Source organism: Mytilus edulis, chromosome 3 (genome assembly GCF_963676685.1).
Source record: "Mytilus edulis chromosome 3, xbMytEdul2.2, whole genome shotgun sequence".
Lineage (NCBI taxonomy): Eukaryota > Metazoa > Mollusca > Bivalvia > Mytilida > Mytilidae > Mytilus > Mytilus edulis.
The window spans coordinates 88,050,225-88,122,313 of record NC_092346.1 but is presented as its reverse complement, the minus strand read 5'-3'; the positions used below and the strand labels follow the sequence as shown (position 1 = coordinate 88,122,313).

Below are 72,089 nucleotides of genomic sequence, written 5' to 3'. Positions count from 1 at the left end.
ATGTGGAGGGGTTAAATTAATTTATTTGTGTCAAACCCTCCCTTCACCTGTGACAGTAATGTAAATTTACAACAAAAGAACACACTATACAAAAGGATCAACTCATTAGATCGATACAATGTTTTTGTGATGATTTTTTCTTTATAGTATTCACGGTGGGTATGGTTGTCCTGCGAGAGAACGTTCTGTGCTGGTGATTCGGTCCTGACGGGTGCTGGTGATCAATGAAAAAATGTAATCAAAGACGAAAATGATGATTTTTGACGTTTTCACTCATAAAAAATGGAAGAAAACAGTTGCGATTTTTCAATTTTGTCTCTTATGGGTTCATATTTAAACCATTAAAAAGTTGACTCTCTAAACTGTTACAGTTAGCGTAACACAAAAATGCACATTTTCAGAAAATCTAGCACTGATTAAATAAAACAAAAATGCTCATAGAGTCCGCTTTCTACACCGCAATCCACACGACAAAACTATGTTGTGAAAAAACATTGCAATTTATTAAAATTTAGCATTTTCTCAATTTATTCATGTCCTGATACTGTGCTGGTGGATCCTGTCATTGTGCTGGTGGGTCCTGATACGGTGCTGGTGATTTCGGATAAGAAGTTGGTCATATTTGAAACAAATGTTACAAAATCAATAAAATTGGGCAGATAATTGTTGTCAATAGGATCTATGACTCCTAGCTCTTGTGCATCCATTTAGCTCTTGTGCATCCATTTGGCTGTTTAATGTGTGTTTTCAAATGATCGTAACTTGTATTACATAATTACATAAAAGGGCAACATCTGTCGTCCAATATCAGTTAACAATGTATAGTATCTAAAATAAGAATAGTTTTATTAAGATATTAAATGCCCCTTACATTGATGCTTCAACAATTATCAAAGCCCATGCAGCATAGACATGTTTGTTAGCGCTCCGCATACCCCTCCCTACTTCCACCCAACCAACCCTCCTCATTTCTTCCTTCATTGTTACAGTGGTGTACCAACACAACAATTTATCACATAATATAATAACACAAAGACACACATTATTGAACAACGAATGCTCGCAGATACTGAAAGCTAGTTCAAAGCCGCATTTTCAACTAATAGATAAACCATGTTCTCATATACAAAAATCCTAATCGTGTCGATTAAAAAAGTCTTAAAACTTATAATAAGTTCACATTTTAATGTTTGATGAAGCAGAACTTTAAAAGTGTGCAGTGAATCTTGTGCTCACAACAGTTATTGTCATTATTATGTTTACATAAGACGTATAAAGGAATTAAGAAGGTACCAAAAAATATTTTACAGTTCAATTTAATGATCATGAATGGAAGGAAATGGTACGGAAGTTTACATAGGACAAAAAGAAATTGATAGTATTTTTTGGCGAAAGACTTAAACGCTTCTTTGCATTATATAGTACAGCTATTCTATAAAAGCATGCAAAAAAAAAATTTGATTGACTTGCTTGCTATGTTTGCTAGTGTTTTCAAACAATAGGTAGGCGGAGTTTCAATACATACTGGGATTCGATTGGACAAATACAAACTAACAGGAATTGAAGTTAATTTTTATTGTCCAAACAAATTCTAGTATATAGTAAACAGACTACTTACCTGTCGTTTACAAACATCCAAACAATCATAGCAAGCAATTTTATCAATGGTTTGCTTTGCATATATTAATAGAAGAGCTGTAAATTCTAAAAAAAAAAAATTCTTGTTGTCGTAGATTGTTAAATCCTCAACAAAATCTCAATAACTTACGGGAAACTATTCCAAGCTTAAAACTTTCACTGTAACCTCGCTCTAACTTATCCCCCATCCCCCCCCCCCAAAAAAAAAAAAAAACCAAACAAACAAACTCGCAATACTATTGTCATTCTTATAGTCAGCACTTAATTTTTCACAAACAAATGGGTTTTAAGCTGCTAAAGACATATGATTCAAACGCTCAGAAAGTCCTTTGTTCTATATTTTTGCTCTCCATTTTTATGCAAAACCTTTTACATTTTTATTTTATGGGTTATTGTTGAAGGTCGTACGATGACGTATGGTTGTTAACACATACTTCCTTTGGTTTCTTATGGAAATTTGTCCATTGACAACAAACATACCACATCATCTACTTTATATAAGTATTGTATAAATTACAACGTATTTTGGTGATCTTGCAAAATGATCGTAATCCCGAAAATCGTAAACATATTTTCTTAAGAAGGGATCCGTTAACAGGCCAATAAATTAGATTACAGTTAATTTAAAAAAAAATATTAAAAAAGGGTATTTTTTTCTGTCATAATAACAGTAAACAGATTCACAATAATGTCAATTTCAATAAAGCTGACAACAGTTAATTAGCCAATAACAGTACAACATCAATGATCTTGAATATATGCCACTTTTAACTAGAATATAAAGACACAGAACCAGGACATAGGAGCACAGAACCAGGACCGTTTTTCTTATCACCAGCACAGCGTCAGGACAATTCCGTTTAACGAACTTGCACGACTTTTGCAATATAATATTGTTTTCATATACTTTTGCATGGTACTTATGACGCATCAGAGAAAAATTAAGCAACAAAACAGTCGTTTTATTGCCGTTCTGATACAATGTAAACAAACCCACCAGCACAGAATCAGGACCCACCAGCACCTGACAGGACCAAATCACCAGCACAGAACGTTCTCTCGCAGGACAACCATACCCACCGTAAGTATTTGATTCTTTCCAATCACTCAAGTTTTGGAGATGGTGCTCAAAACTAAGTTTAAGACATATCATGAAACAAATTATGCGTTTTTATGACTTGCAGAAATTATATTAATCTTCACTTGCTAACCTTTGACATATTATTTGCCCTTAAATTAAGAAAAGATTGGTTGAACAACCCTGTTATTTTAGATATACATTTTAATATAAATCCTTTGTAAATAAAAAAAATAAAGTCAAGTGATTTAAATTTTATGAATTAATTTAAAAAAAGTTGTTCATCAATTGAATCAGTTGATAAGAATTTTGAAAGTTTTATATTAGTATCTTATGCTTGTGTAAATTATTGACCAGTGAACTTTTGGTCAACATGCGTAGTAGTAATATATCTAAGTTGATTCCCACACTTTTTTGAAATGTTATTACTCCAATTCTTTTCATAGCCAAGTAAGAGTCAGTATGATTATTTATAACTGTCATCATTTTCAAATAATTACACTCAAAGGTTTGAGTATTAATTGGATACAACCCTAGTCTTATTTCACCACAGTTATCTCATGACGTGTTACATAATGAAATAGACACAAGTTATTACACACCAAACTGAATACACACAAACCTCAAAAGTAAACATAAAAATGTATTATTTATTATGATCTACACTACATTAAAATATTCTGTTAATTTTACTACCTAGCCGAATGATTAATCAGATGTGTTTTTTTCAATTACATCCCAGCTCCTTTGTTCTTACAGGGGTGATCTGAGCCGGATCACCCCTACCAGATCACCCCAGTTTGAGTTTATTTGTTATGCATTCTTTCCTTTGTTCAGTAACATTTTGGCAGGAATGTCAAATCCAGTGTAAAACTTATAACGGGAAAGGCTATCTATTTAAATTCATGTAGAAAAAAAATCCAGTGTATATGCTGGGATTCGAACTCAAGACCTTTAGCATACCAAGCCAAGACACATACCACTACACCAGGACGACTGGATACTAACTATCAGCAATTTAACATACTTAAAGAAAGCAAGATATTTTTATAAGTGGGGCGAGTTGGCAGACCTTTATTCCGTGGGGTTTAAACCCTTTTCGTTAATAAGTGAGTTGTCAGACTGATTGCTAAATTCGATTTTACACTTTTTCAAAAGTTGGGCGAGTCGGTAAATAAGAGTGGGGCGATTTTTTTTTATAAAATGGCGATAAAGTGTGGGACGATTGGCCAGTGGGGCGACTTGACATTGTTTGATATCTACTCATCGTGTTCGGGGGTCATAAAGGGTATACATCATATAGTAATATATAAAGTATATTATAATGGTTGTGTGGCGTTCTAAACTAGATTTTATGAATTGTAAATGGTTTTTCGTCTAATCTAAAACAGCTAGGATGTAAAATAGTTATCCCATTCGGACTTGGTGTGTCAGTGTTAGATCACCCTCTGGCCTCAAGCCATCGGGGTGATCTTACACTGACACACCGCGTCCTCGTGGGATAACTATTAAAGAAATGTTTAAAAATGAAAAAAAAAAAAAAATATGCCTAAAATTTTATTTCACTTGTAAAATTCGTGTCATTATTATCTGACATAAAGTCAATAATCAAGTTGTTATTGATAAGGTAAAATTATTAGAAATTTAGTTGAAACAAAAAACAAAAATTACATAACTTTTACCTGAACATTTTATGCATTAAAATTTATGTGTTCTCTATTCATATCCCATAATATTGCTATTTAACAGTAATTGGAAATACCTCAGCCTTAGGCATTTGTACATTTAAATTTTAATACGGGAAGTGTAGTTTTTCTTGATGATGAATGAACACCCATTTAGATTGAAACATTTTGTTGCTGACAAAGTGCATTTCCAAGGCCTCTTTCTGGAAATTATATCATTATCAATGGTATATGAAAAATATATAACTTGTTTCTATTCTTGTCAATACCATTAAATTGCAAAAAAATATCAATAATAATCTGAGAGTGTCTAAAAGTAAAATATCAATATATATGTAAATTTTTGCATCAATATTGCGAAATTCCCTCCCTTTGGACAGTACCATAGCATTTTACACTGATATTGGAAATGGAAAAAGGAACAAAATGGAAATAGTATGGTTAGAAAAGAATATCAGAATAGCTATATATATGTCTGGATCACAACATCCACGATGCTTTTATTTTTTATTCTGTTATCTGTCTTCCTGTTGCATAACTATATTTAGCTTCAATCAAAACTCGTCCATAAATGAGAGAATACATACTAGCTATTCTAATTATAAAAAGTAAGATATTTCGGTCGAGAAAAAATATGCATCAAATATACGAATTGAAATCATTACAAATGAACGTATGAAAACAGAAACGAACTATACATTGATCAGATAGCCTGACTTTGTACAACATGTAGCAAAAAGTAAAATCACAAAAATACTGAACTCCGAGGAAAATTCAAACAGAAAGTCCCTAATCAAATGACAAAATCAAATAATAAAACACATCAAACGAATGGACACATACTGTCATAGTCCTAACTCGGTAAAGGCATTTTCAAACGTAGAAAGTGGTGGAATGAACCTGGTTTTACAGAGCTAAATCTCTCACTTGTCGCATCAAATTCCGTTATTTTTACAACGATGCAAGAACAAAACAGACATAATCGGTAAAAAAAGTCAAAATATGGTTACAGCAGTCAATACTGTGTCACAATCTCAAAACAAACAAACATTTTCAAAAAAACACAAAAGCCTCTATCAAATTATTAAACATTCATTGTTTCGCGTATTTGGCGTCAGAAAATGTAAACGCCACATAGACATAGCCTGACTAATTAGTACAAAATTTAGCAATACAATGTCCAGATGGCCTGACTTTGTACAAAATGAAGTACTACAATGTCCAGATAGCCTTACTTTGAACAACATGTAGCAATACAATGTCCAGATAGCCTGACTTTGTACAACATGTAGCAATACAATGTCCATGTAGCTTGACTTTGTACATGTACTATTACAATGTCCACATAGCCTGACTTTGTACAACATGTAGCATTACAATGTCCAGATAGACCGACTTTGTACAACATGTAGCAATACAATGTCCAGATAGCCTTACTTTATACAACATGTAGCAATACAATCTCCATATATCCTGAATTTGTACAACATGTAGTACTACAATGTCCAGATAGACTGACTTTATAAACATGTAGCAATACAAAGTCTATAAAGCCTGACATTGTACAACATGTAGCAATACAATGTCCAGATAGCCTTACTTTGTACAACATGTAGCAATACAATGTCCATATAGCCTGAATTTGTACAACATGTAGTACTACAATGTCCACATAGCCTGACTTTGTACAACATGTAGTAATACAATATCCACAAAGCCTTACTTTGTACAACATGTAGCAATACAATGTCCATATAGCCTGACTTTGTACAACATGTAGTAATACAATGTCCATATAGCCTGACTTTGTACAATATGTAGCAATACAATGTCCACATAGCCTGACTTTGTACAACATGTAGTAATACAATGTCCACATAGCCTGACTTTGCACAACATGGAGTAATACAATGTCCATATAGCCTGAATTCGTATATGTAGCATTACAATGTCCACATAGCCTGATTTTGTACAACATGCAGCAATACAATGTCCAGATAGCCTGACTTTGTACAAAATGTAGCAATACAATATCCATATAGCCTGACTTTGTACAACATGTAGTAATACAAAATCCACATAGTCTGACTTTGTACAACATGCAGTAATAAAATATCCAGATAGCCTGACTTTGTACAAGATGTAATAATATAATATGCACATAGCCTGACTTTGTACACCATGTAGCAATACAATGTCCAGATAACCTGACTTTGTACAACATGTAGTAATACAATGTCCAAATAGTCTGACTTTGTACAACATGCAGTAATACAATATCCAGATAACCTGAATTTGTACAACGTGTAGTATTACAATATCCAGATAACCTGACTTTGTACAACATGTAGCAATACAATGTCCAGATAACCTGACTTTGTACACCATGTAGCAATACAATGTCCAGATAACCTGACTTTGTACAACATGTAGCAATACAAAATCCACATAGCCTGACTTTGTACACCATGTAGCAATACAATATCCAGATAACCTGACTTTGTACAACATGTAGCAATACAATGTCCAGATAGCCTGACTTTTGTACATTATGTAGCAATACAATGTCCAGATAGCCTGACTTGGTACAACATGTAGTAATACAATGTCCACATAGCCTGACTTTGTACAACATGTAGCAATTTAATGTCCAAAGAGCCTGACTTTGTACAACATGTAAAAAAACAATGTCCTGATAGCTTTAATTTGTACAACATGTAGCAATACAATGTCCATATAGCCTGACTTTGTACAACATATATCAATACAATGTTCACATAGCCTAACTTCGTACAACAGGTAGCAATACACTATCCAGATTGCCTGACTTTGTACATGTAGCAATACAATATCCACATAGCCTGACTTTGTACAACATCTTACAATACAATGTCCAGATAGCCTGACTTTGTACAACATGTAGCAATATAATGTCCACATAGCCTGACTTTGTACAACATGTAGCAATACAATGTCCACATAGCCTGACTTTGTACATGTAGCAATACAATGTTCACATAGCCTGACTTTGAACAACATGTTACAATACACTGTCCAGATAGCCTGACTTTGTGCAACATGTACATTGTAGCAATACAATTTCCATATAGCCTTACTTTGTACAACATGTAGCAATACAATGTCCACATAGCCTGACTTTGTACAACATGTAGCAATACAATGTCAATATAGCCTGACTTTGCACAACATGTAGTAATACAATGTCCACATAGCCTGACTTTGTACAACATGTAGCAATACAATGTCAAGATAGCCTGACTTTGTACAACATGTAGTAATACAATGTTCACATAGCCTGACTTTGAACAACATGTAGCAATACAATGTCCATAAAGCCTGACTTTGTACAACATATACATTGTAGCAATACAATTTCCATATAGCCTTACTTTGTACAACATGTAGCAATACAATGTCCACATAGCCTGACTTTGTACAACATGTAGCAATACAATTTCAATATAGCCTGACTTTGTACAACATGTAGCAATACAATGTACAGATAGCCTGACTTTGTACAACATGTAGTAATACAATTTCGAGGATATAAGGGGCATCGAACGATTACCACGGAACTCTTCGTGCTCCTTAAATATTGTTTAAATAACCAAAGAAATAATTGTCTAAGATCACCAATTTGTATAGTGTTACAGAAAACAACAATCAAGAAAGTTAGAAAAGTATATTTAACAATTAAACAAACGCTTAAAACCGTAAATTTAATATATCCAACCAGTCAAGTAAACCAAAACAAACAACATGGCTGACATGAACTCATATTCCGATGTGGTTTCACAACCAGCATATCATAAACATACCAACTTTTACCCGATACATGAAGGTCTTCAGGAACTGAGGTCAGTAAAACCGGTATTCATTTTAGAAACAGATTTATTTGGCAATACAGAACTCCAACAAAAAAACTTCTTACAACATAAGCTGATGTTGTAACCTGACTTTGTACAACATGTAGCAATACAATGTCCACATAACCTGACTTTGTACTCTATGTAGCAATACAATGTCCAGATACATGTAACCTGACTCTGTACAACATGTAGCAATACAATGTCCAGATAGCCTGACTTTGTACAACATGTAGCAATACAATGTCAAGATAGCCTGACTTTGTACAACATGTAGTAATACAATGTCCACATAGCCTGACTTTGAACAACATGTAGCAATACAATGTCCATAAAGCCTGACTTTGTATAACATGTAGCAATTTAATGTCCAAAGAGCCTGACTTTGTACAACATGTAAACAAACAATGTCCAGATAGCTTTAATTTGTACAACATGTAGCAATACAATGTCCATATAGTCTGACTTTGTACAACATGTAGCAATATAATGTCCAGATAGCCTGACTTTGTACAACATGTTACAATACAATGTCCAGATAGCCTGACTTCGTACAACATGTAGCAATATAATATCTAATATAATATCTACATCTAGCCAGACTCTTTACAACATGTAGCAATAATATGTCCATATAGTCTGACTTTGTACAACATGTAGCAATACAATGTCCATATTGCATGAATTTGTATAACATGTAGCAATACAATGTCCAGATAGCCTGACTTTGTACAACATGTAGCAATACAATGTCCAGATAGCCTGACTTTGTACAACATGTTACAATACAATGTCCAGATAGCCTGACTTCGTACAACATGTAGCAATATAATATCTAATATAATATCTACATCTAGCCAGACTCTTTACAACATGTAGCAATAATATGTCCATATAGTCTGACTTTGTACAACATGTAGCAATACAATGTCCATATTGCATGAATTTGTATAACATGTAGCAATACAATGTCCAGATAGCCTGACTTTGTACAACATGTAGCAATACAATGTTCATATAGCCTGACTTTGTACAACATGTAGCAATACAAAATCCACATAGCCTGACTTTGTACACCATGTAGCAATACAATATCCAGATAACCTGACTTTGTACAACATGTAGCAATACAATGTCCAGATAGCCTGACTTTTGTACAACATGTAGCAATACAATGTCCATATAGCCTGACTTTGTTTATGTAGCAATACTTTTACTTTTACAATACAAAAAGCTTTACTTTGAATAACATTTAAGGGGATTCAACCTGTTTATCTGCACACACACCTCTCCTTGTGATGATGAAATGTGAAACTAAATTGAAGTAACCAGTAATAAATACATGTGCAACCCAGGCAAACAAGATTACTTAGTACCTCGTACTTGAAGAAAACAATATATAAAGGAATGTACATTGCAGGAAAAAACAGCATAAAAATACTAGACGAGGTACATTTGAGATTAGTTTTTATATCTGATAAATTCTATTAAGAGAAAGGTATAACTATACGAGAAATAACTGGACAGTTCTAACATAGTGTTATTACAACTTTTCCAAACAGTTCTGTTCTTGAACAATTCTTTATTTAAAGATAGTGCACGTATTATTTTATCGTTACAGCTGACGAATCAATACCAATAATTATATCACAAAAAGGAACTACAACTTTACAAATATCATCAAAACAGGCAGAACATCTTGATTGTACATGCCCGTGTAGTTTTAAGACAAGTAAATGGGATTTTTTGAGAGACATCAACATAACCAAAGACCATCTTATTGATATCTTAAAATCAAATGTTGACGAACTTCACCAAAACTTAACTGTGGATGTTAAAGCTACTTCTGCCTATAAAAATACAAAAAAGTCTGCTTCTGATCGTCGCACATCATCTATGTTGATGGGTCTTGCTGGTGGATTCATTATTTGCATTCCTGTATTACTGATTATTTCGTCGGATATAATTCATGTTTATAACAGCATCAATACTAAGACAAGACCCCTGTGTTAATAACGTGAACTGTTTAATCGACATACAACATACTTGTTCTTCCAATAACTAGGTATTAAATGTGTAACAAGATACTGTATTCTTGACACAAAGTAGCACTATAAGGTTGGGTGCTTTTCAGACAAAACAATATTTAAAAATCTTAAGAGCAGATAATTGAATTCATTACCTTTTTAAATACATTAAATCATAAAGCACTAGAAAATCTGAAATAAATGTTATTACTATAATGTCGACTAAGTATATAATCAGTTAATTCTATACGTTGGAGATGAGTCAGTTTGACTTTGCATTATGAATAAATAAACCGTAAAACTGATTGCAACGAGAATTTAAAAACTTACCCTATCCTTTTGGCAACCAAGTATACTATTCAGACTGAGTATTATATATTGTGATTTACGTAATGCAGCATCTTACAATTGAATATATTGTTAGTTTGTTTTTGTTTTTGTTTTAAAATTGAATATTCACCTGTGGACTTTAAAGTCAAGATTTGAACACCCACACAAAATATGTTTGGTTGTTACTTTATTATTAAAATGTATTTGAAATTAATGTACTTTGATAATGATAGACATAGTTCCTTTTTATTTTCCGAATATGACCATAAAAAGTTCATTGAAGTATCAAGACAAATATTGCATATAACGTTGGTCACGTGGGTGTTCGCTGCAAATGCTGAAAACCAAGGTTCTATCCACTACCATGTCAAAACAAACATGTATTAAAGTCATAAGAAACCTCAATTCAAAAAAAAAATAATGCATACGTTTTTTTATAACTCAATGTATAGTTTTCATTATAAAACTTATGTACATATACTTTTTTCTAAAGAAAATTCTTTAATTTATTCACATTTAGTTTACTTTATTTCCATTACGTCCTTCCAGCAAGCAGTTCCCCCGACATATTTTCCGTATGCAAACTGACCTCATTGGACCCATCTCGTAAAAATCCGGTGATCACAATACGCATGGATGTCCTTAAAATAAACTATTATCCGAATAAACATGTAATTGGTACCGGTAATTTTATTAAATACGTGCTCAATTTCCATGCTTTGTTGTTGGTTTTTTGTCGATTGTTGACAAAGAGGTGCCAATCGTTAAACTTCGGCTTCAAAACACGAACTTTAATTACCTGCCATATTTTCACAACAACACTGACCGATTGAAATTTTTTTTAACGATTATACGAAATTTACACGAAAAAAATGATAAATTCGTGCACAGAAGACTAAGTTTATGATGTTTGTATGCATTGGTTCAAGAATTGGAAGAACATTATTTTTCACCGTTCACTTGTTTCTTATGACTTAAAAAACGGCTCGTCAATCAGTAAAACTTGTCGCACTTACCCGGTTTCTTATGCAATTCTCGCAGGTTTTGTTTATAAACTTGATCTGTATCTTCTTACTCGATTTATGAGACTTGGACATCGATGAATTATTATTGTCTTTATTTATTTGCCCTTTACAACCTTCTGTCCTTTTTATACTTAATGCATAATGCATTGTGATAGGCAATTGTTCAAAGTTCAAAAGTAGTTATCTCCCTTTTACCAGCAAAAGGTCCGACTGAGTTGAAGAGAGAAAAAAGAACAACACGGTCATACAAAACATTTACATACATTATGCGATTTTATTATTACAGACCATCTCAAATTCAAACTTAACCTTTTTCGTGTGTTCATGCTGCTTATAATTCATTTGGTTTTGTTGATCATTTTGCCATTTGATAAAGGGATTTTCGTTTTGAATTTTCTTTGGAGTTCGTTATTTTTACTAAAGACTTTTTGCTATTGGAAGGCTTATTATATCCTCACTAACTGTAATTTCTAGAAACGGTGTTGTGTTTCTATTGTGTCGTAGTTCTCTTCAATTTGATGCGTTTCCCTCAGCTTTAGTTTGTGACCTGCATTTGTTTTTTTCTCTCAATCGATGTATGAGTTTCGAACAGTTGTTACTACTGTTGCCTTTATTTCTGATAAAATAAATATTAAAAAAACTCTTTTATCACGACCTTGTTGATAAATATCCCTTATCAACTGCACACGATGGTCGTATCGATTCTAGGTACTGACCTTTTTTATCATTTTAATAACGTGTTATAGTATTTTTTTATATTTTTTTTTTGCTTGTAGTTTTTATCAATGCCTTAACTGTTTCCTCTATTTTTGGTAAAATTTATTTCACGTGGCTCGGTACATATACATCCTGTTATTGTGTTATTGTGCTATGGTAAACTTAATTTTTGTATTCTTGTCTTTCATATTTATCAATGTGCTTCATCTATATGCCTTTTTATTTTCCTTTGTTGATATATTTGTTTGTTTCTATAGTGAGTAAGATTATAACACAATGTTGACGACTGAACCCTTATTTTTTACTTATTGCCTATCATGTATGTTTGTTTTGTTCATACATTGTTGACAATATAATGGATTCTTGTGTGATTTTCATAGAAGTGAGATATGTAGCTAGCTACAAAACCAGGTTTGATAAAAACATTATACATAAGAAAATCAGGAAAATGATAGTTGTTGTCCTTTCGTTTGACGTGTTTCAGCTTTTGATTTTGGAATTTGATTAGGGACTTTCCGTTTAGAATTATCCTCGTAGTTCTGTATTTTTGTTATTTTACTTTTTGCATATTTTGTAATATCTTTGTCCACTTAAATCTTCTCATTAAGATTTTGATAAATATTAATCCTTAATTTCCTCAATTAAGCATCATAATTTGCCTCGTTTCCCACAGGTAACATAGGAAAATTCTATGCAGAATATATAATGTTCAAAGATCTAAATGTATATGAAATGGATTTGGATTACAAATTTTCATTATTAATTTTATTTATTACACTATCAAATGGTACTTTATGAAATGGAAAAAAAAATCTACCAAAAACAGTTGATTCGTTTGAGCCCCAGATGAGTTTTAAAATGTTTGTATCATTGAAAAAGCTCAAAATTATCTCCCTTTGGTGCAAAAATTAAAATTGAAATAGCCGTTTTAACTTATCGGTAACTTATAATTTGTATTATTATTTTCAAATAACCTGTACTTAAGCTAAACAATTGTAAACTTTAGACGATTTCTATTATTGAGTTTTTTTTAATTTCAATATTACCTATATTTCTCCTATTAGTTCAACAGCAAAACGTACTTTAACAATAAGACCCCATATTTTTTCTTTTCTTTTTCTATTAAGTATATGATTTAGTTCGTTTATAAAGGAGTAGGTCCAGTAAGACCCCTTTTTGGCCCCAAAATATAGCAGTTTTACAAAATGGTTAAAATGTAAACTTTTAGTTATTTATTGGACAGTAGAATGCTTCTGCTACATAAATATGGGCTGTTTTTGACAATACAATGCACATATATTGGGTACTAGCACCATTAAGTCGTGCTAAACTACTGAAATCTTCACAATTCTAGCATTTTAGTTAAATTTTAGACGGTTTTCGCGTTAAACGAAAGTGGCCGCATTCGTGTTCATCCTTAATATTGAAATGTAAGTTGTATTTGATGATAATACATAACATGTATAAAGGTTGAGGATGAACACGGATGCGGCCACTTTCATTTTGGACAAAAACCATCTGAAAAGTGACATTTTTTGGCATATTTTGTAGATTTTTCATATTTGAGCTTCAATCGGATCGTTTTTAATGACTAAATCAGTGAAAATCTTTCACATAAACTAATTGATTCAAATGAAATAGACACTGCAGTGTTTAAAAAGTGGTCAAAATCTTTCGTCTCCTTTTAAAAATTATTAGGAAACTAAGGTTTCAACTCCCTCAGGCAAAGTTGACTATAGATGAATTTGGTTATCAATTTTAGGTATTTTTGTTATATAGCTCTTCAAGAAAGAGGGACAAAAGATACCAGAGGGACAGTCAAACGGTTAAAAGGAAGTTAATAAAGATGACTGGCGCCACCTAGATTTTACATCCAAGATAATAGGTAGAAGTAAATTTATTTTCTGCTGCCTTGGTTATTAGAAATTAAAATTGAAATAGTGAGAAATGGGTGTTGGCCATTGGTGTAGAAATAGCGAGAAATTTAGAGAAAACTCTCTAAGACAATCAACATTTTCTATGCCAAATTAAATAAGGGGTATTCTTCATTCATATTATTTCGAAAATTCCGGAAACTTTGAGTACCCTTACAAATGCCATTTTCTATCAAAAAAGTTGCTGCACTATATGTGTTTGACCATTGCAATTACACCCAAAGGTGTTGATAATTCAGAATTCGAAATATTTTTCAATGGATCTTTGATAGCGAAAAGGCAGGACCAAATAAGGATATCATTGTCGCCTATGTAAATAATTACTTCCTTGTAACCAAACTCATGAATCGAAAATAAACTGACAACGCCATGGCTAAAACAGTTTCGATACTTATACATCCGCGGATTTCAAATGTATGGCTTTGAGCGTTCCTGATGAAGGTAAATCCAGAAAAGTGCTTCGGACGCATTGGAATTATTAAACGTGTTGTTTTCATTTTTTATAGAAAAAAAATAGCGAAATCCTACATTTAAAAAAAGAAATCGATTTGTACCCGCGAGCCCCCATAGACAAAGCTTATTTAGTTTGTTACCAATACAATATCACGAAATTTAAGTCATTTTTTTTTTAATTATCGGACAAATATATTATTAAGATTCCCTGCGGAACTCGTTTGAAGAACCTAACTTATATATTGTAAGATTTGAGTTCTAAACGCTCTTCAATTTATAAGTTGATTTGGCCTTTCCCAATCGAGCGTTACTGATGTAGACAAAGGCACTTCTGGTGCACAAAATATTTGCCTGGTTTCTTTGATAATTGGTTTTTAACTTGAAATCGACATGTTTAGTATTAAATAATTATAATTATTTCAATTTTCTGATATATCAATACAATTTAGGGGTTACTTTCTATTTCATCCAAACACGTATTTTTCAAATCTTATTTGATTAATTTAACGATATAATTTTAAAAAAGTCAGTCATTCTTTAATGCATACCACCTGTGGCATAATGTTGATCTCAGAGATTATTAAAATGTCTTCCCATTTTTATGACTTATTCTCAATTTGGGGGTAATTTTTCTTCGCTTCAATTGGCAACAGATCGATGTTTTGAAGCCAGGCTGAGTCGAATAAAATTCTTTAAAATATAATTTGAAACATCTCCAGTAAGAATATACCCTTTAACTTCGAGTGAAGACAGATTGTTCAGATTCGAACTCATTTGGTCAAAAGGGTGACATGTCTTCCTGCGGACTATTAAATTGTGATCTAGTACGTTACAAATCCGACTCGGTGTGCGTGGTGGTATTTTATATATCCAGATCAAAATACTAGATCCCGATTTGGGCATTTTGACTGAGTGATGTTCGCATGACAAATGATACATTCACAGCATAAAAAAGTTATCATGTTGAAACCCCATGGCCTACGGTCATACATATTTACTTAGAATTCGAGAGTAAACATATGTATTGTTCGAAACACCAACATCCAAAATTTTGATTGCTTGACTTATAAAGTTTGAAGTACGATAATCACTAATGACTGCAAAGTCGGAGCTTTCTCAGTTTTTGGTTTTGTTTACTACCTTGTTTTATGTCTTCCAAGCGATTGGAACATCGATAAACTAATCTTGCCGAAACTATGTGTGGTTAAATTGTCTTATTCACGCATACCTCAAATCCCTTTTTTTATGGATAGAGTATCTCAACAGTGTAATATATTAACGGTATTCAATAAATAAAGGCAACAGTAGTATACAGCTGTTCAAAATTCATAAATCGATTGAGACTAAAACAAATCCGGGTTACAAACTAAAACTGAGGTAAAGACATCAAATATAAGAGGAGAACTACGACACAACACGTTTAAATCATGAGAATATAATTCACTTAAACTGAAATGAATCAAACATAAACCGGTCTCTTTTTTCAATAAAAAGTAAAATCACAAAAATACTGAACTCAGAGGAAAATCAATTCGGAAAGTCCGTAATCACTTGGCAAAATTAAATAACAAAACGCATCAAAAACGAATGGACAAGAATTGTCATATTCCTGACTTGGTACAGGCATTTTCAAATGTAGAAAATGGTGGATAGAACCCGATTTTAATCCACTATCCATTCTCAAAAACTGATGTCATTGTTCTCTGTTGTATACATACATAGCTATTTTAGCACACTTTTAACCAATTTTTCAGTCTATTTAGAGGAAGAAAATATTTTTAGTCGTATCTTTCCTAGATTAGACTGTATTTCGTGGAATTGTAATTACCAGAAAATACCGGAAATGTTTGCGTGATAGGAAATTGAATAAAAGAAATACAACAGGAAAACCTTGTCGGATCCATCAGGATGATGCTTGTCAATTTAAACCAGTATTAACAATTACAATAGACGTTTTAACTTGAAATTCGAATAATCTGTAGAATTGATGTTATATCATAAACATATGTTTCTGATAATACATACATCAATATTTACTATTGCATTTTTTTTATGATACATACAATCCTGAACTTACAAATGTAGGAGTCTGATTCAAAATAGGAACTGAATATAAAGTCAGATTTAGATCGTTCTGACTTTTTTTAGTGAGATTATTCTAATAACTCTACTAAGTTGTTAAATTTCAGTTTTAACGACTTAATTCGCTCAATAATGTTACTTTGAGATTTTAGTGCGTTTATCTGGTCGATGAGTGTCCTTTGGTACGTTTGTATCGAAGAAATATTGAAAAAAGTCACTTAATTTTTTGTTGTGATCATAAATAAAAATGAAAAAAACACATGCAAGACAGAGATACGCCCTACTTACAGTAAACTCCATGGAGACTTTGAATACAAAAAATGGGTAAATCAATGCAAACAAACTTTTAATCATATGTATACAATTTTCAATTCTCATTGAACTGTTAATAAGTCTTGACAACCTATTGCTTTACATACAGTAATATGATTTGAATATAATAATAAGAGAATTGATTTGATTTAAGAAAACTTGTATAGTTAACATGGTTAACTATCATATTTTAATGCCATGATAAACTTATATTTTAGTTTTATCGATCTGCATATTTTTTAACCTGTATTTGCATGAAAGATTTTTAAATTGTGGGGTATCACCGCCGACGGACACGAATCAAAGGACAACTTTCCTAATAAATATATATTAGTATCGTTGTACAAATCTTAAGATATATATGTAAAACATGTGATGAATATATAACAAACGGTACAAATGCAGTAGTTCATCAAACATACAAGGCATATGTAACATGTTTAACCACGCCACATTATTTATGTATGTGCCAGTCCCAAGTCAGGAGCCTGTAACTCAGTGGTTGTCGTTTGTTTATGTGTTACATATTTGTTTTTCGTTCATTTTTTTAAACAAATAAGGCCGTTAGTTTTCTTGTTTGAATTGTTTTACATTGTCATATCGGGGCCTTTTATAGCTGACTATGCGGTATGGGCTTTGCTCATTGTTGAAGGCCGTACGGTGACCTATAATTGTTAATGTCTGTGCCATTTTGGTCTCTTGTGGATAGTTGTCTCATCGGCAATCATACCTCATCTTCTTTTTTTTTTATATATATATATATAATGAGGTACGGCAGATGGATTTTGTCTACACAAGACTCGACAGTAGAGCTCATAGGAAGTGGGAAGGTCAAATCAATAGCGAAGTTGAAGAGCAAAAAATAAAAAAATAACAGAAAACAAGTGGTTTCAAAAATAAAAGAAATGGCTTTAGTATAGTATACATTTAAGAAGTTATGTCAATTTTTTGTTCATATTCATACGACGATGCAACATATATAAATGAGATTACACTATTTTCTTTTTTTCTTTGCCTTGAGGAACTTCTATATATTTACAGTAACGAACATAACATTTACGAGAATCACTATGAGTATATCACTAGGAGTATGATCTGATTACACTTCCGCAATATTTGAGTTCATCCCTGTGGTAACACCTTCCAATTTATTTTTCGTATAACTTTATTTTTCGAAGAATCCCTATGTTTGTCAAGTGTTTTGCTGTCCTTCTTCCACCGATTCTGTGACATACAGGTCTACGAATCGACTAGCCAAAAAGCCTGTGTTTCCTATTCGTCTTGTTCTGCAGCTGGACAAGTTAAGAGTGACGAGATAATTTTCAAATTAAATTGATTACATAGAAAATTTTTGTGCTGTACCATTTTTTGAAATTTAAACAAAACGAATACATCAGCAAGGTCTCGCTATTTGTTTTAATAATCTCTGAACACGAACCGCGTGATTGAAAAATGTCTGATGTATGTATTTTCAAATTTTACCTGGTAAATTTGTATTAAAGATTCGAACTTCACTTAATGCAAAACGGCAAAAATATTTGAGAATTGATGATACGTTCCGATTATCAGGTTGTCTGTATATTGATATTGACATTATGTATGTAATGCCTTATTGCAGAATATGTAGGATTTCTGATCACAGAGTAAGTGTGACGTATTATCATACATACATTTAATATCGTATCAAGATAACCACCATATTGTAAAAAATACAAATCCAGTTCTTGCTAGTGGAGAAGACACCGATATCCTATCGGAACACAGATATTCTCGATGGAGTTTGGGTTTTCAATTTTACATGCACATTATTTAATCGCGTGTAGTCTGGTAAATAGTTTAATGACTATAAGTTCAAAATAGCAATTTGTCAAATTATACATGCAGTACAGTCAAATTAAGCAAGATTGAAAAGCTGGTAAAATGGTTCCTTGCAGGAACATTAACTTCAGTTTGTTTTTATTTGTAAATATTGTTACAAAGTCTTCTTTTTCAACCGTAAAACAATATCACAATTCTTGTTTATACCTTTTAAAACATATAATTAAATTAGTAGATGTATTGTTTTTAAAGCTAGCATGCATCAAACTGGTAAACCATCCTCATTATTGAAATTCAATCAAAAGGTTTTGTTAAATATTTATTTGCTCACATAGCATCCAAATCAAGTGTTACAAAGGTAATAAAATCTTTATAGTCAGGATTCAAAAAAGGATTTAAATCGTTATTTCGATTTTGTCTCTGACAATCTGACAGATCCATGCATATTCTGTTACAAGTAGGTTATGTCGTCACAAGTGTTTATTCATTTCTAATGCAATTTTTATTTATAAAAAGATGGAAATATTCTACAAATCTCTGATTATTGCGTACTTTACAATATATCTTGTTGTTCTATCGGACACTTCCAATACTGGTAAGTTAGTGTATATTTTTTCTCTTTGAAAATACTAGGATGCTATGTATCAATAGCAAGGGTGTGCTAAGATAAACAACAACACAGTAAATAAACTCACCATAGATACCAGAATTGCATATTTGCACGCCAGACGCGCGTTACGTCTACATAATGAAGCCAATAAATCAATCAATAAAGTTCCACACGAAAAAAATAAGACCAAATAAAGAAACAACAGCGAATGATGAAAAAGGACAAGATCAAAAGAAACACTGAAATTCTAGAAGTTGGACAGTCCGAAACATAAAGTACTTTTTTATGTATTCCTGACTATATAGAAATTGTTTATCTCCATAAGTAGATCTTCAGTAACTCAAAGTTAGCGGCTAATATATCATGCATTTTGAGGATATGTAGCAATCATTAAAAAGCAGGATAGGGGTCAGATTACACAGAGTAGAGTTTAGATAGATATTGTACAGGATTTCTCTCACACTGGTCAGTTCGATGTTTACTCATTTTTGCAGAATGTCAACAATCTACCATGTTCACTTGATTTAAAGTCTGGAATTACAGAGAAAGTTGCAAGTGAAAGGACCGAAAAAGTTAAATTGCCAGTAACTTCATGACATCCATTTTGAACCAGATAAAAGAATCATATCAGTTACCTCATATAAAATCTGTTGTCTTCTTATAATGAGAAAACATGTTTTTCAACAAAATTAGCAACTTTTTATTATTAAAATAAAACGATTTAAAGTATGCAAGAAAAATTATCTGGTTCAGTGCCCATAATGAATTTGTGCTAAGGAAATGAAATATGTGAATTAAAAAAATTGAACTTATAAATGAATAGATTAAATAGCAAGTTCATTTTATATATGGTAATACCGACCATGCAAAGGCTGTATAGCCAGCCAAGGTCGTTAAGAAAATTCCATATATATACATATGTTAATTTGATAAATATTTTGAGGATTTCGCTTATATTGGTTTGCTTCGTTTATAAGACAGTATAATATATACGTCACTTGTTTGTTTTAAAACTACGAGAAATTAACAAGCAGGTATGAAGAATTTATAGGACGACAAATTTTTTTTGGGGAGGGGAGAAGAATTTGAAATGTATATCTGGGCCAGGTAAAGATTGAATGTTCCAATAGAACATATTTAAATGAATTCCTTAATATTGATCAACTTTGTCATATTGTCCATTAATGATAAAGAACTAAAAACAAGCGAATGTTTATACTAGATTTATTCACTATCTAAATAGATTCTACACACAATTCTCATATTTATTTTCAAATAAACTCCCGTGCCAGTAATATATTCGACAAGGAAGACTAAGTATTATTTTTCTAAAGCTTAAAACATGCAAAGATTCAATAGAGTTCTAGGAATATCATTCTTATACAAGAAGAAAGAAAGTGGAAAGAAGGAAAGATAAAAGGTTTTTGATTGACATCTCGGTATTCAATATAAACTCCATATATCAATTCAGAGATAAGCCTGTTTTTTGTATAAAACGTAATTGTTTGTTAACCTAGTGTAAAAAAGATTTTAATTTCTAAACATAAAATGCAAACTGGGAATCTACAAGAATAGAGAAAAGCAACCAAACCTAAAGAAAGAAAAAAAATAGGCTAACAACTTAAATAATATACCTTTTCTTACATTGATATTTTTCAGTTCAGTGATCCAAATTAACTTTCCTTTGAAGCACTAATGTATAAAATTGGTATTGAATCTTTTAACGTGAATTGAATGCAGAGTTTTAGACAGGAAAATTAAAGCAGCACAACTAAACTAAATATGGACCATATCAATTAAATGTCGATCATAAGTATGCAGAAAAAATTCAATTTACCTGTTTTAAAATTCCTAACAAGTCAAAATAAGAATAAAAAAAATCCAAAATTTTACCTTCATTTAACGGACCCTGGTGTTTGATCGACTCAATGTATTTGATTTTATATATTATTATCAAAAGGAGAGTTTAAGGTCGTTTTGGATTATAGGTAGATAATGAGATTAATCTACCCCTCATAAATAATTTCTTCAGCTCTATTTCAGTTTTTTTCATTTGTTTTGCGTGTGTGTGTGTGGGGGTTTGTGGAACTGTAAATGGATATATTAATCTCTATATTTACAAGCGTCCAGGTCACTAAATAGTCAAAATTGATATGCCTCGTACTACTTACAGTATTCATCAAAATACCAACCAGTACTGTAAATCAAATGAAACTTGGGTGATGGTAGGATGTAAAAACATCTATCCACCGAACTCTAATATAGACATAGAACACAAATTTCAAAAAGACAGAGGGCATCTATTGATCATCTGTCCAAATCAAATTCCTTCATGTTACTTATGTTTAAATTGATTAGAAGAACAATATTTTTCAAATAAAATTTTATTCATAACTTGTGTATAAATTGTAATGAAAATTAACCAATGAATAATAGAAGAACATTTTTAAACCTAACAAAAACTTAAAAAACATTTCGCACTCTTATATGACGGAAGGAGTCGACGAAGTATAAACACATGTTGTTTAGCCGAAACACAAACAGGTTTCAATGTCGATTAGCTTTAATGACGAATTGAAGGTACACGCTGTTTGCCTTCGTTAGAAGGTTGGAGGAGGTCAATATTCGTGTTAAAACTGAAAGATAATATATTAAGAGATGCAAAATGCCACTTTTTACATTGAGCGTATTTAATGTTTCGATGAAATTGATTCACAAGTTATGAAGCGTTACATATACAAAACTCCGACCCTTTTGTAAAAATATGACAAAGTATTGCTCCGGGAAACCACCATGCTACGAATGAGATAAACAAATAAAACATTGGTGCATAATATCATTACGCACTGAAATTTTTCCTATAGAAGCATTAAAAGTCGAAACAAGGAAGCATGTTTGTAACAAAGATGTGCTAAATGGGATACACATTTCAAATTAATTTTCTGATACTCAAATTCAACTGTTGATAATTGCACATTAACTGAATGATTTATTTTTTCAAAGTAGTTATTCAATGAGATTTGTATCGCATGTTAAAAGGAGTATTGTTTGTACGAATCTTATAATCAAAGCAGGAAAAAATGATTGATTGTCAACCGGATGTACTTTAAAAATCAAAACAAACGACAAAGTTTTTTTTAACTTCATGCATTTAGCAACAGTTAATGATGATTAAAGCATTGTTTATTACAAACAACCTTAAAAACCATGAAATTAAATAAGTACTTATACAAATATATATACCAGGCTTAAACTATTGTATGCGTACACAAAAGACTCAACAGTTACGCTCCAATAAAAATTTAAGGCCAAATGAAGTACAGAGTTTAAATAAAGGACCAATGGCTCTGAAAGGTTTTGCCGAATACAGCAACTATAACACTTTCCTGGGGGAAACTATCCTTGGCATTTCCAAATATTCAAAGTTTAATAATAATGACCATATCAATGATAGTTGATGTCAATGTAACACAAAAGTGCTGACTACTGGGCTGGTTATATTATAGAGGATGAAACCTCCACCAGGAGTGAAATCAAGCTAGTGGTTGTACTTAAAGTCATCATATATACCAGGCTGAAAATTGTGTATCTTAAATGCGCATTTTGTCTACAAAAGACCTAACGTAATCAATTAAATACATTGAAAGGAAAAGTGAAGAGAAGTAAAAAGTTTGAGAACTTTAAATTACAAAAGGTATAACCGTATGTAGCCGTATTTGGCACAACTTTTTGGAATTTTGGGTCCTCAATGCTCTTCAACTTTGTACTTGATTGGATTTATAACTATTTTGATATAAAACCGGCGTCACACATCAGCGTATAGCGTATAGCGCCGCCGTACGCCGGGCGTGTTAAAAAATCATGTACTTTGCCAATACGCTAGTAATTTTGGATGCATTCAACCTGTCAATCATATCTGTAACGTACACAACGAGCTTTAAGCGTGTATTGGGCGTACGAGAAGCGTACCTAAGCGTTTATCGGGCGTTCAAGAAACGTATGGTTGCGTATGCCTGGTGTTTGTCTAATGTAGATGGAATGCACGCTACGAAGGTAAAAAGATTCTTGAACGTATTTGAGACGCGTCCCAGTCGTATCTTGGACGTTTTATTATGGGGTATTTGTTACAAACACACCCGCATACGTTTAAGTTAAAGTCGAACGATCTCGAAACGTATACAACGTGCCCTAAACATGTCTCAAACTTATCTGTAGCGCGTTAAACGCCCTTGTAGCGTATGTATAACGTGCGTGTAGCGTCCAGGTATACGCTAGACCCACGTTTTAGCTGGATGAAATTTTTTATGCTGCATAAAAATTTCCTCGAGATGTAGCGCTCACCAAGCGTATACATTTGTATTTCGACGTACTTCAAACTTATGCAATGCGCGTTTAACGATTGCTTAGCATTTCTCTGGCGTGCAACTAACGTATACAGACTTTGTCATTTTTCTCTGTACGTTTGGTGCACGCCGGTCTATACGCCAATGTGTGACGCCGGCATCAGCGTCACTGATGTGTTTTATGTAGACAAAACGCGCGTCTGGAATATTAAATTATAATCCTGATATCTTGGATAACTATTTATGGGGTGGAAATGGAAATCTTAGATTGCCGAAATTCGGAAAGATTCATAAAAATTTCGAACGTCAGTGATGTCTTTGACTTTAAATTCCTTATTTTAGCTTCTTATATGGTTCAAATTTATGTTAAGCTTATCAGTTGTTTGTTGCTGAACGTCTTTTATCAACTGTTGTGGTGAGGGGTCTTGAAGAAGATTGCTTTTTAATTTTTGAAAAAATATAACACGATCCAGCATAACATTATATATTTAGACAAAGAACATTTTGAGCCTGTATCATGTTGGTTATTGTTGGGGCCTTTCATAGTTAACTGTACGATATGGGGATTTCTCATTATAAAAGGTGTATGGTTTCCAATAATTGCATACATCCACTTCATTTGAACGTTTGTGGGTAGTTGTCTCATTTGCAATTATTCCAGATCTCCTTATACATTTTTATATAAAGAGAGAGCAGACTGATGCTCTCGTAAAATTCAACGTTGAAAGTGGATTACTATGGTTACTGGAACTGATAAACACCTGCATAGTTGTTGTTTCTAATTAATTAAAACGAATAATAAGAAGTGTTGGCATTTATCAAAACACTCCTCTCCCCACAAAGAAATATCCGTCTAGGGATCAATGTACTGTCCTCAACAGCACAAAAGTGTCCGAACAATATGTCTAGCTCTTAAACGTCTGAAAATGTTGTTAAAGAATTTACCAGAGGCTTTCACAAATCTGTCATTTACATCTAATTATTCAACTGATTAAAACCCTTTAAACATAAGAGAGAGAAAAAAACACTAAGGAGAGTTCCTGACTTTCATAGGTATACAAACATGTTGACAAGTTTAACAAGGTTTTGTTTTCAGATCTCAACTACCTTTTTTTAAATTCTAAATCTCTGTCAACGAACTAACTAAAGGTATACAAAGAGAAAAGTTATATATTTCAGTACAGATGATATTTTTAAATATATTGTCCTCCCAAAATGCTCTTGCCGTATTACAACATAAACGATCTAATGAACGGATCCGCTCATTTAGAAAACCTGTTACAAATTTGAATTTCAAACATGTGAATATACCTAAAAACACACAGTCAAAGGTATTCAGTGACATTTAAATTTAGCGCCCAACTAGTCTATTTTTATCAACTTTTCATGCCTTACTGATTCACTCGTTTTTGTGTTGAATATATTTGAAATACTGCAAGTGTTTTTTAAGCGACCACAAATTATAATCATTTAATCTTATCTGCGTTTGATTTATTTGTAGCGTGTTCGTGTCCCTGCAATACTGTTGGTAGAACCTGGCAACATTTACTCAGTTTAAACATGACGGAAGAGGAATTAGTTATTTACCTACAGGAATATTTAAAAGACCTACAGCAAAACATTACTATTGATCCTAAAACCACGTCTTCATACATCAATTCCAAAACCTCAGCATCAGACAGTCGTTCTTCCTCTGCTGTAATTGGCTGGTTCGGTGGAGTAATGATGTGTGTGCCAATAATTTTATGTCTGTGTTCAGATTTCTGCCGATGTTCTCATATCAAGAAGTCTAAAGAAGAATAATGATACTGAAAAAACATTCGTATAGCTTTTATGAGGATAACACACACGTAGTGTTTTGAACTGCAATGTCTACTAAGTAGCTATATATATAGAAAAGTGATAAAATCAAGAGAAAATAATTTGGTTTACAGTATTTTGTTGATTTTCTTTTCTTTTATTATGGAGAGAATAGTTAGATAATACTTTGTTTTTCTCTTAAAACATCTAATGCAGATACCAGAATGTATAGGGTCATTCATAATAAATAAACTACTTAGAAGATATCTTGGTGTTTCATGAGAGAATCGGATGCAGATATCAGAATAAACAGGGTCACTCTCGAGTAGACGAATAATTAACTTTGAGTCATTAATAGGGGAAAATAAACTCTTTAACAATTTCACGCTTGATAAAAATATTATATAGTTTCTCTGCAAGGACAATTTTGAGAAAAAAAAGTTTTGTTAAAATTTATAATTAAAACAACTATCATTAATGCAGATTGTTTTTAGTATTGGTTATAACAGAGAGACGAAAAATACTAAACTACATTCAAACTCATAAGACGAAAATTCATCGAAAACGCCCGTCGTGTTGCTCATGTACATGTCAGTACAAGCCCGATGATAAATCAGTTTGTAATATTCGAAGACAAAGAGGACGAGACTGGTGTAACTGCGATTGGAAAGTGTCCGTCGCCAGCTATGAAACAGATATTCCATAACGGCCTTGTAATTGTGTCCGTAAAACTGTATCACTTCAAACTGTTGGTTTATTTGCGTCCTTGTGACGGCAACCCGCTGTTAAAGATATTGTTATAGGACACGGCGAAGGAAAGCCCTGGAATATCGTACCAACTGAGATATATATAACTGGGAACCGCGATGGTACTCCGAACCTCGATGGTCACGCTGAAGTGCGATGGTCCACACTGAAGTGCGATGGTCAACGCTGAAGTGTGATGGTGGTGATGTGCGATGGACTTCCTGTGACATTGAGTCAAAAGCAAAATGTACATGAAATCACATTATTAAGAGTTAAAAAAAAGTAGCTGCTAGCTTCGCATTTGGAGGAACTTGAACCCACAATAGATTTGATACCTACATATATACTCTATAAACAAGCGCTGATGGAATGTTGCTAAATATAAATTGAAAGTTCACAATTGGGAGGCTGAAAAACCCTGCTTTGTCATAAAGTTTTGTTTCCAAGTGAACCTTATTGTCATTTATGTCAGAATATGAGGCAGACCTAACTGTATCGGTTGTTTCCTTAATTTGAAGTTTGAAAGGATAGATGCATTTGACGTAGTCACAAAACTTTTAATTATTTAATGACAGAACATCATCTTTATAATAGTAAGAAAAAGTTAAAGGATAATGCTAATTTCTCTGTATTCTTCCTATGCAGCTTCTGTATGAAGTTCCCTCACATTAATCGAAGAACTAGTCGGTTAGATTAAGTTGAGTTCAATTGTGAAGTTGGGTGTTTGTTGAAAAGTACGTTCTTCGGAAGTGCCAAATGTTGTCAATCAAGAAATCAAGAAGGTTGATAATACCTTGTTTAGAGAACTGTTTTGTTTTAATCATAGCGATTATTTATAAAAGTACGATTGATTACGATGGTTATTATTATTTTATCAAAATAAGCCAACACTTTCTCTATCATTTTTAAGTTAGGAAAATAGGAAATGCTCTTGTAAAGTAAAGAAAAATAAAATATTTCAATATTTATAAGATGAAATGGTCTTAGACTATATCTATTCCTATAGATCTTCGGATTGTTTTACTATCCAGATCGGATTCAGGTCGCCTCTACAATTGATAGTGTCACAATGTCAAGGCTTTGATTGATGATAGAACTAAAATGAACAAATGAGAAAAAATGTTTCGTGTAGTACTTAGAAGACCCAGCGATATAAAGTTGTTTGTAAGAACACTCAGGTAATTTAGGTATCCAAAACAGTGAAGTAAAATTTACTTATTCATTTTTGATTACAATTGAAAAGGAACACAGAACAGACCTATGTTTATCCAGGATTTTCTCTTTGTCATGTTTCCTGGGGGTTTAAGTTGAATTTCAAAGTGAATTTTGAATACCTAGTTCATTTATAAAGACGTTTATATAGTATGATTTACATACAAAAAGTTTTTAGTTATAGCTTTATCTGTGAGGACAGAGAATCAGGATGTCTTCGCACTGAGATCTGAGAATGCAACTCGTAGAAAAGTTATATATTAGTAATCCGGAGTCAAAAGTCGGTAATATGAAAAAAGTAAATTATTATAATAGAGTAGGTTATAAATGGTAAGACTACATTGATGAAGTGCTGAACATTTGGATTTTCACTAGTATGCTTGCAAGGTGTATAATGTTTTACTTACAACAGGCTTACTATGAAGAATCACAGAGTTATTGCAAAGTTTCTTTAGTCGAGGGAAAAGTGACTTTCTCTACATGAAACATTCCGACCTGACATAACTGCAAATTAATCCCGCACTACCGAACGGACAAACTGTTAGAAGAACACTAAGGTAATTGTATACCCCAGTCTCTCTTGTGGTTTACTGTAGGGGTGGATTTTTATTTCAGAAGGTTTTACAAAAGAGGATTTTGATAGTTGTTTAATGATTTGGTGTATTATGATTTTTCGTTCAGAATCAATTAACTTTATCAACTTCTTCGATTGTTAAAATTTCTTTTAAAGACGTTTTTTTCCCACGTGAGTTCCTAAATTGCGGTTTCGGAAGTACCAACGAGATGATCATTTGCAGACGGTCATGCAGTTGACAAAACAGATAATCCACCCCGTGGCATTCTAATCTACATATGATAAACACATTAAAAAAAGATAATAATACATTAACAAAAGGGTTATACAGAATGATAACTATAATTCCATCATTTTGCAAACATTCAATTGTTCTATCGAGTAAGTGGTTGTCTCTCCTTCGCCAGGTTGCACATTTGTGGTATTATATGACAACATGTAATATATTCTTCATTCTGCACTGTAAATTATAAAATTCACGTTTATTTGATTTTTTTAGTTATAAATAAAGGATGGGGTATTCATATTATAGCAAGAACACTTAGATATGAGTTTAGACAACGTAATTATGCATACATCTTATTAAAAGTGTTACTTAGTCAGGAAAATGGTAATTGTTATATTATAGTTCGTTGCTGTGTGTGTTACATTTTAGTGTTGTGTTTCTGTTGTGTCGTAGTTCTCCCTTTATATTTGATGTGTTTCCCCCAGCTTTGTTTGTAACCCGGATTTGATTTTTTTTTCAATCGATTTATGAATTTCAAACAGCGGTATACTATTGTCATGATTGTTGCCTTTTGTTAGTAATATCTAAATATTTGCATCAACTGACAATTTATTTGTTCCCAACATCATTATTATATTTAAATACTTTGAACAATTATAAAACTTTTGATTTACGAAACAAATTCTTTAAAATTTACAGCATACATTTCTGATTATGTTCATCAAATACAAACAATTGGTAAAATTGCGCAGTTCTTTCTGGAATTCCATGACTAAAAATTTATAACGTATGCACAAACTTAAATTTAAAGACCGAGCAATATAGTCCTTGTTTTTCGTTTAAACATCATTAATGAAATAGTGAAATAGTAATTAAATTTTAGCAGCCAGTTTTTTTCAATGTTGTAAAGATAAGCTAAAACGTCACTTGTGAACTATTCACTTGCATCGCAAGTAAGTATTTCGGACTCGTTGAATCCATATTCATATGTATTCAATGAGTACCAAGATTGGAAGTACCAACGATATCTAAATATAAAAAAGAAGATGTGGTATGATTGCCAATGAGACAACTGTCCATAAAAGACCAAAATAACACAGACATTAACAACTATAGATCACCGTACGGCCTTCAACAATGAGCAAAGCCCATACCGCATAGTCAGCTATAAAAGGCCCCGTAATGACAATGTAAAACAATTCAAACGAGAAAACTAAAACCTATCGTGACCTTGATATGTCAATACAAAATAACTGATGTTGAGGTGAGGACATGCATCTTGACAAGTGAGACGAAGGACGATTTTTTATCGAGAATAAACATCTCGTTGGTACTTCAGAACTTCAATGTAATCCCTTAGCTAGGTGGATTTATGCATAAATTAGGCGTGTTCAGCTATTAACAGGAACAGATTATCAAAATTGTCAGTGAAAAAAACGATTGATCATTTGGTTGACTTGTTTAATCCACAGGAACGCATTCTTATACGATATTCAATTGTTTTAAAACTTTAATATGAAACAAAACAGACCTAGAAAAATTCCATTGTCCGTGTTCTCTATTTACTAGTATTTATATCAATATTTATGATTATATCGGATTATTTTAACGTTATCAGTCTTTGCATATCTCCTCGAGGGTTAATTTGTAGACGGCGTCTAGACTTAAATACAAATGAAATGAGATACAAATTATCGAGTCCATGTATCCTTTGTAAAGTGTTAATTGAATTTATTATAATTTGGATAATATTTTAGTATGTTATGAATCAAATATAAGTCAAATCGGTGAACATGAATTCGAAAGTGTGTGCCTCTTTAACGCGACACCTTTCATTTATATATCTGAAGCCGGACTGCGCAATTGAAAAACTTAGTATTGACTAATTCTGAAAGAAACATGTTTGTTCATCAACTAATATAAAAACTGGTATAACAAAGTTTGAAATTGGAACGTTATAAAATCAAAGTTGATCAAAATTTATAAAAATAAAAATCGTCCTTTCGTTTCACTTGTCAATATGCACGTCCTCACCTCAATATCAGTTATTCTGTATTGACATTTCAAGGTCACGATGGGTTTTAAAATCAACAATGGCTTATACAGACCGAAATATTTTTTGCCGATTATACGTAATTGGTTTATTATGAATGTAATAAATAATAAATCGTCTACAGAGGACCAAGGTTAGTATAGTATCAACACTTTGGCTCATTTATTTCCTAACTATTATAATCATCAGAAACTCGTTCATTTGACTTGGAGATGATTATATAATTTCATCTTGAGAGACAACTATATGAATTTGTTGGTGCAATAATATCCCGAACATCATAATAAACTGGTTTCAAGGGACTTATTAAAGATGATTAAATAATTCCAAGGCTGATTTAATACTATTTATATTCACAGCGTAGGTTCTGCAGTTTCAAAATTGAAATGAATAAATAAGATAAATATAAAAGAACAATCTTCTTCATATCACATCTCCTGACTTTTATGATAATTTGATGCAATTTCTGATCACTCTCAGTAGTAAAATTCTTCAACAAATTCATGCATGACCGTTTTAGTGTTCATTAATTATATTGAGTCTAGAGGTTTGAACCTATGATGTTTTGTTGGGCAACTCCAAATCAGCTGGTGCAGAACCGAAGGACAAACTTATTACACCAATATCACCCTTTTAGTTATCCTTACAAAAAAAGAGAAAATTTGCAGAAAATGATTAGGTCAATGATATTTCATGTCAACGCAAATGACAGACAGTTGGGCTGGTGATATCCCCTGGAACGAAACTTCCATTAGCATTGGCATCGACTTAGTGGTTACAAACATTCAACAAATATATCAGGTTTATAATTTGGAACGACCGACACGTATGTGTTTTGATAACACATGAATCATTTCTGACGCACGATAACAAATTATTTGGAAGGCCTAATAAAATACCAAGTTGAAGAGCAATAGAAACCAAAAATTGAGACCTGTTGTACCAAGTAGAACTAAGGAAACTATGCCTGGGTTTGATAAACTTTCGTGTTTTTAAATCAACCTTTTAACTAGAAAATCCTTTTTATTAACAAAATCTACATACATGTACTGCTGTACATTAACCTGGATTCTTTCTTTGTAAATATCAACCATGCCCGATATAGGGCGTGGCACGCATAGTCTCAGAAAGGCTTCAAACTTTGTCAGTTATCAATAAATCGAAATTGCTCTTTTTCAACTATGAAATAGGTCTAATTCGGGCATTTATATCCACGTAAATAGCAATATATTGGTTCCAATACATATTATTTATACAAATATTATTACAAATTGATATACTAACTGAATTTAAAATGTAATATATTTTATGTTACCCTCACTTGATCCTTGGATACATGGAGGAGTGTAATAGGTATATGAAATACCCAATTTAGACAGTTTTTGAGGATGTATAGCAAACGTCCATGTTGGAATAGAATATACTTCCATTGAGGCAACATATAATAGTTTCGATATATGGAATACATTTTTTGGGAATCGTATTTCCAAGGATGGTAACCATGATGGAAACAAAAAAGTTCTAATTTCACATTTTTTTCCAGTTTCTACATTAAAGAATGTAATTAAAAGTAAACCAATAACTTATTTAATCTTACATTACCTTTTATTTAGTATTTACAAGAGAAATACAACTTAATAACAAATAATAGGTATGTTGCTTACGCAGTGATATACCTACGACATCTATAGTTATGACATACCTATAATTATAAAAGCAAATATAAGAAATTTGAATAAAGTATAATGATACAAATTATTTCTTTAGGGAAAAGGGAATGCTTTTGCGATATTGTCCTCTGTAATTTTTTTTTTTTTTTTTACATTGGTTCAGTAATTAACAAACTATCCATTTACTTGTCTTGGTAAATAAAACGGGACACATGTTTATTAAGGAGTTACATGAGCGCGTTATATTTGGAAAAGACCGGTTAAAGACAATAATTATATATAATCAACAAAGATCAGTGTATGTAAAATGCGGATCCTAAAATATCATTTTCACTGTATATGCCAGAAATTTTTGATGTAGAATGGTAAATAAACAGACGATTTTTTTTTATTTTTGAAGAAAATGAAGAAAATTAGTTAAAAAGTATATGTTAAGAAACACATAATACTAATAAAACAAAGTAAGAGATGCGAACGGGTTTTTTTCGCGCCTAAATCCAAATAGCTGTGAAATATATACCAAAATAGGTGAATATTTAGGACATTTCACGAACAGATCGTGCAGGTGTTTTATAACTAACAGGTAAGATGTTGTTGCAGAAAAAATATTCATTTCAACACAATTATTAAAGTTGTATAACGTAGAATATGTTTTGTCATTCAGTTTCTTCATATTGAACTGAATTCCACTATGATGCTTTCTTTATGCGAGTCAAATACTGTCGAATAATGATACTATTCTTTCATTTTCACTGTAGAGCGATTCATTAGTATTGTATATGCGGCGCATTTTCACTGTATGATATATTTTTTTTTTATCTATTACAGCGTATTTTTTAAGCATGTAAAACAAGACTTTAGTTAGCGTGCTTGCTTTGTTTTTTTTTTGTACAATCATTATGATAACACCCAATTTAATTCAAATATAATAATTATATAAATACAGGTTAAACTATGCCGATACATATTGTTTAAAGATGTCAATCTTATTTACAAAGTTTGTATAAACAATTATACAAACTAAGCAATCAAGTCAACCAAAGTTTTGCTTTACATGCATTAGGAAATTAGCTGTAAAGCCTTAATTTAGCCGACTTGCTCAAACAATAGATAAAGTAAGAGACGGATTTGATAAAATTTAACTTACGGAGGAAAGTTTGGTTTTAAAGCACTCTAAATAAATTCAATAGAAATAACATTTATTTCAAATGTATTCCATTTTTAAAATTTCTTATGAATCGTATAGGGATCTTTATCCTTGTTTTTTTTTATCCATTTTCATATCCTTGTTTTTTTTTATCCATTTCCATGACACTTCACCACTAATTACGTACATCTTGATAAAGATTGAATCGTTGGTTTTCCCGTTGAAAAGGTTATACACTGGGGCCCTTTATAACTTGCTGTTCGGTGTGAGCCAAGACTCCATGTTGAAGACCGTATTTTGACGTATAAAGGTATACTTTTATAAATTGTGACTCGTTTTGAGAGTTGTCTCATTGTCACATATGACATCTTATCTATCTGTGGCTCAACCCGAAACGAGACGGGATAAAAAGGGATAAAAAACCCCACTTTTTTTAATATATTTATAATGGGCTTAATATGAGTCAGAAAAGAGTAGAATAGTGGGTCGCGTTGGGGTATAAGCGTGACGCGGAATTGCCGATTTTTTTGTAAGCGTGACACGTGATAGTCAAATGATTGTGTCGTGAAAACGAGAAATAAAGTATAGCGGGACACGGAAAATTTTAAAAAATGAGAACTTCATAGTATAAGCGGGATACAGGAATCTGATAAAGCAGTAAGCGGGATCAGGGATCAGACCCCCCCCCCCCCCCAATGAGACCCCAGAATAAGATATTTTTTTTATCTTCATCCTTTTGTTACAGTCATGCCTTAAATAACAAATGTATCCCATGCATGCATTTTTAAAGACAAAAGACCTTATAGATATTTGGGGTTCTTTGACATGCTGAATCTGATCTTGTATCCAGTTTGGGGATTTTTACCAAGTTACCAAAATAGCCCACATAGAGGTCCAAAGGGTCTAAGATCATCAAACAGGAATTGTAGCATGCATGTTGTGTACAATTACCCAAATGTGCATTGTTTGACCTCTGTGGTAGTATCCACTCGCGGATCTAGAAATATTTATACGTAGGGGTCCAATGACTACCTAAGAGGGGGCCCGTTCCAGTGATTCCATATAAAAGTAACCAAATGTTTTCCCAAAAAGGGGGCAACCACCTTTCCCCCTAAAACCTTCTCTGGTATCGAGCTGTTCATTACGGCTAAATTTTTTTTGTATCAAGGGTGCTCTACTTCACGTACCAATGCAAACAAAAAAGTTCGCCCACACCTTACATTTCATGTTTTAATGACTGTGGATAATTTATGTCACATACCGTTTCACCTTATACAGTTAAAATCATGCAAGCAACAATCGAGTCAAGAACATTTGTTCTACCAAAACTGTCTTTTTCAGAATATGGAAATTGAAGCAGTTGAGGGTACAACTGGGGAAAGTTAATCTTTTATAAGCTTTTCTGTCCCCATTGCGTTTCAAGATGCATATTTCTCTGTTCGCAAGTGTATTTATTGCGTGGAAGATAACGTCCTCAAATGTACTCGTCTCTATTTTACACAGACTGCACTTAAACTCCGCAATATCAATCTTTGACTTCAAAAAAATACAGAAATATCTTTTATTTTTATTTTTTAATTCAAGGAAAAACGTAATTTGAAGAATACAATATGACATTTTGAGAAGCGTTTTTATTACAAGTTTGAAAAGCTATATATTTGGTAAAGAATGAATGAGGAGTTTGTATTTCAATTTGAAAATACATTTATCATAAATTATAAAGTCATCAACTAAGTTTTTTCATTTGTTTCAAGTGCATTTATCACATAATTCTACAATAAAAATTCCTCGCATCTTCGAAAATTCCACATCAGAAATGACTGCACTAACAGTGATAATTCATCGCATCTATAGTTAAAATGGATCGCTTTCAAAAATCGATATTCTATATTATGTTGCTTTTATAACACTTATTTGAACTTTAATGCTATGTTTGTACATAATAAAGACATATCACAATGAAAATATGTAAAAACTTTCCTTCAAATCAATTAATTTGGTATTTTCAAAACGTAAACAAATACAGTTTTCCCATGATCCTTTATTCTACAATAGACATACCCGCATATAACAGTGAAAATGAACTAGCTGGATTCGCACTTTATATACACTGAAAGATGTAGACTACAATAAATTTCATTTTATTTCAATAACTGTTCGTAAATCAATCTGAAATATATTCATAACATGAGTAATTGACTTCAAACGAAAATACAATAGTTCTTATAACATATGTTTTCCAGTGTGTGCAAAGATTAAAGAAGCTAAATCAATGTCAAATGATCTTAAAATAAAAAGAAAGGTTGAATTTGAATATCATTCTTGCACGGCAAAGTTGAACACGTGGACTTTGACTTTTTTAAAAGTAAGACCTTTCTTTTATAAATATTTTCTGATCAGAAATGTACTGCTATTGAGTTATTGTCTTCCTGTTCTGTAATTCACCGATAGTTTTTCGTATATAATGATCCTGGGACATAATAAATCCATATAGTGCTATTAACAAAATGACCATAACCAATAAAATTATCGCTAGTACTTTAGCATCCGAACAATGAAAGTGGAATGGATAAAGCGGGATGAAAGAAAAAGCAAATAAACAGGGAAGTTGTATTCTGAAAGAAAAAAATTAATTCACCAAAATCATTTAACTGTTATGACAAAGTGTAATTAACCAAAGGAAATGCATAGAAAATATATATACCAAAAACATCTTTAATCATTTGTCTAATGCATGTCTCATGTCTGACTTCTTTTCATGTGATCCATAATCCAGTTGATTGTTTTTGAGGTCATATTCGGTAAATTTTGACAATAAAACATAAAATATAAAAGTTTGAATACAGGACTTTGTTAAGTATATACATGCATCGGTTCAAGAAATTCCTGATCATTATAATTTCAAAACAATCGTTTCATATAACTATTTAACAACTCCCGAAACCAATGTCACCATTATTTATTAATTTATTAAGAATAATTGTATATTTTATCATTAGCTAATCAAATCATAACACGGATAAAAAAAATTATTAACAAAACTAATTATCTATTTTTATTATATATATCTGTTTACAATAACTTATAAAGAACTATGCAAACGTAAATTTCAGGATTAAAGTACAACTCCAATAGATTATCTATAATAAAATAAATAAAACACCTGATTATACATGAATTTAAGTATGAAAATTAAGCATTTTACATTCAGTTTCCGATTCTTCTGCAATTGTTGAAAGGTATCCACATACACCATTTTAATTCATGCAGGGGTTTCCACTTTTACATTTATGACAAAGATCACTGCGGTGGGACTTATTTGGATCGATATGGCGTTGTGCTCTTTCCTCCCTGGAACAAGTACAGTTGACCTGACCACAAATCGAGCATTTCAACCTTTCAACTCTGCAAGGATTACAGGCGGTATTGCACTTTTTGCAATCTTGAGCGTAGTATGCCTGGAAATAAGTATGTGTTTGTTTATGAAAATGAAACAAAATTGAAACTGTCCTTTGTATCGCTTTAAGATAGGAATAAATATGAAAATTCAGAATTCAAAATGGTTGTATTAAAAATCGACAGAAAGATTTGTTTATAGTATATAAAAAAAATGTCGACGATATGCATTTCATCTGCCGAGCTTTACTTACACTGTTAGTTCCTTGAACGCAGTAAACATTGGAACTTTCCCATTGTGCTCCACAATCAGAACATCTGAAAAATCCGTATCTACGTTCACTTGATATTCTGCCTGTTTTCTTTCTAGTAAGCCGAGCTTTGCACGGATAAATAGATATTGATAGATTATAAATAAAAACAAATGTTTTTTCAAAGATAACAGTTTTTCGTAAATCTACTTTCCGTTTCTATTTATAAATGACAGAGTAAACGCTCAACCTAAATATGTATTGTTTTACTTGTATTATGGTGAGAGTTTATACAAAATGAATCATCACAGGAACTCGACAAACTGAATTATACCAGCAGAACTTTTCGCAACGTAAGGTTAAACGTTAAAATAATATTGTAAAACTTTTTTCTCTAAATTTTTGGATTATTACACTGCTGGAACACTAAGTCGAGTTTAATCTGATTTTGTATATGTGCCTGTCCAGAAATTCATAAACCCTGTTCTTATAATAAATATTTCTTATAATTTGTTTTTGTTTTTGTTTTTCTTAATGATACTTCCTCTTATTTTTAGAAGGGTAGATTTTCTGCGTTTGTCGGATTTATTGATAATAGATATATGAAGATGTGGTGTGAGCGCCAATGAGACAACTCTCCATCCAAATAACAATTTAAAAAAGTAAACCATTATAAGTCAATGTACGGCCTTCAAAACGGAGCCTTGGCTCATACCAAACAACAAGCTATAAAGGGCCCCAAAATTACTAGTGTAAAACCATTCAAACGGGAAAACCAACGGTCTAATCTATATAAACAAAACGAGAAACGAGAAACACGTATAAATTACATAAACAAAGTTAACGACAACTACTGTACATTAGATTCCTGATGTATTTATTATTAATTCGTTGGATGTTTTTGTTTGATTAAGTTTTCCTTGCAATCACTTTTATTTTGTTTATCTTCTGCAGTGATAAAAAAGATATGTTATGTGCTTTCAGACTGTGATGTTTTGAATCTGTCTGCTTATGTGGAACACATGGGTTTAAAGGTATTTGACAATATGACCAAAATCACCAGATTGCTATCATTTTCCGAATTACCTAAGGATAAAATAATATCCATTGTTTCATAAATCGTAAGCCATAGATCTTACACAATTGAGAAAGGCTATAAACGTACACTAAGTCTCTGCCTTTGTCCTCCCGTTCTCAGTTAAAGAAAAGGCAATACTTAGACTGAATTGAAAATCACGCTGTATTTACCAATTTACTCAATGTTACAAAAAGTATCAACTGTTTTTACTTTTACTGCATAATATCAACTGTACTCATTTTGACTACATAAGATGAATTATTGTTTTCAATCTAAAATGTTTCTTATAAGATTAAAATCGGTTTTTGGTTAGATAGTTTATCTTATCTCAAATTAAGTTGTGGTCACATAAAGTTGACACATTCCGTGCCAATGTTTATTGTGAGGCATCCTTCTTAAATCAATGCCAAATGATAAGAATTGACATTTGTCTGTCCATGAACACATTGAAAGATGGTAGTTGGTTTTCGGCTTATGAGATATGGCCGAAGTTATAACGAGAGTATCGGTAGTTAACGTCACTGCATACGGGGGAAATATCGTCAAATTAGTCTACGGGAGCATAATTATTCAACAGCAGTACATTTATGATGATTTAGTTAATATAAGGATATTCTTTTACATTTCTTTTTGTAAAAGGACGAGAACATTTAAAGGTTAAAAGGTAAATAATTCGCATCAAGAAATGTCACTCTACTAGATCCTGACAAATTATACAACTGAGCTGGTGCATATCAATGCCACATGGCGAAAACTACTTAGTCGAGTACATTGTACCTAAAAAATACCGTATCGATATCAAAATTGTGATCCTCTACCTAATAAAATACCGAATTGAAACTTGAGAATGTTTAGATAAACTGTCCCCGTAATACAGAGAAACAATACTTATTTGGAAGTATAATATTTAAATGTCCGCTGCAATTAAACAGCGCAGTGAAAACAATCAATATTTCAGGTAAAAGAAATATCGTAAACTATGAAATTAAATCTTATTGCTAGTTAAATACAAATTTCATATTCTTGATTCACATTCAGTGGAGCGTTTACATAAAAGAGAGCAATACCAATCTGCAGTGAGCGTTCAAAACAAATCGTCAATCATGTTTGAAAAGAACACTTTTCGAATAACAGCTTAACACAAATGATGCAGACATTTATTCTTACTTATCTAACATATGAATTTCTATCAGGATTTCATACATATTATGTTGAAGGTAAGTTTGATAAATTTTTGTAGAATTTTTTTATTTATTTATTTATTTATTCAACTTGATAAATTTTGAGAATAAAAAAAACAATTTTGTATGATTTTCAGTAATATGTTACATGCTGTCTAGTTTACTATTTTCGATACGATTTGTTTGTTACATTTAGATCAACACGTGTGAACAATTGACGGTAATTTTGTGTTTAAACAAGACTTGAAGTCGCAATTATTTGAATTGATATTACTTCTTCCAATACTTTTCAATGTTCGATGTTTGCGAGTCAGATAAATTTAATGATCCATTTTTTTTCTTTTTTTGGTACTAACAAATGTAATACTTCAAGTGAATGTCTAATTTGGTTTTTAAGTTTGTTTGATAAGCTTTAAAAACTTGTTTACGCTATGTTTAAAATGTAATAACGTCCTAGTCAATTCAATTTAATTTTAAGAATTATTAAAAAAAATTCCCTGAATAATTTGGGGGACTATCAATAAAACAAAGATTCTTTGCTTTATTAATAAAACTGAATCAAAAACAAATAAATGATCTTCTGCCTTACCCCTTTTTGGTTTAAAGTGGATATAATTCATTCCCTGTCAATTTATCAAATCTTATTAAGATGCTCAGGTTTATCAAATTATAAGACCGAAAGGAGACTGGTGCGATCTGTCGAAACGCCTTGAAAAATGTTTATCTGATATTGGTGATTGGATGAGAGTCAACATGCTGAAACTTAATGAAGACAAGACAGAATTAATAATCTTTGCACCAAAACATCAATTGAAGCATCTTTCAGATTTTCGTCTGAAATTTGATGGAACAGTGTTAAGCGACGTTTCTTGTGTGAAAAATCTGGGAATGTACTTTGATAAAACCATCAGTATGGAACATCAAGCCAGTGCGATCACCAAGGCTTGTTTTTACCAAATTCGGAATATTGGTCGAATTCGATCTTTAATTTCAGTTGAAGCCAGTAAAACACTAGTGTGCTCCCTAGTTACATCAAGGCTGGACTATGGCAATGCATTGTTGTACGGTACTAACACCAAAATTATCAGTAAATTGCAGCGGGTCCAAAACACAGCAGCACGTTTGATAACACGAAAAAGGAAATTTGACTCAATTACGCCTGTTTTAATATCGTTACACTGGCTACCCATACATTACCGTTGCCAATATAAACTTCTTTTATATGTGTACAAAGCACAGCATGGCAAAGCTCCTAGTTACCTTCAAAATTTAATTACGCCATACAGGCCAAGTAGAACACTCAGGTCGGAAAATAGTATGCTCCTACATCCTCCAAATGACGTTCGAACGAAAAGCTACGGTGAGAGGCGTTTTGACAAGGCTGCGCCTACACTCTGGAACAATTTGCCATCGTCTTTTCGGAGTGTAAATTCTTTAGATGTTTTTAAAAAGCAACTCAAGACTCATTTATTTCGGACTGCTTTTAAGGATTTCTTGTAGATTTTATATATACTTTTAATTGACTGCATTAGTTTTAGACAGTTTTGTATATATTTTAGGGTACATGCATTTTTCGTTTCTTTTAAAAAACAAATTATAAATTTTTATATGCTTGTTTGCTTCTTTTACGATAGTGCTTTGTAATCTATGTTTTATGTATTTTTTTTTTTTTTTTTTTTGTATTTTATATATTTTTAAATGTGAAGCGCTTAGAGTAATTTTTGTTATTATATAATGCGCTCTATAAATATTGTATTTATTTATTATTATAAGATGATAAGTTTTCAATTGCTATTTTATTTTAAATGTAATAAACAGCATAAGCCCAAAAACAAAAATATTAAAAATAATTATTCATGATACCAATATAAATGTGCACAAATATATAATTTGCTGTAAAATAAAGTGGATATGAGTAAGAGAATCCTGTTTTATGTTTATGAAATGATACCGATTCTGCATGTTGATCGTGTAATGGAGAGGAGACATATACCAAAAGGACATTAAAATTCATAAAGCGAAAATAAATCACGCAATGGCTAAACAAAAAGACCAAGAAACAAACAACAGTACACAAAACACAACATAGAAAATTGAAGACTGTGCAACACGAACCCTATCAAAAACCGGGGGTGATATCAGGTGCTCCATATGAGGCACATCTCGGATGCTTATGTGAGTGCAAACCTGGTGATAAATCATATATAAAAAATGTAATGGCCATTGTTCATTAGAGAACAGAAATTAAAATGCCGTTTTGTCCATCTAATACACAAAGGAATGCATTTTATGTGTCTGAATGACCTTTCAATCACCTTTAAATGTTTTTGATGAACACTATAGTTCTCTTCAACAAGCAGTAAGTCAAATACTATACTAATACGTAACCATTAGGTTTTATTGTTGCAAAAAAACATCACAAGAATAAGAACACATGTCCAATACTATATGATTTAAATGTTTTTTTACAAATATAAAGTAATAAGCAAAATGTGCAAAACGATCAAAATGATGATGTAATGTTAAGATATACAGAATAAACAATAATTGACAAAGTTTACGAATCCCGAAAAATGATCTAAAATATCAAAGAATGAAGAAATGTAAAAAAAAAATGATTTGTATTATAATATTATGCTTAAAATTTTGATATTTATGTTTCTAAAGATGTTTGGATATGATTTTACAGAATAAATTATTTAGCTTTAAAAATTTATTCATTGTCTCTTCATTCCAGTGATTATGTAAAATAATTGACATTTTTTTTTCTAGTGATAATGCATCATATTTTATTAACTGAGACATTATACATAATCCCTGAAAATTTCAGAGACTTTAATTTCTAATTATACAAATGTATTGTACCCTATACACGTATTCAAGATGTTACAACAAAGTTAGGGGACGACCATTTGATATTCTGGGGGGGGGGAGGGGGGGAGGATTTGTTTTTGATCGGTTATTTTTTTTTTGTAAACTAAGAGGACAAATTATTCATTTTCTGCACTATTGAAGCAGGAATTTTCATTTTCATTAAAGCAAGGGGCTGATTATTCATTTTCACCACTATATTTATGATATTCGAAAACATACAATTTTTAAATGATTTGTTTCTTATAAATAATACATGTATAGTCAAGTCATTATATGCCATTTAATCAGAATTAGTCATGATCCTCTGCAGAAATGAATCTTTTATATTTCCAACTGCATATACATGTATTGCATAAATACATAGTATTGAAGTGTGGTTGTAACAAGCATCTTTTAAAAGTATTGATAAACACATTATGCCGAGCGGAGCGAGCCAAAAACATTTTTGAAGGGTTTTGGAGCCACTGAAGGCCCAAGAAGCTATTGAACAAATGATGCAAAATCATGCTTTCTGGGTGTTCCGAAGACCCTTTCTTAATCTGAAAATCAACTCATCATAGATACCAGGACTAAATTTTGTATATACGCCAGACGCGCGTTTCGTCTACAAAAGACTCATCAGTGACGCTTGAATCCAAAAAAGTTAAAAAGGCCAAATAAAGTACGGAGTTGAAGTTGTAAAATGCAAGTTTTGTTTTAATAATTTTTTGACAACATTTTCTAGATTACAAAAAAAATGTAACTATAACAGAATATAGAAGGGCAATCAATGGACAAAATTAAGACAAATAAATAAGAAACATTGATCCCGAAAAATCAGGGCTACGTCTGAGGGAAAACAGAAAATGCTCTTCAACTTTGTAATTGTTTGGCTTTATAAATATTTTGATATGAGCGTCACTGATGAGTCTTATGTAGACGAAACGCGCGTCTGGCGTACTAAATTATAATCCTGGTACCTTTGATAACTATTTACACCACTGGGTCGATGCCACTGCTGGTGGACGTTCCGTCCCCGAGGGTATCACCAGCCCAGTAGTCAACACTTCGGTGTGGACATGAATATCAATAATGTGGTCTTTTTTCTTTTTTTTTTTTTTTTTTTTTATAAATTTCCTGTTAACAAAAGTTTAAATTTTTCGAAAAACTAAGGATTTTCTTATTCCAGGCATAGATTTCCTTAGCCGTATTTGACACAACTTTTTGGAATTTTGGATCCTCTATGCTCTTCAACTTTGTAATTGTTTTAGTTTAATAAATATTTTGATATGAGCGTCACTGATGAGTCTTATGTAGACGAAACGCGCGTCTGGCGTACTAAATTATAATCCTGGTACCTTTGATAACTATTTACACCACTGGGTCGATGCCACTGCTGGTGGACGTTCCGTCCCCGAGTGTACCACCAGCCCAGTAGTCAACACTTCGGTGTGGACATGAATATCAATAATGTGGTCTTTTATTTTTTTTTATTGTTTTTTTTTTTATAAATTTCCTGTTAACAAAAGTTTAAATTTTTCGAAAAACTAAGGATTATCTCATTCCAGGCATAGATTTCCTTAGCTGTATTTAACCCAACGTTTTGGAATTTTGGATCCTCTATGCTCTTCAACTTTGTAATTGTTTGGCTTTATAAATATTTTGATATGAGCGTCACTGATGAGTCTTATGTAGACGAAACGCGCGTCTGGCGTACTAAATTATAATCCTGGTACCTTTGATAACTATTTACACCACTGGGTCGATGCCACTGCTGGTGGACGTTCCGTCCCCGAGGGTATCACCAGCCCAGTAGTCAACACTTCGGTGTGGACATGAATATCAATAATGTGGTCTTTTTTTTTTTTTTTTTTTTTTTTTTTTATAAATTTCCTGTTAACAAAAGTTTAAATTTTTCGAAAAACTAAGGATTTTCTTATTCCAGGCATAGATTTCCTTAGCCGTATTTGACACAACTTTTTGGAATTTTGGATCCTCTACGCTCTTCAACTTTGTAATTGTTTTAGTTTAATAAATATTTTGATATGAGCGTCACTGATGAGTCTTATGTAGACGAAACGCGCGTCTGGCGTACTAAATTATAATCCTGGTACCTTTGATAACTATTTACACCACTGGGTCGATGCCACTGCTGGTGGACGTTCCGTCCCCGAGGGTACCACCAGCCCAGTAGTCAACACTTCGGTGTGGACATGAATATCAATAATGTGGTCTTTTATTTTTTTTTTTATTTTTTTTTTTTATAAATTTCCTGTTAACAAAAGTTTAAATTTTTCGAAAAACTAAGGATTATCTCATTCCAGGCATAGATTTCCTTAGCTGTATTTAACCCAACGTTTTGGAATTTTGGATCCTCTATGCTCTTCAACTTTGTAATTGTTTGGCTTTATAAATATTTTGATGTGAGCGTCACTGATGAGTCTTATGTAGACGAAACGCGCGTCTGGCGTACTAAATTATAATCCTGGTACCTTTGATAACTATTTGGTCTCAAAGCAAAATGTAAAAATTCAGTGTAAGACTTAAGTTTCTAGGGACAATGTTATCAAAAGACCAATGTCATGTGCATGATAAAGCAAAAATTGAATTCACATAGTTAAGTCTGTGTGTGCAGGTATTTTTTTGAACTCATGATGAAGTTCATAACAAAATTACTAGATTACAAAAAGAATGTAACTATAACAGAATATAGAAGGGCAATCAATGGACAAAAGACAAATGAATAAGAAACATTGATCCCGAAAAATCAGGGCTACGTCTGAGGGAAAACAGAACTTGCTTCTTGCAAGGCACTCGCCGTGAACACAATTTGATATTGAGACAAGCGTTTGGTTTTGAAATTTCCTACATGAGGCATTTGTCTCAATGTACGTTACGGCCCTGTTAGAATAAAACTAAGACAATTTACCTCAAGTTAAATGAAACCAATTTTCAGACATTTTAAGTATATTTTATTATATATATACTTTCATTATTAAAAAATTATGAATTGTTTCCCGATTTTTTCGATTTTTTTTTGGGGGGGGGGGGGGAAGATGAACTTATAAAGAGTCTGGTGCCATCTCATACTTTTGATTAGACCTGCTGAGTTATTTATTTTTAATACATTGCAAGTCAGGTAATTTATTTTCACACTACCACAGAACAAACCATTTATTTTTGTGATTATCAAGGCTGAGTTATTTATTTTCAAACTTCTCCTGGCTACCCCAGAATATCCAATGGGCGTCCCCTTATGATGACAAAAACACCGTTTTTATCATAGATCACATTCACCATTCATTATTAAACCTTAATTGAATTTAAAACATTAAACACTGATTAGTCTTATTTTCTAAATCTGAGATTATACTTGATGCTTTTCTGAACTGAGAATGTTCACTCTATTATTTTTAAGGTTTTACTGTCCACATCTGTTTTGATTCTGAATATACAACTTTTAAATTACATCTATCCGACTAGAACTGCTAAAACTTTAGTCATAACAAAAACAGAAGCTTCTTCTCTTTGAATGAACTTTGAGTATGAATCACTTGCTTACATATGTTTTATTTCTACAACATTTTTATAAGAGCCTTGTATTCTTGATACAATATATCAAAACGTTTGCGTTATCTTTCATCTGTATATTGGACTGGAAGCAGTATTTATTTTGGATCCTCAATGCTCTTCAATTGTGAACTTGTTTGGCTTTATTACAATTTTGATCTGAGCGTCACTGATGAGTCTACCGGCGTCACACATCAGCGTATAAATAGCTCTGACGTACGCCGGGCGTGGTAAAAAATCATGTACGATTTTAATACGCTAGTAATTTTGGATGCATTCAATCTGTCAGTCATATCTTTATCGTGTGCACAACGAGCTTTAATCGTAAATTGGGCGTACGGGAAGCGTACCTAAGCGTTTATCGGACGTTCAAGTGACGAATATAATCATTTGTCTGACGTTTGTCTAACGTAGATGGAATGCACGCTACGAAGGAACAAAGTCTCTTGCACGTATTTGAGACGCATCCCGGGGTATCTGGGACTATAATCCGTTCTTTCGGTGTGTGTGGGAGGGTTAATTATGGGGTGTTTTTACAAACACACCCGCATATGTTTTAGTTAAAGTCGAACGACCTTGAAGCGTATACAACGTGCCCTAAATGTATCTGAAACTTACCTGAAGCGTTTTCAACGCACTTGTAGCGGATGTATTACGTGCATGTAGCGTACAGGTATACGCTTGAGCTGGATGAAAATTTTTAAGCTGCGTAAAAATTTCCTTGAGTTATATCGTTCGCCAAGCGAATACCTTTGCATTTCGACGTACTTGAAATTTATACATCGCGCGTTTGACGATTGCTTAGCGTTCCTCTGGTGTGAAACTAACGTATACAGACATTGTCGATTTTCTCTGTACGTCTGTTGCACGCCGGTCTATACGCCAATGTGTGACGCCAATTTGTGACGAAACGCGCGTCTAACGTATCAAATCATAGTCATGGTACCTTTGATAACGTTTTATACCACTGGGTCGATGCCACTGCTGGTGGATGTTTCGTCCCCGAGGGTATCATCAGCCCAGTAGTCAGCACTTCGGTGTTGAGATAAATATCAATTATATGGTAATTTTTATAAATTTCCTGTTTACAAAACTTTGAATTTTCCGAAAAACTGAGGAATTTCTTTTCCAAGAAATAAATTACCTTAGGTAGCACTCCACAGTTAGAAAATAAAATTAAAAATGAGCCCCAAAATGTTTTATCATCTCCTATTCCTGGATTTCTAATACATTAACCTAACTGTTTGTGTTGTACATGTGCATATGTATGTAATCAGTATCTTCCATAGATTCAATTTTCCAAAGTTAAAGGGGTGAAAATTAATTCCTTTTATGTGTATCCATGGCAACATTCAGCATTTATTTACCATAAAATATTGCAAAAAGGGGGGTGAACATGTCATATATCCCCCAAAATTTGGATCAAACTAGAATTTCAATGCCTTTGAGTGATACCTCTTTAGAAACTGTTTTCTTAAATCTTCCTAATGATCAAATAAAAAATGGGTGTCTTTCGCCTCATTTTTTCGTAAAATCCAATCACAAAGTTCGTGCGATAAAAAGTTGGAAAAAAACATTACAATAATTGCCGGACCAATGTATGGTATGGACATGCAAATACGGACTGTCATACAGAAAACAGCCTATATTACATACATTACATAACCTTGATGTTCATATAAACCCAATACAAAGGCTATTTTAATACTCAGCTATCCAAAAATGAATTTTATTGCACACTAGCTCTCATATTTAAAAAATCCACAGGGGCCAAAATGCGAAACTACACACCTAACTGTGGAGTGCTACCTTAAGGTAAATTTTTTCCCCTCCTGCCTCAACTTTTTTTTATGTTTTCTGTGTTCTACTAGTTGTTACAATGAAAATGGTACCTTAGTTTTTAAATTGGTTCAGTAATAAAGATTTTATGAAGGTTAGCAGTTGGTGTTGAAACGCGACAAAAAGTTATTTTAAAATAAATGCTGGAGCATAGTGAAAAACTTCAAGTCTGTCTCATTTTTGGGGTAAATTTCTAAAACTTTTCCCTTTTTTTATTTGAAATTATAAAACTACCTTCAAAGAGTACAAATTGTACAAGTTTTAGGTGTTTGAAAGCACTTATAGGTAATTTTTGCTGTAAATAGCATACCTAACCTTGGTTTAGAAGCTCTCAAGCAGGGTATAAATTTCTAACAGTACTGGCATCATTTAATTTAATTAATGCCAAATTATGATATAAAATCCTGCTAAAAATGTTTATTTGACTTATTCGCATTCAAAAATATAAAGCGATACATTCTGAGATTATCATATAAAGCGCAATCTTTGGTTACAAGGGCAAAGCTAACGGGGTACAAATTTAAGACCGCAACATGTCTAAGTGTCAAAATGTGTATATTTGGTTGCTAAGGACAGTAAACAATAAAATTAACATAAATTGCATTCCTAGCAGTTTTTTTACCTTCAGAGCTAAAACAAGAACATAAAAGACTAAAGATTTGTGGTCAATTTTAACTTTAAAAGTGCATTTCTGTGCTTTCTGATGTGCCATAAGGTAGCACTCCACAGTTAGAAAATAAAATTAAAAATGAGCCCCAAAATGTTTTATCATCTCCTATTCCTGGATTTCTAATACATTAACCTAACTGTTTGTGTTGTACATATGCATATGTATGTAATCAGTATCTTCCATAGATTCAATTTTCCAAAGTTAAAGGGGTGAAAATTAATTCCTTTTATGTGTATCCATGGCAACATTCAGCATTTATTTACCATAAAATATTGCAAAAAGGGGGGTGAACATGTCATATATCCCCCAAAATTTGGATCAAACTAGAATTTCAATGCCTTTGAGTGATACCTCTTTAGAAACTGTTTTCTTAAATCTTCCTAATGATCAAATAAAAAATGGGTGTCTTTCGCCCCATTTTTTCGTAAAATCCAATCACAAAGTTCGTGCGATAAAAAGTTGGAAAAAAACATTACAATAATTGCCGGACCAATGTATGGTATGGACATGCAAATACGGACTGTCATACAGAAAACAGCCTATATTACATACATTACATAACTTTGATGTTCATATAAACCCAATACAAAGGCTATTTTAATACTCAGCTATCCAAAAATGAATTTTATTGCACACTAGCTCTCATATTTAAAAAATCCACAGGGGCCAAAATGCGAAACTACACACCTAACTGTGGAGTGCTACCTTAGCTTCATTTGGTACAACTTTTTGGAATTTGGGTCCTCACCTTTGTTCTTGTTTGGCTTTATAACTATTTTGATCTGAGCGTCACTGATGAGTCTTTTGAAGACGAAACGCGCGTCTGGTGTATTAAATTATAATCCTGGTACATTTGATAACTTTTATCGCAAAGAAAAACCTTATTGCGTAAATGAAATACATTTATTTTACTGTCTGGTTCATTTAAAGGAGTTGGTCCGGTGAGGGCCGGTTTTGGCCTCAAATTTCAAGTTCATCTGACGAAAGATTTTGGACACTTTTTAAACACTTATATGTCTATTTCAATTGATTCAATAATTTTTTTTGAAAGATTTTAAGTGATTCAATCATTAAAAACGCTCCGATTCAAGCGTAAATATGAAAAATCTATCAAATATGCCAAAAACTGTCACTTTTCATATTGTTTTTGTCAAAAATGAAAGTGGCCGCATCCGTGTTCATCCTCAACCTTTATATATGTTATGTATTATCATTAAACACAACTTAAATTTCAATATCAAGAATGAACACGAATGCGGCCAGTTTCATTTAAGACGGAAACCGTCTAAAATTTAACTAAAATGCTGAAATTGTGAAGAATTCAGTAATTTAGCATGACTTTATGATGCAAGTACCCGATATATGTGCATTGTAATGCCAAAATAAGCCAATATTTATGTAGCAGAGGCATTATACCTTCCAAAAAATAACTAAAATTTTACATTTAAACAATTTTGTAAAACTGCTATATTTTGGGGCCAAAAAGGGGTCTTACTGAACCTACTCCTTTGTCCATCCCTTGGTAGTTTTTAATATATTATTATCAGAAAAAACACATAATAATGACCCAATTCAACCCGTTCTGGGTATACTTATAATGATCAGAAATGTTAACTTCTACCGTCTAATGTAAGTATGTACAGATCAAATGTCATGTCATGAAATGAAAACAAAAATCAATTCGTATTAACCTGATAAAAAAAAAAAAAATTTTAAAATTAAATTATATGTTTTGTTTACTGTTGTTTTTTGATGTAGTGAATATGAAACATTGAATAAGAGTAATATGTTCAATTGATATATAATTAAATGTGAAAATGATAGTCAATATGAAAGATGTGTTAACAAGACGGCAATGACAACTGACGCTTGATATTTATTAAACAGTTTAAAGTATACAAAAAAGAAAAGAAACACAAACTCTTGGTCGATTATAGTAATTATAGCAGTCTTACAATCATCGATTAAATTAGTTTTGCTATTTAATTAACACTTTGAAGTAAGATTAATCAATGAAAAAAGAATTATAGCTTTGACAGTCTCAAGGTGTTTCGTTTTTATTTGGATCACGTGTACGTGCTTATCAGTAAAGTGGACGAAATTTGTCGCACCTTATATATTAAAGTTCTAGTTCTTATAATAGAACATAAGGCGTATGTTTGGAATTCCTTGTCTCATGAGTTTGATCTTATGTAGTCAACATTCGATACCAATATATTTTTGAAAGATCTTGGGTGGACATATATAAGAATGTTTTCTTGTTCGTACTTTTATCTTGACGATTGCCTATTACCAAACAGTTGTTTTTACTCATATGATAATGGTTACAAGACATCTTTTCAATTACTTTTTACTTCACTCTTTCATTTTTGAAGTTGCTAGGTTCATAATCAACAAAATACCTATCCTAATTATTTTTTTTAAATAACCCATAGTATAACAAGGTTAAATTGAGATTTTAGCTCTTCGTTGGGATATGAAAGCGTTGAACGAAGCATAATGTGTAGGAAAAATGTTTTTACAAAATATGCTTGTTTATCTGTTAAAATAAAAAGCTAGGTGTTGCTATCCAAAGAATGGAAATGTAATAAGATACGAAATTTTGATTAAATGACTAATATTTCGTCCCATTTTATCTCTTAAAGTAGCAAATGAAGGTATGTTGTTTTTTACATATCAGGTGAAGATAGCTTGTATACAAATTTTCGTAAAACAATCATCATAGGATCGAAACTATTTTGTATGCCCTCAATCGATTTATGACTATGGAACAGCGGTATACTGCTGTTACCTTTATTTCTAAAAATCTAATGTTTGTAAAGTATCATATATACATCGATACGACTCCAAATAAAGGTTTTAATTCAAGCCTTTTGTTTGTTTTCCTACACTCTGTAACATTGTCATAAATATTATAGACAGTTATAGTGTTGTTATTTATTGGGAAATAACACATCATATCGAAATGGCTCACGAAAGTTGTCTGCCTCTCTAAACTACGGAATCTCATGATCTATCTATCTAATACAAACTTCCTCGGTATAGATATATTACTAGACCACAAATACAGTCCATGATTTTGTTTCATTTTTGAAGTAACAATGTCCAACAATCGTTCAGAATAATTGTTGAAGTATGCGACAACTATTTACTATCGACCAAGTGACGTAGATGTGAGCAGTCTTCAAAATCGAGTCAAACACATACCGTATAGTAAACAAAATAATAATAAAAAATAAACCCAGACATGACAAAATGTAAAACAATTCAACGAGTAAACTTAACTTTACTTTTTATAAACAAAACAATGATAGAAACAAAACATACAAGCAGTGTTAAACATTTTGCGACCTTTGACCTTTCCCTAATCTAAGACATTGATTTAACAGCACAACATAAGAAATTTGTTAAAAATGGATAAATATGTCACCAGATCGATATAAAGCATAACCAAGAAACAAAATACGATCTAACAGTACACTCAGTTACTAAAAGATAGTTTAAAGCATGTAACAACTTATAAATAGATCAATTTAAAAGCCTAGATTTTTATTATCAGTACACATCCAATGGACTTTATGTAAATACGAGAAAAAGTATGACCTTATGAAATGCCATAATACAAGTATTGCAATGATAATGGACCGCAACTGTTCATGACTGTATAGAAATACATATTCAGCTATGTTTTTATTTAATAATGAAAAACAAATCGTTGTTAGCACCGTTAAAACAAAGATTTAAGATCTTATTACAGTAATCTTACCAACCAAGCTTGTAAACCAAATCTTTGTATCGATGAAAGAATTTAGTAAAGTTTGAAATAGTTAGTTGTAACAAAATACCGGACAAAATAATAACTAGTTAGAAATCTATATCGTAGCTATAGCAAATGTCAAAGCGAACGAGTTGGGATATAAAATTTTCGTAAGATTGGCAACAGAAACATCATCATCAGTGTCCATCTTAAGTGTAAATATTGTATAAATAAGCCAAAGTCAAAATATAAGTATCGACTAGATGTTGGAAAATAAGTGAATTTCACAACTATAATTTGGTTTCAAGACATTAACAATCAAAACCAAGGAGTTAACAAAGACTCACAAAACCAAAGGACATTTACATCAACAGTTATAAATAATAAATAAGAAACAACACGAACTCCACTAAAAACTGGGAGTGAACATACCATTATATTGTTTCCAAATCAGCCTGATGTCTTGACAGACCAACTTTGCAGAGAGGCTGTCTGTATTGAGTTGCGCGTACCGACTCCATATAGATGACGTCTCGTATTAAGAAAGAGATGTTAATATGCAGCCTATGATGCATAATTTAGACAAAAAAAAGTTAAATGTAGGTTTGGATTTTCTAAAGGTGTTAGTTAGTTTTATTTTATGGTTACATTGCTTGAATTAATCTGATCAAAAAGTAGTATCAATTATCTCGCAAAAATCAGACCAATATTGGTCAAGTTACACAGGTATTTCGACTTGATTATACCGGGCATTACAAATAATGTCGAAAACCGACGCCAACTTAACATCACAACCAGTAACCGGTCGAATCCTTACAGAAAGAATGGTCGATAGAAGAAATAACCAGTATATGACGACAACTAATTAATGTTTATGTTGCAGACAAAAACGCTTTCTCCATCCAAATTCAGACGATTATTTAATCGAATGTATTAAAACAAAAATCTCGTATGACGCCTTGACGTAGAAAAGTACACCAAGTAAACCAATAACTTGCAAGTAAACTGGAAATCACTAGATTTTATTTATATTCAGAAGAAATATTTTAGCGCAAATCATGTGAATGATTTTTCAAATGGTTCCCTTCCGTTAAAATGAAAAATCTTTTCTAAACTATGATCGGAATTATAAAATTTAATGACAAAATTGTGCCTAAAACAAACGAGAGGTGAAAGATACAAGGGGATTTGTAAGCTCATAAGTCGAAAACATAACTGACAATGGCAGGACAAAACAAAAGAAAGATGACGAAAAGACGAACAAAGTACACAAAACCCAACATAGAAAACTAAAGACTGAGCATCAAAAACCCCACCGGCAACCGGGGAGGATCTCATGTGTTTCCAAAAAAAAAAACCCAAAAAAAAAACGGAAAGGTTACAAAAGATTTGCCATTATTTTGCATTATATTACTCTGTTAGTATGTATGAATGCTTAGCTACATACATGTAGCTACAGTGATTGGAATTAATCACACATGTACACTTGTTTTTTACTATGTTGTATATCTTATTCGAAGTAAGTGTGCATGCTCGAAAAGCATTACGGCATTTCAGGTATATTTGATATCTGAATAACGGTATCATAGATATAGCAGATTTATTTCATGAAAACGAATTTATTCCATGAATGTAGTTATCAAAGGTACCAGGATTATAATTAAGTACGCCAAACGCGCGTTTCGTCTACATAAGACTCATCAGTGACGCTCATATCAAAATATTTATAACGCCAAACTAGTACAAAGATGAAGAGCATTAAGGATCCAAAATTCCTAAAAGTTGTGCCAAATACGGCTAAGGTAATATATGCCTGGGATAAGAAAATCCTTAGTTTTTCGAAAAATTCAAAGTTTTGTAAACGGGAAATTTTTTTAAATGACCAAATTATTAATATTCATGTCAACACCGAAGTGTTGACTACTGGGCTGGTGATACCCTCGGGGACAAAACCTCCATCAGTAGTGACATCGACCCAGTGGTATAAATAGTTATCAAAAGTACCAGGATTATAATTTAGAACGCCAGACGCGCGTTTCGTCTGCATAAGACTCATCAGTGACGCTCATATCAAAATATTTATAACGCCAAACTAGTACAAATATGAAGAGCATTAAGGATCCAAAATTCCTAAAAGTTGTGCCAAATACGGCTAAGGTAATCTATGCCTGGGATAAGAAAATCCTTAGTTTTTCGAAAAATTCAAAGTTTTGTAAACGGGAAATTTTTTTAAATGACCACATTATTAATATTCATGTCAACACCGAAGTGTTGACTACTGGGCTGGTGATACCCTCGGGGACAAAACCTCCATCAGTAGTGACATCGACCCAGTGGTGTAAATAGTTATCAAAAGTACCAGGATTATAATTTAGAACGCCAGACGCGCGTTTCGTCTGCATAAGACTCATCAGTGACGCTCATATCAAAATATTTATAAAGCCAAACTAGTACAAAGTTGAAGAGCATTAAGGATTCAAAATTCCAAAAAGTTGTGCCAAATACGGCTAGGCTAATATATGCCTGGGATAAGAAAATCCTTATTTTTTCGAAAAATTCTAAATTCTGTAAACAGGCAATTTATAAAAATGACCACATTATTGATATTCATTTCAACACCGAAGTGTTGACTACTGGGCTGGTGATACCCTCGGGGACGAAACGTCCACCAGCAGTGGCATCGACCCAGTGGTGTAAATAGTTATCAAAGGTACCAGGATTATAATTTAGTACGCCAGACGCGCGTTTCGTCTACATAAGACTCATCAGTGACGCTCATATCAAAATATTTATAAAGCCAAACTAGTACAAAGTTGAAGAGCATTGAGGATACCAAATTTCAAAAAGTTGTGTCAAATACGGCTTAGGTAATTAATGCCTTGGGTAAGAAAATCTTTAGTTTTTTCGAAAAAATCAAAGTTTTGTAAACTGGAAATTTATAAAAATGACCACATTATTGATATTGTATAGTGTTGACTACTGGGCTGGTGATACCCTCGGGGACGAAACGTCCACCAGCAGTGGCAAACGGATTTATTCAATGAAACAGATTTATTCCATGAAAACATATTTATTCCATAATTGTAACTGTGGTATTAATGAACGTAATAGAGATAAAACATAACGTTATAGTCGTATGCAACCTGATCAAAATATGTGGCTTTACCTATCACTATCATTTTCCTTTGTTTATTGAAAAGGCTTTACAGTTTTGGGATGTTATTGGACAGATGATAACAATGGTATGACAGCCTTTCAAAAATCAGTTAGTACTGAACCAACAACCGTTTCCTGCATGGAAAGATGCGGGAATTCGAATTACAACTTTGCTGCATCAAAACTTGATGCATTGGTAAGTATTGGTCTTGAAGGGCAGAACTCCTCAAACGAATGAAATTATCCTTACACGTGTACTCTCACTTCAAAATTCAAAATATTGTTTATTTTGTTCACCACATGTATCGAATTGCATTGATAATTAAGAAAACGAGATAGTGTTATAGCTTTGATTTATATCAATAATTGACAACGATAACTTAATTTTATGTCAAGGCAGATGTCATGATTTTCTAAATGTGATCTTTCCATTTGTATGTAGCAACATCAGAATATGGCATTTAAAATTGGTATTCAATGAAAAGTGTTACCTATTATAAATATATTGATGAGTAAAACAATATAAATATGTAAAAGGCTTTAAGAGTATATATATCTTATTAGTTGTAAGATCGTTACATACAATGTTAAAGAAGTCTAAGTCCTAGGAGCATGACATGTCGACAATTGTTTATGATATTTCGATAAATAAAGTTCCATAACTTTGTAAATATTTAATCTAAAATACCTGGAGGGACCCCGTGCCAATATACATGTAGTTTCCTTGTTGTTGTTTTTTTTTTTAGAAGAATGACTACCCACAACTCCGCTTCCCCGCAAGAGTAAAATCACATAAAATTATATACTCCAAGGAAAATTCAAACGGCAAGTCCCTAATCAAATGGCAAAAAGAAAGCTCAAACACATCAAACGAATGGATAACAACTTTCATATGTAGAAAATGATGAGTTAAACCTGGTTTTATAGCTAGCTAAACTTTTATGACAGTCGCTTCAAATTCGATTATATTGAAAACGATGTGTAAACAAAATGAACAGACATAATATGTTTAAATGTCACAAATAGGGTGCGTATAGGAAGATGACATATAATGCCTCATGTTAGAAAAGTGACAATCCCTTGTTCAAACTAAAGAAACATTGCAACTGTCTTTTAGAGATGACTGGTTGATACAAGACAATATTTCTTTCTCTATCCCAAATTACCCTTTTATCCAGGCACTGTTTAAGATCCATTGTCTACTCCAATTTTTCATCCCGGTCTTGCTGTTTTGCAGAGTTGATTTGTTCTTGTCATAAATATGGTTTTGGAGTTTTCAAATATTTCGGCCCAACTTCAGAGACATTGGTTTTAGAAATGAACATCCAGTGCAGTAAGAATTGATACCGTTAACGTTATTTCAATAACATTTAAATGAGAAGTGATCTAGTCGACATTAAAGCAAACACTTTACAATTATACGCCCCTTAATTCAGAGGTTATGATAACATATATAAATATTCATAATTGACAAAACAAAAATAAGAGTAATGTTTTGTTTTAGGATACATTTGAGTGCTACTGTGGAAATGATATACAATTTACAACAAAAGTTTCTGACTTGGCATGTGGACTTCCATGTCCAATTACCGTGACTGATGTATGTGGACGACATAATCGAATGGCTGTTTATAATATACGTAAGTTGAAATTAATATTAAGGTTGCACGAAACTGTAATTTTTATACTTTATATATTTAGTTCAAGATATCTAAAGAGAATTCGATCTACAAATAATTATCTTTTGATCTGTTGTTGTTAAGATATGTTTGGTCACGTATTAATTAATCAAGATATGTTTGGTGAGAGCACTTATTTGTCGAAATATGTTTAGTGTTGGTACTTACTGGTAGACAAATGTTCAGTCAGATTACTTATTGGTGGAAATTAAAAATAACTAAAGAAACTTTCCAAACATTTTAAGCGTGATGGACTATGATATACGTTGCTAGTGAATATATCGAATGGTAACATATATTACAATTAAGATTATTGTAAATATGTATAACGATACAAAATTTTATATTCCCTTTAATGATTGTAAGTAAGAATTTTCCCACTAAGCAGCGATATATGTCAAAGGAGGGGGCATATATCTCCTCTGTGATTGTGCTGTGTTAATGAACAGTCCCCAGGCAATTAGTTTGTTATATCTGCAAACTGCTAATTAAATAGATTTTCAACGATTCCTGATGAGATTTAAAGAGGGCTCTGATAAAAAAACAATTATGATTTGTTTTGTTCAATCACAAACTTAAGTGAAATAGTGAAATAATAATTCGATTTCAGCAGCCAGTAAAGATAAATTTTGTCAACATAGGCTAAAAAAATCGATGATGCATTATTCGCTTGAAAGTGAATAGTTCGACCACATTGACTCCGTAGTCATGTGAATTTCAATGTAACCCTTTAGTTAGAGAAAGATAACGCAGGAATTGTGCGTGTTCAGTAGTTGAAATAAAAAGAATGTCGACATTGAAAGTGAAACAAAGGTCAATAATTTTATTGAGTGATGCAATCTACAAAAACTCATTGTTATATAGGTAAAAACGATGTTTAAAATATATTGTCAAGCTATAATATGGAATTTAAAAAATGCAATTGCACAAGTTCGATATCTATTTTAATCTTTATTTCTGTTTTAATTATATCGAATATATTGCCATCAGCAGTATTCGGAGGTTAACTCGATACTTAATTAGATGGCGTCTAGATTTAAATTCCCACAAAACGATGAGACATATTATCAAGCCTATGTCTTGTAAATTGTTCATTTTATACTTTTATAATCTGAATCAATGTTTTAATATGTTATAAATCAAATATGAAATTTTGAGCCAAACGGAGAACATGAATTTGACAACTAGTGCCTGTTTTACCCTTACTTGATACACATATTAGACTATTTGTAATGAAATATGCATAATAATCACATACAATTCACATACCTGTCAGAATGATATCTTTTAAAAGAGGGACGAAAGATACCAGAGGGACAAACAAACTCATAAATCGAAAATAAACTGACAACATCATGGCTAAAAATGAAAAAGACAAGGAGACAAACAATAGTACACATGACACAACATTGAAACTAAAGAATAAGCATCATGAACCCCAATAAAATCTAGGTGTGATCTCATGTGCTCCGGAAGGGTTAGCAGATCCTGCTCCACATGTGGCATCCGTGTCCCAACTTAATCGGTATTCAAGAGCATGCAACAACTACACAAGACTTTGAAAACTTCTCCAGTGTTTGAGCTCAAAGTTGATGAACAAGGGGTATTTCAAAGAACATCTCGTCCTTTTTCTAAAATAAAAAAAAAATATCGGAAGGTACCAAGACCTTGTTGATAAATATCCGTATCAACTTCATAAATAATACACGATGGTCTTGAAGTATATATTATCGGTACTGACGGTTTTTTTTTTGTGTATGTCTTTTTGTGTTTCTTGGTTACAGAATTATGACATGTATCCCGTCATTGTGATATTGTTCTATGATATATTTTGTGTTCTTACATTTTATTTTTGCTAATGTGCTGTTTGTTTGCTGTTTTAATGATAAAGATAATACCTATACCCAGTCAGGAATATGATAGTTGTTTTCCATTCGTTTGATATGTGTGATGTGTCCATTCGTTTGATGTGTTTGGACTAATAATTAACTCATGAGCTACGAGCATTCCTGGATTAATGTGTTGTTCGATATAATTATTATTGTATAGATAATCAACGTGTTGTTGTTTTGATGCTTTTCATTAGTCAAATCTCCAGTGAGCCGTCAATTTCCATGCTTTTCTTTGAATTTGCTATTTTGCATTACGGACCTTTCAAGTAACGTCAATAGAAAGAACACATCTTTTTTTGCAAATAATTAAAACACATTCAAAATATAAGTTAGTTAGTTTAAACTTATTTATTTATAGTGGATTGGGAAACAAGTTTTGCAACTTATATTAATCCCTTTCCACTTTGCGGGTGCGAGTGCTGCCTTGTAGCGGCATTAGCCTGCTTTTTTCGAAATCTACAACGTGCAAGAAATATGGCTATCTCTTATTAACACGGGTCAAGGGAGAGCCGAAAATTCAGTTCCTGAAATTTTATCCCAGACGGGAATCGAACCAGGAACCTTTGTGTTAGTAGTCTGATGCACTAACCACTACACCACCGCTCTCCAAAATATAAGTGTTGACTTGCTGAAACTAAAAGATGTTAGATTGATATTTTAAAAAGATTATGTTCCCCAACATATCGTTTAAATTCGAACTAGCAGGATATTCGCCAAACGAACCTTATGCATTACGATATATCTACACTATCTAAATCCCTAGGCAAGCCATGCCCTATGAAGTTTAACTGGCACACTCGATGCACTAGTAGAGTTTATATTTAAAGAACTATGCCCCGTTGCACTAGTAGAGTTTATATTTAAAGAACTATGCCCCGTTGCACGAAGTATTATGTTGTACAATGTTGAGCAAAAGTGTTCGCCCAAAATATATCAGACAAACGGGAATTAAACATCATTTTTTTTTAATTGTATCATTTGAAGATTGTACGTTAGTATGTATTAAAAATTTCCTTACAATTGCAGAAGGTGAATCTTTGCCCATAGTTCTAGCTGTACTAGAACCCACAACAGACGTGTCTACATCTCAAGTAAAACCTACATCAGAAGTGTCTACATCTACTGTACAACGTACAACAGAAGTATCTACATCTCAAGTAAAACCAACAACAGAAGTGTCAACATCTACAGTAGAACCCACAACAGAAGTATCTACATCTACAGTACAACCTACAACAGGATTATCTACATCTTCAGTAGAACCCACAACATTCGTGGCTACATCCACCATTGAAAAGCTATCCACTACCAGTCCCGTGAATGATATGACGAGTATAGATGACGATAAAACAACTACTGTTTCAATAGGAAGTGAACAAACGTCACCAACAACTACATTTGTACAGTCAACTGAAATTAGTACAAAAGTAGCTGCACTGCCAGTTTCTACTTCGGCTAAGTCTACTTCAATAAAAGAAACTATATCTACGCACAATACTAAGTCAGGCTTGTCAGTTTCTATAACAGCAGTAGAAACTGTATCTTCTTCTTCAAATTTAAAAAATCCTAGTATTCCTAATCAGATGCAATGTACGTGCCCGTGTGCATCAGTTAGTTCTAAGTGGAACTTTCTTGCTAATATGAATATGTCAATTGCTGAACTGAAAATATATCTGAATGATTACTTAGATGAACTTAAACAAAATCTTACCGTCGATAAGACGAAGACAGCAGCATATATCAACACAAAAATATCCGCCCCAGATGATCGAAAGTCGTCAGTTTCGATTGGATATTTTGGAATTTGTTTAGTTGGTATCCCAATAGCATTCATACTGTGCAGTGATGCAATGAGATTTGCAATGCAGATTAAAAAACGCAAACTATAAAATGTGACCAGTTAGATTTTTTGATGAACAAATGAATATAAATTTTATTTTCTAATTTTTGGTGTCTGTGCACTTTTTAGTAATGTTGTTGTCAGACGAAATTTGTATATATTTGTTTGTCAGTATTTCAGATCATCCTGAAATAGCAACATTTACATGTATGAACAGATATTTTTTTAGTCAACGAAAATATGATATAATATGTTTTATATATTTTAATAATAAAAAACAAATTGCTTCAATAAAAATAGAATTATAATTTCATTATTTTTACTGCCAGTTTAACATAATTGTTACAACGAACGAGAAAAAAACTTTCGAAAATATATGTATAGCAATATCATGTATCACGTTCTGCATATACGTAGTTGTAAAGAGGTTATTTAAGAATATGTCATCTTTAAAAATTTCAGTGAAACAATCCAGCACATACATCATTTGCAAACATACAAACAAATATAAGTCCAATATATATGTATATATTCCGGACCATATGAGTATTTGGACCATACGCGTATGGTCATGACCGTATGGGTATATACTCATATGGCCCGACCATACGCGTATGGTCGGGGTAATTAATAAGTTTACAGTTAATACGTAAAACCCTTCAAGGTATGACTCTTCTAGTTGTCACTTCATTAAAGATACGACACCAAAGGTAATTTTATTATATTATGAATATATAAAAATCAACTAAATAAAAATAAGCAGTATCACGCATTTGATTTTATACATTTTATACCTAATTATCGATTTGTTATTACGCTTTTAAAAATGACAACATGCCGACCTTGGAAGATATTTTCCAAAATTTCTAAAAAGAACCGTTATTTTATTATCAAGACCTCGTCATCACTGCACGAGGCTGCTAAGAAGGTTAACTTTTCACTCAAAAGCAAAACGTATAACTACAAAGGATCGTGCACAACCTAGACGAGCTAATGCAGAAAAGTTATAGTACCGTGTGAAAATAAATTTCACCCTACGCATAAATACAAGAATACAAGTACAGTTTAAAACTAACTATGACATCAATATTTTATGCTTATGTAGCCTTTGAATTAAAGTTTATTGTATCCTTGAAACGGTTCTAATGCATATTTGAAAAATACCTATATGGTCCAAATACTCATATGGTCCGGCCCGATAATAATCAATCGAGTATATACTCATATGGTCCGACCATACGCGTATGGTCCAAATATTCATATGGTCCGGAACATATACATACAAGTTTAGATATTGTTCATTGTTTGCTAGTTTGAGATGTATAAATACGCAGCCTTAGTCAGTTTGAATGACGATACTGAATACCTTTTAACCATCTCTATGAGGATCCAAAGGTTGTCTGTTGCAAGGAAACAGTTTTGATTACTGACAAAATTTGAAAAGAAATGATGTGCTTCAATCTGACACACCATGCTAGCTACTAACTGTAAAGGTTTAACTATAAAACAAGATTCAGACACAACGATATTACAAGAATAGAACACTGTCCCCAAAATTAAAATAACTACATACAACTTCGTTAGATGACATAACAATGTTAAAATTCATAAGTAAATATAGATTCAATCTCTGACCAGTTTTGAAAATGTAAAGGTTCAGGCTTTGAAAATAAAACAAGACTAGATATGATAGAACGTAATTTCCCGTTACCATAAAAAAAAAAAAAAAATAGAAAAAGGTATCAATTTTTTATATATTAAAAAAAGACGCAATTAAGATATTGTTTAAAATCCATAACAATAAAACATCTTCTCATAGTACGTGCCTAAAGTATACTAAAATATTTATGATATATTTGTATCTATAGTGATAAAACGCTTTTATACCTTTCACCCTTCAACCGTTCAGTTCATTACTGCTCTCGTGGGTCTGAAGTAGAACGAATAAGAAAAACTACAAAATTAATATATATTACTTTACGATTTTGTGTAAATAAATGTCTTGCTAAAACAGCTAAACGGTCATGATTACTTTTGTATTGAAGTGATGAAAGGGTTCGAAATATGGACTGTTGTAATAGAATTCAACTGGAAAGCACAAAAACAACAGTCAGCGTTATTTATACAGACTAACTAGTATAGTTATTAAACTCTAGCATTTTAGATATCCATGTTAAAGGTATCAATTAAGGTAACAAAATTGTGAATTATACTAGCTTTATTACTTAAGTGCTGCACACTTTTAGATCTTTTCAATGCATATGACCTTTGTCACTTCTGATTTTATCAGCAAACATATACATTTTGTTTGTTGTCGACATTTCCTAACATGTAAAGTAACAAAAATAGCTAACTCCGAGGAAAATTCTAAAGGGAAAGACCCTAAGCAAATGTCGAAATGAAAAGCTCAAACACGTCAAACGAATAGATAACAACTGTCATATTCCTAACTTGGTACAGACATTTTCATATGTATAAAAAGGTAGATTGAACCCAAAAAAAGCTAGCTAAACCTCTTACCTGTATAAGTCGCATAAAACTCCATTTTTTTTTTAAACAATGTGTGAGCAAAAAAGACATAAAAGGTAAAAGAAAGTCCAGAAATAGGGGTACAGCAGTCAACAATGTGTTATGATATAAATCATAGAAAATAATAAATATATCAACAAAGATAAACAAAATTTAATAAACATACAAAAAGAAAATAAGATGTTAGATTCAATATTTTAAGTGAAATTTTAATCTAGATTATTGATTAAATGTTCTAATTGGTGTCATGTTTTTTATCACATTTTTCATGGTTTTGAAGGAAAACAAATACACACTAAAATATTGATAGTTGTTCGAATGCGTCTTTAAAAGAACTCAATTACACTATGTACCAACTAATTTTTTTGAGTAACCCTTTTAACTAATCTAATGGATATAATCGGTGAATCGTACGTGAAAAAATCTTGCGTTTAATATTTTTCAAAAGATATCATAGCTGTGTAATCTATACATTTGTGTAATTGATATAAGTACAACTTGTTTGTGTAACTAATTGACGGAACTATTTTTCGATCAAGAGTATCTCCGTATATTGGTTAGGAATTATATCAGGGATTCAAAGATGAACGATATTAGGAGTCAAATGGTAAAGACCGGTAATTATTTGGTTCATTAATTCTGCAATACAAATATACACAAAGGCCTTACACAAATTTTAACCTGTGAGGTTTTAATCCATATGCAATCAGTTCTATGAACACAACCTGCCTACCAATGTGCGTCTGGACGAAAGATTTTTGGTAAATGTCTCGGACGTTTGTCATGACGATTAAGTTATGACTGCATTCTTTTTCTTTTTGAGAAGTCTTTATTGGGAAGTGATATGTGATATCAAGGACAATGTCTCTTGTGATATGTAAACCTCAAACTAGCTTGGAAGGACAAAAACACACATGAATATTAAAACACCCCATTAACTAAATGCGCAAAAACGTTATATGACATAGGAAAATTCTCTATGTCTTACTGTGCCAAAGGTTGCACTTCTGTCAATAAAGACAATGCAATTACCTATAGGAACTCCATTTACGCTAAATGTGTGCCACTTTAACTATGAAGTTATATTAAAAAAATTCTAGCTTTTAAAACTTTGCTGTTCTGAGTGAGCCAAGGCTCCGTGTTGAAGACCGTACCTTGACCTATAATGGTTTACTTTTACAAACTGTGACTTGGATGAGAGAATGGTTTCATTGGCACTCGTACCACATCTTCTTATATTAATTTTCTAGAATAGAAAGTTCATTCGCACAAATGTGCTCTTATCTTTAGGACGAATCCTGTATTTTTCACAGGCATAGGGATGTAACTCCATAATAGATTGCCGTTATTATTATTAAACATTATGTATATAAAATCAAAGGGTGATCAAGACCTCGCTTTTCCCTCCATTTTTGAATCCGCAAGTAAATTAAAATTAAAAAATTGCTTTCACGAGTTATTGAGGACTATTGACAGGGATAAGTGACATAATCACGTAATTGTTACGACAACGTTGGGTTTCATAAATGTAATAACCGCAAAATTGTCCTACTCATATTGCTGTTCGGGGCAAAAAGATCATTCGGTTATTGTACCCACATTCCAAAACGTGTCCTTAACGACAATGGCGAACAATGACAGTGTTTGTATTGAAAATTATGAGAATTCTGCTACAATGACCACCGGTAACAATGTCCGACCAACCATTATTGATTTTGCCTCAGTTATTCAAAATTCTCAATCTTGTTAAAAAATAATGGAAAATGTCACAATAAACGTGTTTATCCTGATTTAGAGTAATTTCTCGCAATTTGATTGGCTGATATTGTCCTTATAAATTTCAGTTTATTTTTTTATCACGTCAGTTGAAATTATCTTTCATAAACCATTGACCTAATAAATTTTGGTTTTGAGTTCCGTTCCTTTATAGTCTTGATATTTTTCATTTTTCACAGGTTTAGATTAAATATCTTATACATTTGGATTATATTGTCCTAACAATTAAATTTGAATATATAAATATGTAATATACCAAAATCAGGACAATTCTTTACACAGTGTGCAATTGTCCTAATATGAGAATTTATCGAATCCATAAAATTCATATCGGCTGTGTAACTAATAATGGTATAAATGATCAAAATTAATGGAAAATGTAATACATCTTTTTAGATTTTACCTGTTGTGGTAAATGAAATAGTTTTAGTTGAACTTTTATCTCTTTTCTGTAGAACTTAGATGTATGATCAATAGATTATAAGTTCTGAGTATTTTCCGTATTGGCCTTGATACCATTCCTCGACACATATGGGCCTTCGGCTAAAAACTCGGGCTGATACCGACGCGAATATATAGGGAAAAGGACGTGGTATATTCTATAAATATGTTCTTTGTAAAGATCTATACTAAACATATGGCACCATTCGTGTTTATCGTGCTGATAATTTGTACAGTAGTTAAGGCATAATAGACAGATAGGAAATATTGATATAGTTAAGGAATTCAGTGATTTTACGTGACACTTAATCAATGACAATCGTGTCAACTGAAGAACTCTTTTTACATGCAATATGAAAGAATGAAGAAATTCTACCTTCCGAGCATATATAATGAATCCATTCATTCGTTACATATCCGGTACAACGTAGATATTTTAGTTGTTATAAAATTATGAATGAGGATTGGGCATTGTTTTTACATAAAACCTTGGTAGAGTCAAACAATAACAGAGAAATATTAAGAAAGCAACTGTACTGAATGATCGTATGCGAAAGTATCAATTTCTTTGTAACATATACTTTTAAAGAGAATTAACATTCACATAACTTGTAGGACAAATACTGTATTATAATGAGTGACAATAGAATTATAACACTTCATTTTCATATTTCTTAGATTAAAATAAAAACCCATTGACCTGTATTGCTATGAAGAAAATGATGAACCGATCGAATACAAAGATTCATTTGACATAAAAACAAAAAGAGTTCCAATTTTTTTTCCGACTTTGCAGACCAAATTTGTTAAATGGTAATAATCCGATTCAAAACATATTTCAAGCTTCAATTTAAATCTACCTTTTTTTTTTAAATTTATTGTCAAAATGAATTATTTTTTATTACAAATAAAATCCCCATTAGGTTTTAATGAAAAAAGAACTTAGGTAGTTCATCTGCGTCGAATAGTGGTATCATTGATTCTCACATTTTCATAAGAAGCTTGTTAACTATATTTATTTGATTGCACCTACGGAAATATTAGGGTTGTTTCATGGAACTTTACCTTATGTTGCTTACTTAAAAGACGTCTTTTACATTTCTCATGTCTAATCCCTTCATTCTTTTTATAATTTTGCATTGATCATTTATTATTTAAACTGTCTGTAACCTGTTTTGTCATTGTCGAACAGTTAAGCTATCTATAAATGATAGAGTTTTTTGTCTTCTGCTATTTCGGGCCCATACCATTGACATGTAGAAAGAGGCAACATTTGACTGATATATCTATGTTTCCAGAGTAATAGCAACACATGAATTGAATGATGAATTAACGCAGGTTTAGCAATAACTACATCCTTGGCGGAAAAGAGTATGAACAATTATACAAATTACATAAAGAGGTAAAGCACTTTCGCCTGTATTTACAAGCAGAAACGTTTTACATGTATTCGGTTTTAATTTTGAAATTATCTATTTCCTACCCTTAGTAGCAATATAACAACTTCACCTGCATATGGGATATACATTCTCCATTACTCAGATTTTGTAAAACGTCACCAGTGTCTGATTAGAAACTTGATGAAACAGGGGTATGTCAAAGAACGTCTTGACCTTTTTTTTAAAACAAAATCATCGGAAGGTACTAAGACCTTGTTAATATATATCCCGTATCAACTTTACAAATAAAATACGATGGTCTCGAAGTATAGATTCTGTGTACTGACGTTGTTTATTATCTTAATAGGTCTTTATGAGTATTACTTTTACTGTTAAGTCTGTTTGTGGTGATATGCATTTGATGTGAATCTGTATTTTCATTGTGTTATTTTTCTATGACAATTTTTGTATTCTTATCTTTCATTTTAGCTGATGTATTTTGTCTTTATTCCTTCTTGTGTTTCTTTAATACAAATAACGTGGCATTGTTCTAATATATCCCGTTATTGTGTTTTATTGTGTTATTGTGCTATTGTAAATTTTTGTATTCTTGTTTTTCATTTTTGCTAATGTGCTTTGTCTATATGCCTTTTTCTGCTTCTTTGTTACGTATTTGTTTGTTTTAGAGCGATTAAGATAATAACTCAATGTTGACAACTCAACCTTATTTTTGACATTTTTACCTATGTCTGTTTGTTTTGTTCACTAATCGTCAATATGGGCACAGGAGGTTTGCGCTTTTTTACCTGTAAAACGATAGGACATTTGCACTTCAAATACTATGGACATTTGCGCTTTTAATTTTGATTCACCTGTATTAAATTGAACGGACATTTGCGCTTTTTACCTATAGTCGTCCACCTGTAATTTTAATGAGAAGTAATAATACGTAGATGAATAACTTATATTTGTCATTATTACGATAAATGGTGCAGAATCCTTCCATGCCCTCTTTAATGAACAGTTCTACTCACTAATTCTGCTATAATATTTTTTTTTAAAATCTTTTGAAATTTTTGAATAGTTTCATTTAACAACAGTTGGAGAATTACATTAAGATTTGTTATATTGATGAACAGGCACCCCAGAATTGAGAAACATTATTATTTATTTGAAATATGGTCGAAATACCAGTCTAAACAGATAACAAGAGCTATTTTTTGTTCAGTCCTTGGGTTTCAGATATCAAGCTAAAACTGACCTGTGATGACTGTACGTGTTTTTATATCTGTAGAATGTTTACTTTTACTAGTTTTAGCTGTATATAAAATTTTTAACATATATCAATGTGCTATGAAATGTGGTATGCAATCATTTTAAAGCTTTAAACTATGCCAGGTCAAACCTGCCGGTCCCAATCCGGATAAAAGAGGAGGATAGGCATAAGAAACAAATATTGCAAAAGCGCAAATGTCCGATGTAAAAAGCGCAAATGTCCTATGAAAAAGGGCAAACGTCCGGTGCCGGTCAATATAAAGGAATTCGATGCGACTGTCAAACAAATGAGAGGTTTAGTAAGCTATAAAACCAGGTTTAATCCACCAATTTCTACATACGAAAATGCCTGTACTAAATCAGGAATATAACAGTTGTTATCCATTCGTTAGAAAGTTTAAGCTTTTGATTTATCCATTTGATAAGGGACTTTCCGTGTCGAATTTTCCTCGGAGTTCAGTTTTTTTGTTTTTCCCTCTTTATAACATATCTGGACCTTAACAATTTCACAGACTAATTAAGCTATGATCTCTTCCGAATACAAATTTGTGTTTTTTGGTTTTAAGTGTCTTCAATTTAATATTCTAAAATATAGATAGCTATATATTGTCAACAAGACTGCCTCCAACAGCAAGTTTTAGCGTGGTGCATATCATTTTGTGTTTGTGGTTATTGCAATTTGTTAAACACTAATACAAAATAAACATTCGACATTATATTTTTACTAGTCCAATTTCTAATCTTTTGCGTTTTTTTTTTTTAACTTAATGTGAAATATCGATGAAAACTGATTTATAAAAAAAAATCAAAATAGAACTATGGGTATTTTTTCTACCCATGATTTAAATCGCCATTGAAATTCTAATGATGTACAATTGATGTATATAAAAAAAAAGTGCCCATAACCGTAAACTGTATCTGTTTGCACTTACTTGTAGGAATATATTGTATCTATAAATATCAGGTTATCTGAACCATGGGTTGTTTTTCGTCTATTTTTCGTAAAAATTGATTTTTCGAAACATTAAGTGTGTTCTACTCCAGTCATATGTTGCCGCAGTCTTAATTTAAAAAACTGTTTCGGAGTTTACGGTTTACAATGTTTTTCAACTTTATATTTGATCGAGTCGTCAAATTGTTTTAAGTCAACAACCAAATATTAGTCATATGAAAACGAAACACGCGTCTACAGTACCAAATTATAAGCCTGATATCTTTGATGATCCCCCCTAATTATGCAAATGATATCAAATTATTATTTACATCTTTTCAAAAACTGATAGACTGGGTACCTTAAACTGTCCTTAGGCCTGTCTGATGATGAAAAACATACATACAATGATGTAGCACTGTTTTCGTGAATATAAGACCATATGTATTTTTAAAAAAGGTGAACTTTACACGGGAAACTCTTTTCGAACATTCCAGTTTTTGACGGGGATGATCCAGAGCTTTGGTGTCCTTTTAACACAAAAATGTATCCTTAATGAGTTCAATACGTCCAACATCTGTAGTGATGTTTAAGATTTTAATGAACTATATAAAAAATGACACAATTTATAAGTTATGAATTTCTTAACCATAAATTACTTTCATTAATAAAAACACTTGGGCGGGGATTTACATGTAATTGTAGAAACTTTATGACAGACAGGATGCTAATTTATACGGGAATAATTTTAGAGCTGATAAAAATATATACTATACATCCTTTGATTAAACTCATTCTGAAAGGTTAATCAATTAAACACTGTCGTAAGATCTTAATCTTTATTGAATCAATAGTATCCCAATGTTATGAAACATTTTAAACGTGTCATCCTTTTAAGTGCCATTCCTTATTTCAACATCTTCAAATGGGTGATATTTAACTACATCATTATCTTCCTTTTACTGATAATATATTATCTCTTCGTCTTATCATTCCATATGTATTATATCGCAGTTGTTAGTTTAAAGAGGTGAACCTTTTTCTCCTGTATATACATGTATAAGCAGCTACATTTAAATATGATTCTGAATCCTGACAATTCACAGAATTATTGAGCCATGACAATGTCGTTTTTTTCGGTTTTATTTTAAGTGTCCTCAATTTAATATTCTACAAAGTTAAAAACGGATGGAAATAAAACTGCCTTCAACAGCAAATTTTAGCATGGTACACATATCATTTGGTGTTTGTGATTATTTGTTTTTATCAGCATTAAATGTTTATATTGAAACTAGTCCAATTCATAATCTTCTGCGAATCTTTTCGAACTTGATCTTTAATATCACGCATTACAAAGCCAAATAAATTGGTAGGTATTGTTTCTACCCACAATAAACTTTGCCATTGAAATTTAGTTTAGAAATTTATAGATGTTTAATTGATGTATTCAAAAAAGTGTTCATAACCGTAAATTTTATCAGTTTTCATGTAGGAATACATTGTTTCTATATATACGAAGTCGTGTTATTTAGATTAGGGGTTGTTTTTCGTTGTTGTTAGTCTATTTTTCGTTAACGTTGAATTATTCGAGACATTAAGTATGTTCTACCCAAGTCAAATATTGCCGCAGCCGTAATTGAACAACTGTTTCGGAACTTCCGGTTCATAATGTTTTTAAAAATTCATATTTGATGTGAGCCGTCAAACTTTGAATTCGAATGCCAGTCATATTTAGACTACTTTACCAAATTAAACGTAGATGATGATCCCCCCTAATCACATCAAATTGTTATTTACATCATTTAAAAAACTAATTGACTGGAAACCTGAAACTGTTCATATGCCTGCCTGAAGATGATAAATAATATATAAACAATGCTGTATCACTGTTTAGGTGAAAATAAGAGAAAATTTATTTCGAATAAAAGTATTACAAGAATTTTAAACAAGGGAACCACTTTTCGAATATTTAGACAAAAGAGAAGATTTTTTGATCCTATTGTTCAATAGTCATTTGTGGATGGTGATATTTCTGAACTTTTCTGTTTTATTTAACACGAAGGTTTGAGATTTCAAAGAAAATTATCTAAGAAACAATTAAAAGTCATAGATTTCTTTACCATAAATAATTTGAATCCTTGAAAAACCTTAACTTAATTCTTTTATATATAACAACATTTGGTGTCGAATTTGCATGCAATTATAGAAATCTTATGAAAGATAGGATGTTACATTCTAATGTTTGCGGAGATATGTATAGAGCCTATACAAAGATATACTGTACATCCTTTTGAAAACACTCATTCTTAAAGGTTGTACATTGAACACTGTCGTAAGATATTGTTCTTATTGGATCAATATTGCCCCAATGTTACGAAACATGTTAAACCTGTCATCTTTTTAAGCACCATTCCTTATTAAAACATTTTCAAATGAAAGGGATTTACATACAACATTGATCTTTTTTATTTTGATAAATTTAAATCAAATCATTGTCTTATCATTGCAAATGTATGTCATTCGAAGTTGTTAGTTTAAATATGTCGCATGATGCTTGAAGTAGACTTCGTTTTTCAAAGAATAGGATTAATATGATGTAAATGTATGACAACTTTTCGCTGCAATAGATCAAACGTATTTCTGTAATATTCTTCGTTATAAGGTAGATTCAAGTTTGTTTGGGGCGTAATGCATAACAAATAAAAGTACTGAAATACTGAACATCGGATGACCGCAAACTTTGGTAGAAAAACTTGTCGCATAAAAAAAAATCATCTCTCTACACCTGAAAGTTAGGTTAAGGTACATAGATATATTTGTTCTGAGACAAGTTCTTGTGTGGATGATAAAAAAATGGCTGGGAATTCAACCCCATCGTAATAATTATTACATTGTAGAGATACAATCATTTGTTATCAGTATACTGTGGTTTATTATTATATATTATATTAATATTTGTAAACCAGTTATATATATAGCAGACGATCTTTATAACAATACAGTCACATTTTCATCAATTTATATATCAATCTATTCTACTATTCTAATGATAGTGCAGGGCAAGTGCATGGTCGACACTCTTCTGTAGAAATTCGTTTTTATAAGCTTTTGTTGCAAAACGTTCTCGATGTATTCTTCCGCATGTGTTAACAAAATATTTCGGTATGCATGATTTGTTTTTAAGATAAATATTTCTCACGACAAAACATTTCCGTATCATTTATCAAT

General features: G+C 32.0%; 2 protein-coding genes and 1 long non-coding RNA gene across 3 annotated transcripts; 2 read left to right on the top strand and 1 right to left on the bottom strand.

The window, feature by feature from the left end:
* Positions 1-19,427: 19,427 nt before the first annotated feature.
* Positions 19,428-25,821, top strand: LOC139517715 (uncharacterized). Its single transcript, XR_011663189.1, has 2 exons — positions 19,428-19,581; positions 25,441-25,821. It is a non-coding gene; the product is annotated as an uncharacterized lncRNA (long non-coding RNA).
* Positions 25,822-36,410: 10,589 nt separating this feature from the next.
* Positions 36,411-38,123, bottom strand: LOC139515481 (zygote arrest protein 1-like). Its single transcript, XM_071305054.1, has 3 exons — positions 38,076-38,123; positions 37,019-37,234; positions 36,411-36,826 (listed from the first exon to the last, which is right to left on the bottom strand). The coding sequence occupies exons 1-3, from the start codon at positions 38,121-38,123 to the stop codon at positions 36,626-36,628; spliced, it is 465 nt and encodes a 154-aa protein (XP_071161155.1). The 3' UTR covers positions 36,411-36,625.
* A 949-nt stretch (positions 38,124-39,072) lies between these two features.
* LOC139514642 (uncharacterized) lies at positions 39,073-60,838 on the top strand. Its single transcript, XM_071304095.1, has 4 exons — positions 39,073-39,310; positions 55,164-55,315; positions 56,624-56,759; positions 59,717-60,838. Exons 1-4 carry the CDS (start codon positions 39,238-39,240, stop codon positions 60,577-60,579), a joined length of 1,224 nt encoding a protein of 407 aa, XP_071160196.1. The 5' UTR covers positions 39,073-39,237; the 3' UTR covers positions 60,580-60,838.
* The last annotated feature ends 11,251 nt before the right edge of the window (positions 60,839-72,089 follow it).

Bases quoted from the DNA above. Each gene is read 5' to 3' on its own strand.
- LOC139515481 (XM_071305054.1), bottom strand. From the start codon at position 38,123: ATGGATATTATTTTATCCTTAGGTAATTCGGAAAATGATAGCAATCTG. The intron at 37,235-38,075 runs GTGATTTTGGTC...ATTTATAAATAG, and splicing joins CGGAAAATGATAGCAATCTG to AAACGGAAAGTAGATTTACG. The intron at 36,827-37,018 runs GTAAGTAAAGCT...ACTTATTTCCAG, and splicing joins GCGTTCAAGGAACTAACAGT to GCATACTACGCTCAAGATTG.
- LOC139514642 (XM_071304095.1), top strand. From the start codon at position 39,238: ATGATGCAGACATTTATTCTTACTTATCTAACATATGAATTTCTATCA. The intron at 39,311-55,163 runs GTAAGTTTGATA...TTTATTGAAAAG, and splicing joins TCATACATATTATGTTGAAG to GCTTTACAGTTTTGGGATGT. The intron at 56,760-59,716 runs GTAAGTTGAAAT...TTACAATTGCAG, and splicing joins AATGGCTGTTTATAATATAC to AAGGTGAATCTTTGCCCATA.